The sequence below is a fragment of the Doryrhamphus excisus genome, linkage group LG5 (assembly GCF_037039965.1).
Source record: "Doryrhamphus excisus strain RoL-2023G ecotype Guam linkage group LG5, RoL_Dexc_Guam_v1.1, whole genome shotgun sequence".
In the NCBI taxonomy this organism is placed as follows: Eukaryota; Metazoa; Chordata; class Actinopteri; order Syngnathiformes; family Syngnathidae; genus Doryrhamphus; species Doryrhamphus excisus.
The window spans coordinates 12,402,521-12,471,693 of NC_136361.1; the positions used below are offsets into that span (position 1 = coordinate 12,402,521).

The following is a 69,173-nucleotide window of genomic DNA, read 5'->3' on the forward strand; positions in this document are numbered from 1 at the left end:
ATAAAGTGTTGGTTGAGGAGCGACGCCATGCCAGACTTATCAGTGACCACAATGCCATCAAAGGGAAAATGAGGTGGGGTGAGTTTATTTTCCATAGACTTGACCGTTTTCCAGAACTTTCTGGCATCAGAGCCACAAGATGCAAATTTATGCAAGAAATGAGAAACTTTGGCTTTTCTGACTGCCTGGGTGCATTTGTTTCTACATTGCCGGAAGGCCAGCCAATCAGTAAAAGACTGGGTAGAACGGGCTTTCCGCCATAAGGTGTTTTTCTGGCGGATTAAGGCAGCCAGATCGTGGGAAAACCAAGGGCTGAAGCGATCCTTGAGTGGAGCGTGTTTCTTAATTATCTGGCCAAAAGTTGATTTGAAGTAGGACCAGGCATCATCCATAGTAAAGAAATTGCTAATTCTATCCCAGTTCGCATCAGCAACATCATGGATATTTTTTAATGATAAAATGACAGTGGTGATCTGTGAATTGTTTTTTTAAAAAGGCACATTCTTATCACATTTTTCCATTCAGATGCATTCCTGAACAGAATGTGTCAGAATTTTTTTTTTAAATTACTACTTTGTTACCATATGTTAGAAAAAAGGAATGTATTGTTTTTTTAATTTGCCAAATAAATAATAAAAAGATGATTATAGATATTTAGTAGTTGTCTTGTTTTTGTAACAAGTGGTCTGAAAAATAATTTTAAGCACCGTTCCTTGGATTGGTTTTAGCATGTTTAATAAACAAAAGGCAAACGGCCACTCATGGTCAACAGTGGGGCAGTGCTCCAGCCTGTCCAGCAGATGGTGCTGTGGTACTGTTACAGTGGCGCGTGATTCCACTGTAAAATTGATATACATAGTCTCTTAATCCTTGTCTTTGAAATGATTTCCTTTACTTTGTGCCTGTATGACTGCTAACTCTTCCTGTCCTTTCTCTGCTGTTCTTTTGTTTATTCAATTCACACACTATTATCTAAATTAAAATGTGTACAGGGTGTTGAGCTATAATTACTGTATGTGAACACATCATGGGCAAATGTGGCACGATTAAGAGTCTGTAAACACCCCTAAGACATTATTTCACTGTATTATAGAGAAACTAAAGTGGTTAAAGACAAAAAGAAAAATGTAAAGACAAAAAGAAAAATGTACCCTGCCATGGACTTTTTGTCTCTATTGAAATCCAAACTTGAACAAGCTCTTGGACTATCATCTTCCATTATGACAGATTCATTAAATCATTCAGTAGAGCGTAAAAATATAATTATTGCACTTCACTTGGCACGGGCTGACATTGCCACTGGCGCCAGCTTTTCTTTTGTATAGAATGTCGTCAAGCAATAAGCACCTGCAAGCTCACTTATGTCCTCACCCTTCATTATGAGGAGTACTTTGTGACTCACCAAGCGAGTTCTCTTACACTTACATGAAAGACATTACACGCGCTGTAGAAATTCCATCCATGCTGTTCTATGCTGCTTATCCTCACTAGCGGGGGTAGCCTATCCCAGCTGACTTCGGGCGAGAAGCGGGGTACACCCTGGACTAGTCACCAGCCAATCACAGGGCACATATAGACAAACAATGGACAATTTAGAGTCACCAATTAACCTAACATGCATGTTTTTGGAACGTGAGAGAAAACCCGAGAAAAACAGGGAGAACATGCAAACTCCACACAGAGATGCCCAAGCGGAGAATCAAACCCAGGTCTTCTGGATCTCCTGTCTGTGATTTGTGTATATTTCTGCATACATACTGGTGACACGCTGACAAACTGACATCTGTTCATGAAAGAGTTCATCTCCGAGGGAAGGCTCGGCCGTCCACAAATATTAATATTTAGCTGGAAAATGGATGTCAGGGGCCAATGTGGGCTGTGCTTCTCACACATGGTGGTGAAAGGGTGAAAGAAGATTCATGACATGACTTTAAAGCCACTTAGTTTATTAACACGACAGACTCAAATCGTTATGGTAATTCCGTTATGTGTGAGTTATCCATAAACCCTTTGTCGGATTCACCTATGAGGGTGGAGCACTGTAAAGAGACTCCTCCGCCAGTGGTCAGCGGCAGGTAGTCGTAGTCACGACATCTGCGAGTCTCCAGCCAGCGTTGACACACAGGTAAGACGTGCGCCACCAGGCTGAGCAGTAGCAGAACGCTCAGGATGGCGGTTATTGTCAGCCACCTTGACCTGAGAGGACAAAATGGAGAACAGAAGACCAAAACCTGACATTATTTTTCAAAATATCACATGGACAAGAACAGATATTCCTGAATGTTCCCTTCCCCATCTTGACCAGTGTTGCCTTTACTAATCCGCCGTACTTACATGGGGATGCCAAGAAGGCTGGCAAATGTGTTTGCACACTTACTAGCAGAAACTGTAAGAGCTTAATCTATCCATCTATCATCCATACATCTAGGCCTTTGACACTCACTGAGTCGGGTCAGAGGTATCAACCCCCAGCGTCAAAAGTGGCTCCACCAGGATACGCCCATCTGTGACAATATAAGACAAAACGCAGCCACATTTAAAAGCAATAAGCACACAAGATGATTATGACACTTGGCCACTTAAAAATGAAGGTTTATGCTTTTTTGCAATTCGTTTACATTTTTCACAGGCTGCCCCGTAGAATCCTGGAGGGCAACTGCAGTTTCCGAAGATGTGATGGCAGGAGGTGTTGTTCATGCAGGAGCAGGTTTGCTTGCAGCCGTCACCATAGAAGCCTGATGGGCACTCTGGCACAAGGAACACAATTGCAACTTGCATTTGCATGGTCTGCCATCAGTGTTGAATTAATTACAGTCCATCGAGGGTACGTGTATTAATAAGTATTACATTGACAGTGGAATGAGGGTCAGCCTGAGGAACCCAGTTGTCTTATCATGACACTTTGGACTGTGTCCAGTATCACAGTTTATCTAGAAGGTTCAACAAGCGCCCTCTAGTGGCTGTAAGTTTGTTTACCGCTAACCCCGGGCTCACACTGGTTATGCATTCCGTAAGATTGAACTGCCCGTCGTCACTTAGTCAGTATAAAATACTTGGGTATTAGTATTTCCTTCAGGCTCTTAGAGCTCTTTTATTTGAATTACATCCTCTTACTCAAGACAATAGAAGACACTCTCAGAGGCTGGAAAAATCTCCTACTACAACAAACTGGATGACAGTAAAAATTAAAATCTTACCTCAAATGACTTACTTATTTACTATGATACCCACCACTCCCAGTGATAACTGGTTCAAACTACTTAATACCACTCAGTTTTACTGGGAAAACAAAAAACCTTGCATCGCTCTCTCAACCTTACAAAACAGCAAACAACATGGAGGCCAAGATGCACCAAATTTTATCTACTATTTCTTGGCAACACAACTACAATACATGTTTTTTGGGATTAAAAAACAATACCACAACCAAGCATGGATACATTTAGAACAGAGTCAATGCTGTAACACACCCCAAAAGTTACATCTTTTCAAATCTATCACCATATCCACGACTCTGGCAGCCTGGTGGAAAACTATAAAGGTAACTGACTCCATGTAACTCCAAGAACACCATGTAAACACACACAAAATTTGGCTTCCAACCATTTTGGGCTGTTGGATCCCATTAAATCCATCAACTAGACCTTCCTAATAAATATCATAACCCCCTTTCTCTAACTATCGCTAAGAAAATCATTTTTTCACAACTGGAATAACAAAAACAGCATGTAACTCACTGGATCAATGTAATAACCAACAGACACCTCGCAGGCTCTTGGCACAGGGAACTGTCAGCAACAAAAATAACTCACACACTCACACATTAGCCACAAATGCCTCTTGTGTTTTAGTGTGCACTCACACTACTTTACGAGTATTCCATGATGCGTGACACTCACAGGAGTGTCATCTACTGCAGTAGATTGTATTTGTTTTGTTTTTTTTACAGAGTAGCGCAATTAAATTTTAACACTGTATAGACTTTATTGAGCCCATTAAATTGTTTTCAACAATAAATCACATCCACTCACAATTTAACAACCTAACAAGCTAAAACCTCTTCCTCCATTTACAAAGCCGTACTTGATGAAGTCAGGATTTTACATTTTACTAAAATGTAGTCTTTTGGCAGGGGCTGGCACCACTTTTGTCTTCATTTTTTTGTTTTAAAAACGTATCCATTGCTAGGTGTAGTTGAATGTATTCTTCGGATCTTCTGTGAGCTTGTTAAACAACTGACTGACACATTACCGCCACCATTCGGTCGGAAGCTGCATTATAACTGAGCGTCCCATGAATAACATACAGTAGCATAGCGGCTAGCCTATCTCTGGTGTCTTCAGTTGATAACCTACTACGCAGTCCCATGGCCCTCGTGGCCCACTGGTGCAAAACTCAAAGCTTTTTGAGGCCCAATAGGTCAAGCTTGAGGCCCAAGTTTGGGCTGCGGCCCTATGGTTAAGAATCACTGAGCTACTGTATTGTCACCATCAGCTCATCCTAAAGCAGGATGAGGTTTGTAAAGTACCTTGGCTGCAGTTCTGCCCTCTCCACCCAGCATCACAGACACAACCACCTGCACACATACAGTCACAGGTAGACAACATCTCAGGTAGATATCAGGGACTTTCACATGACGACATGAGGCAGTGGATGAGGAGGAATTCACGTACTGGCGGCACAGACACCATGGGCACCGCAGGAAGACTGACAGGTGGAAAAGTTACAGACGGCACCCCGCCAGCCCTCCTGGCATTGACAGAGTCCGGCCACACATTGGCCGTGTCCACTGCAGTCAGGCGGCTGGCATCGGTGCGGATGAACACATAAGATGGTGGAGACTGGCCGAGCACAGCGCCAACTTTTCTCTGGTTTTGAGCTATGAGGTTTCAAGGACACAACAAACTGACTGTGTGTGATCGTAAGAGGTACCTATGACTGATGAGACCCAACCTACCACTCATCAGAAGGGTAGCTAGCCAATGAGCCATTGGCAATGAAGGTGGAAGACCCGCCTCCATCCAGATTGATGGCGTTGATGACTCCCTTGTCCTTCAGGAAATCAGCCATCTGCCAAAGGCTCATACTGTGAAGGTATGCAATATGTTGACAAATGTTAGCATGTCACGCTTGAGTGTCTATGTGACTCTGTTATGTCTCTGTGACATCAACAAGCTATGATTGATGTTTTGTTTTTGTCAGGATGAAGCATCTTTGGTCTGAGATGGTCAAAATCATTTTGTGTATACCGGTCTTAAATGGCCACACGCCTTCGTTCAATCCCTTAAATCAAGCCTTCCAAAGGTTTTTGCTTTTAGAAAATAGACTTTGTGGTTCTCACCCTCTTTCGCTAGTCTTTCCGTCGAGATGGAACAAGATCAGCCTGCCCTGAGCATCGTGGCCCACAGCTGTCCTTGCTGAGATGACATCCGTGAACTGTTGTAATGTACCTATGAACGCAGGCAGCAAACTCAGAATTCCACAAGGCTGCTTATGTCACATTATAACCACAAGAACACGGGCTGCATCATGTACAAGATGTCGCACAAGATTGGACCAATTAACTGACCCATGCATGACTGCATGACACAAATGACGCACGTACCGGTCTCCTGTGTCTTGCCACACTCGGCCTTCAGACTGGGTTTGATGTTGACTTTACCATTTCTGACCAGCCACACCACTCCACTGATCAGCTGGACAAACGGGTTTGACAGATCCAAAACGTCTTCCTTAGACAGATACCTGCACAGACAAAGATGGTTGCAATGATGATCATTCACTTATCTAGACCACCAACTGGAAAAATAGCAAGAATTTACATTTTGCACTTTTGGATTTTAAAGGGAACCTATTATGCTCAACTTTTGTTCTATAGGAGTTCTCTATAGTGCTCTATAGGAGTTGTGGACTCCTATAGAGCAGCAACACACAATAACATGCACAGAAAAACTTTTAAGATCTTTCTGTCAGAAGTTCAAAGTCTGGGAACAGTTCAACTAATGTGACTGCACTGACTGGAACAACTGAATCTGGAAGGCAAACATACTAAGCAATTTATTCATCCTTTCATTTTCTGCTCGTAATCCAGGACAAGCCATGACAGCTCTAACCCTCTTTGCAAGGCCCTCTCAGCATGCATACAAGCATACAAGTCTAGAAACAGGTGGAGCAATAGCAGTGGCCACACCATGTGCTCTCTTGACGTCTTACCCGAACACCAGGGTACCGTCCCTCCGAATGCCAAACTGGGCATTCTGCACGCCACCGCTGTCCATCACCATCCTGCCGTCACTCACTATGTTCCCCAAACAATGGCCCGTCTTGGTGTTGAAGTAACCGGCATTCTGGGCGTACAGACACCCGGCGGCCCGAGCTGTTTCCTCCACCGTGGCCATTTTGTGAGTGCCACAGCCCCCCGGGCCACCGGGCTCCAGCACCGACACGGTCCTCAGCGGATCGCGGACCACAGTGAAGTGACCTGAAGCCAGTCAAATATACACACATAGTGGAGAATGTTGGTACTCTAAAACCAAAGAAGGAAAAACTCACTATGTGAATCTCAAGAAGTGATAATACACTGAACCTAATATTTTGTGTCATGAGAAAAATACTTTTTTGTGGTCTTTAAACCTGAAGAATTATTATCACCAGGCACATATGTATGGATTTTTAAATATCTAAAAAAGTAGTATTTGGTCTTACCGCTCACAAATTGTTTTTTCAGACGGGACGCAAACACCTTGGACTCAACCACCGGCAGCCTGCTCTGGTTGTTGGAAGGCCAGCTCTCATGGGTGCCGTGGCCATGGACGAAGCGCTTACAGTCCAAGGATTGCTGGTGACCGTCACCTGTCATCGCTGACTCCCTGAAAGGGAGGGGACAAATTAGTAGAATTTAAAAAATGTTCAATAAAAAAATGCTCTATTAAAAAAATTAGGCACCTTTTCAATTGTGCTATTGAAAATGTTACCAATATTACCAAATTACCAGTCCAACACACTTATGCATCTACATGAAGTGTCTCCTTATGCCTACACTTATTCTATATTCTTTTTCCACTTTTCTGACCTATAAATATAGTTAGAACATAAAAACTTAAGAGTTTCAGAAAATGAGGTTTGCACATTTGGAAGTGAGCCCTGAAAGAAGTTTGGAATAGCTCAAAACGCTCTGTTTGATAAGCTCTCTGCCTTCCCCCAAGCTCTGCTTTCCCAAGCACTCCTTCTCTGGTTACGTTGCAAGCAATGGCAAAAGAAATGCATTTTCATTCGTCAACGGCATTTCACGCTGGACTGTTTTATGAACATGGACCACCAGCTGGACTAGCCGACAAACTTGCTGAAGCCTCTGCAACATTACTTGGTCGTGTGGAAGAGTCAGAACAGCAAGCAGTAAGTAACAATTTATCAGTGTCCTAACTGTGTTTATTTTGTGCAAGTCATGGAGCAAAAGCGCTTGTCTGGGTAGCATTATAGAGTGTGCATTCAGGCCTTTCCCCACCACAATTAGTGGCTCTACCCAAGGTTTTTAAACACTCAGGAGTTCCGCAAAACACATTATACACTGTAAACAATTGCGTGTCTTGACAGCGTGTCTCCAAGAAGACGGATATGATGGTCCAGAAGAGGTCTTCCACAGTGAATACACATGTCTCCACACTACTGAAGAACCTCATGGACTTTGAATGGGACTTCATATAGGTCAGTGAGCTCTCTCTTGTCTCATGCTCTTATGTTGTTCTGACTGACATTGCCACATCAAACCATAAAATACTTACTGATATGATCTGCTTTATAAGCATGTCATGTTATTGTACATCTCTGAGTTATTTTGTTTGTTGTTTTAGAGCATTGACGAACAGGGAGACGAACAATGTGATGTTCATCTCTCCCTGACTGAATAATCTTTGCTTTGAATCAGGACTGTCGACACCTGCTCAGACGAAGATAAACTTGCACCTTGCAGAACTCTTTAAGAGGTAAAACACAAGCCTCACAGGACTCTATTGAGGTAAAGAACAAGCCTACCTCACAGAACCATACTACTTTATCAAGCGTCTACGTCACAGAACTCTTTTAAGAGGTCTCGTTTTCCCCCAAATGTTGCCATTGATGCATATTTAAGTTATATAAGTTCTTACTGAGATGCTGTATATTGATGTTGATGAATGTTGATGTTGATTGATGTTGAACATGAATTGATGTTTTGTATATATAACTGCTTTTTGATAAAACATGTGTGTACCTCACAGGACTATTTGAAGTTGGAAAAACACCAGCATACCTACAGTTTTCTTCAAACATTTTGCAATTTATGAATATTTTCATCAAGTTCTTGCTGATGTTTATTTTCAATTGTCTTGGAAAAGTGTGTTTTCAAGCTGTTCTTACTGATACATGACTGTTGAGATTGTAGATATTCTAAAGTGTTAAACATAGTCACTGTATTATATCTGTCTAGAGTAAAAATGTAATGTAACCACAGCTCCAGGTACCAAAATACAGAAATGTACTGTATTCCACTATAACAGTAATGAGCTGTAAAGTAATATCACAGTATGAGTACTATAACATGACGGTAAAATACAGGCGTCTGTGCTGCCAGCAGTTTACCGTTATTTTACGGAAAAATTTGTTACAGTGTACGTTACTGATGCTGTAGAAAACCTAACAATACTAAATACTAAAGCTCCAGTCTCTACTTCCGGATCGGATTCGTGAGCCAACACATATGACTGTATGTTAAAAGCTGACATTTCAAAAAGATAAATCATCATTTATTTCCTATACCGTTTATCAACTCCTACAAAGTTAGCGGCACAAACCAGAAGTCCTTCTAAGCGCACGGGAGTGTGACCAAAAATATCAAGGCCGGTTTCAATAAAAAGCACGAAATCCAAAGAAATGCAGATGAATAGGTGCAGATTCTGGAAGAACTAAAATGTTTTTTGTGCTGGTTATCGTGTGTAGCTGCTCCATAGGAGTCCACAACTCAATACAAAGGGCCAAAGAGTGAGTATAATAGGTCCTCTTTAACATAAAAAACTGCCAGGTGGAATGTAGAAAGGTAGACTAAAAACCTAAAATTGTCAATACTAAAATAGTGTGGAAAGTTATTTGTAACTTAAAAGTAGAAACATTCCTGGAATCTGAAAAATACAAAACATTGTGCACAAAAAACAAACACACGCAACGGGAAAATGCTGCAATCACATCAACACTGCAGTTTCACACTCCACTTAAAATTCCAAAAAACACCCAAAGCCCAAACGCCACTGTGTGACAGAAAGTGCAACGACTTCACAAACAAAATGTCTTCAAAGACTTGGGGGGCTGTCCCGAAGAAAGGTGGTGCAAGAAAAGGTAAATTTTTTTGATGTTTTCAGTGGGTGTAAAAACTAGTTGTGCAATTACACTGTCAAATGATATGTCTTAAATATTTAAAAGGGCAAATACCTCCGGTCTGGCTACCAACAAGGGCTGCAACGAACAATATAATAACCGATTAATCGGTTGATTATTTTTTTCAATTAACCCATTAATTGGATTTTAAAAAATTACATTTTTAATTTCTATAATCAGAAATGGAAGATTTCAATTGACATAGCAAATAAGTGAACAAATACCAAGTTAAATAAAAAAAAATCAAAATGTTTGTCAAATAGCTTCAGTAAAACAATAAATGTACACAAAAACACAATCATGATAACTTTCTAAGTCAATTAAGCTGAAGCTTTGTTGTTTCAATTCAGGATCAATTAGTTATAATCATCCAATAATCAATTAGTAATCAGTTAAGCCGGGGGTCGGCAACCCGCAGCTCTAGAGCCGCATGCGGCTCTTTAGCACCGCCATAGTGGAACAGAGGATTAAACGTTTCTGACCAGTCATGTCCAAAAACAGAAGTCAAATTAAACGGGTAAGAACACAATCCTGTCATAGGCACATATCTAGTAACAAAGTGGCTGTTTTTATAAAGTGATTTCTGATTTTCGTCAGTATATATTTGGAATGACACTTAGGGATATTATCGTGTTTTGTTGCTTGGGTCCGAGTGTTACAGGCCTTGGACAGCAATGTAGGTGAATTTGCATGACCTTGGAACCAGGAAGTTCGTCCGGTCCAGTTAGTCCGGTGAAATGCCTTGAGGCTGGAATGTTAAAATAAAGTTGGTTGGACACAAACGGTAACAACATCCTTCTCTGCTGAAGTCAGGTCACCCTTACTACGGTTCGGAGCTGAATAACACTGACAAGTTAACACGAGTATAGCTACGTTGGTTGCATGTCAAAAGAGAAGAGGACAGCTGCTGCGTTTTACCCTTGCAAAAACTTGCTTGGCATTTGCACAGAAATCAAACTTAAACTGTATTAATTTGATTTTATATACTTTACCTTTTCAAAAGGATGCCGTTTTATTTTTATAAATGCAGGCTGCGTTTTATTGCACTCTGTTTGTTGCCCAGATAAGGGGCATGTTATGCACGTTCTATTTTGTTGTCGTTTTTTCGAATCCGCAAAATAAAAATGCCATCAAAAATCTGATTTCTTTATTGCATTTCTTTAATTTAATCAAAGCAATGAAACATAATTTATTATTGTAATGAGGTTAAACTTGAGGCGGCATCGTACAACAGAGTAGTCATGTGGTGCGTCATTCCCTGCAGGATGGGCGACAGGGAAAATGTTTAATCATGAAGGCTCATTATGTATTTGTAACCAATTTAGTAATTTTGGTAGTAGGCTAATATAGCTAAAATAGATACATACAGCATGTGTTGCATTCATTGTGAGGCTTATATAAGGCTTTGCATTTCTTGCGGCCCCATACACATTTGTGTTTTGTTTTTTTTGGTCCAATATGGCTCTTTCAACATATTGGGTTGCCGACCCCTGAGTTAGAAGAAGCAAAAATGTCCATCACTGTCAAAAGCTGATTTGTATGAATATTAAAACACAAAGATAATAGGTCTGCTTTCATGGATGACTAAGAAAAGAAAAAAATATTCACATTTCGGAGGCTGAACTCAGAGGATATTTACATATTTCAATCAAAAAACGATCAACGGATAACCAAAATAGTGTTATACAGTTTATTTATACTGATTTATAACCCTCAACCTAATAGTAACATATTGTTGTATTGTTTTATCATCTTCTTTGATTGTTTCGGAACTTCCTTTGGACATGTGGAATTGCCAATTGTAATATGTGACGTATGTCTGGGTAAAACAGTCCAAACAAAATTAACCCATAAAGTTAAAGTTGTTTATTGCTACGGCTATTGCGGCTAGTTACACCGTCGACTAAAGACTTCCGTTATCAGTGAAGAGTTAAGAGTTAAAATCTATGTCGCCTGAAATGTGGAAGTGCAGGAGTTGATCGGAAGAATTGAAAAAATAAAATAAATCCTTTGTGAGGAGAACGATGAGAAAAACATACACACCTCAAAACATTTTTTATAAAATAAATAGATTAAACCCCGGATCTTTAACTCCATAGTTTAATAAAAAGTTGTGCAAACGCTGAGCAGCTAACAAGCACCTAGTCTCGTACCGTTAGCTCGGCGGACTTACGTGGGGGGAGTGAGGATGGACGGCCGGGCAAAGAGACCGAACAGAAGCCACAAAAGCAAATCCTTCATCAAGCCTTCTGACATGAGAGCTTGTTGTCTGAACTGTCATATTATCCTCTCTGAGTGAACCATTACTTTTTTATTCCACGCCTATGCTGGAAACTCAACCGTTTCCGGTTACACCTTACAAAATAAAAGTCTCGATACTGACACTCATCAGAAGATGACTACGAAAATGAAGGCACTGAATTTTGCACATTATGCTCACTGGACGGAAGGTAGTCGTGGTCACTTCTTACAAATGCCTACCATAATCACTTCAACCACATACTTAAACTTATTGATTTTTTGTGTTATTTTACATTTGGACCTGCCTTAGGCATACGACAAATACCAACACGTATTTTAATTTGACATGTGGTTACGGAAACCACACCAACAACATTGAGCACGTGATCTTTTTTTGCATGACTGCACCGAATCCTAGCCACCTTTATTGGCAAACAATGAGTGAAAACTAGACTAACAGGTCTAATTAAGATATTAGTGCTGTATTTTTTTGGTATGTGTTTTTATGGTGTTTTAGTTCAGGGGTTTTAAAGTGTGGCACAGTGAACCTACCCTCAGAGAACACAATGAACACTGGTTTTCTGCAGACTACACATCACTTATTTTTGATGGTAACCCTAACTGGAGCCACTTTTGAAAAATGCTTTGTGTCGGTTTTTGACTCAAGGGCGGATTCCTACATACTTCGAAGATGAACAGTTTCACCCTCTGGGTGAAAATGTTGACAAATGTTTCACAACGACAAAAAATATCAAGTAAGCTTGACCTGGTTGGTTGTCAACAAAAATGGAGAAGACCCGTGCATTTCCTCCATGACTGCTCTAAGGACAGCAACAAGAGAAATGTAGACACAAGATCACATGAACACAAGTACATTCATAAAGGTTGACACACAGAATTTGCCAATAAAACATGCACGTGATGTACACAAATAATGACATTATCTTGTTGTGTTCATAACATGAAGTCAAAGTCAAATCTTTCCACTTTGTGAAAAATGTTTGACTTTACATTCAGATATTTACAAACAAATGTATACTATACTTAATTAATCAATACTTACTATTGATTCTCTCAGCTTTGCTGCCGTAATGTTGACTTTTGTAAGGGCTGTACAGAAGCGCGCAAAGAATGTTGGGATATGATTGGCCACAAAGGTCGGTTTGAATGCAAGACTTGTCGCCCCTAGGTGGCGGTATCAACCTGAACCATCTATCGGTAGAAGAAGAAAAAGCAGGAAGTAAGATGGCAGCATGTATAAGTGTCAAACATGGACTATCGTTTGGTAAACACTCGTTGTTTTTCACTGTCCAAAGAAAAACAACCCCTGGCAGTGCGTGTGCTCAAAGACCGGTCGAATTTCGGAGTGTGAGAGCCACAGCCAGTGCGACGGTTCAACATAACGAGAAGTTCTGTTTGGAGCTGGTCAGGTGGGCTAACCATCCAAGCTAGCTAAATTCTCCCGCTATTTAAAGCTGATACATGACAGGAGACATCGGCTGTACAGCTGTCATGAAAACAAATAGTAACTATGGAAAAAACAAACAAATAGCATCTTCTTCATCTCGGTATGTGCTCTTTCTCTGGCGACACTGTACCTCAGGTCCAGGGACAACGAGGGTTTTGTGTGCTCCCTTCTGCTGCCAGAGGGGGCGCGCCGCGCCGCTCTAGCTTTGAGAGCCTTCAATGTGGAGCTAGCACAGGTAAGTAGTTTAACACCTGGACTTGAGTGGCATTTGTTTTTATACGGTATTAAAACAAATTATATGGCTGTTGTAGCATTACAAGTGAGAGTTTTATTTTTTTCATGTATTGAGTGTTATATACTCTCACTGCTGTATTATTATGATTTTACAGTCAGGTGTTACATTAACGTGCAGTGTCTGTGCTTTTTCTCCACAAGGTGAAGGACTCTGTCTCACAGAAGAGCCTTGGTTTAATGCGAATGCAGTTTTGGAAGACAGCCATAGAAGACATCTACAGAGACAAACCTCCAAACCAGCCAGTCAGTAACGAGCTGTGGAGGGTAAATACCAACACTTGTTATAGGAGTTGATAATAAACAAATAAAGTCTTCTGGCTGGAATCACCATATACAATCACGTCTGCCTGAGCTTGTTTCGTAAACAGAGCAGCAGAGCTTGGGGGAGGGCAGAGAGCTTACAGCCACGCTCGTATAAGAAAGCTCCTCTGTGACATCGCAAAGGGGCAGTTTTACCACACTTGTTGAAACCCAGCGTTCCGTGCCATCCCAGTCTTCTTTCAGGGCTCACTTCCAAATGCGCAAACCTCATTATCTAAAACTTTGGCATCATTTAACACGAGAATACAACATTCTAACTGCATTCATAGGTCAAAAAAGTGGAAACAAGCGTAATAGGTCCTCTATAATATGCACTCACCACATTAGGTGCAAAATTGAATGAGTCTGGTTTGTTGTTTTTAACTTTTGATTGACATTGTGCATGATGTTCTGCAGGCCGTGAGGAGGCATAAGCTGACAAAGAGATGGTTGACGAGGATCGTAGCAGAGAGGGTAAGGCTCACTGTTCATCACCTTTTTAGAGAAAAGCATGTTGTGCAACATTCAGCAGTTGGACATGTGATTGTAAAATATTTATAGAAGGTCAAATGAATCAAAATTGTGAAAGTTATATTTTATATTAATCCTGAAATTTCACCTGACATCCAATAGCTGCAACTTTTTGTAAGTTGCGTAGACGGTAGATCACACACACATTTGTGATTCAGCATTCCCCCCTTAAATGTGTCGATTTTTGGTTTGAAAAAATTGTAATGTATTTTTTTTTCTGAAAGACTCCATATATTTAACTCAATGGCATTTTGTGTGGAAAAACACAAGCAGAAGAAGAAGGTAAATCTGCTGTTGAAATGTTAGTTGTACTTTACTTTTATTGACAATGTGTTTAAATATTGAAAAGCAGAAAAGAATAACCTCCTGTTAATTCTACCTGAAGTATTGTTGGTTCAAATAAAATGTGAATGCATTTGCCATTAATTGTTCTTTACTTGTTTGTTGATATCCAAAATTAATTTATGATTCCTTACAAAAAAAATAACAGGAATCTATTGAATTTATCAATCTATTCTGGCTAGAAAGTTACTGAATCGATTTAAATATACGGAATTGTTTCAAATCATATCATTCTAAATGAACCAATATCGTCCTTGAATCATATCAGCATCCATGAATCACAATACAAATCAAATTGTTATTAAAAGGAATCATTACACCCCAATCACTGTTTTTCCAAAATATATTAATTGGTAAATCATGCTGTATCATGGTGGAATCTGGCCTATTTTTATTTCAACAATTTACAGTTCATGTATACAGGATTCTAATAATAGCTGTATTTAAAAGGTCGTCAACAGGCTTCCTATGCTCTAAGTCCAAAAATAGTTCATTTATAAATAAGGACTCCTACTGAGGGAAAATTCACTGAACACGGTCGTAACCCTTACGAAAGTATGGATTTACTGGATATGCAGTTTGTATAAATGTACTGTGTTTATTATGTTTTTATTGTGCGGCATGTCAGGAAAAGGATCTGGATGACAGACCATACAGAAACCTGCAGGAGCTGGAGTCATACGCTGAGAACGCACACTCGTCGCTCTTGTATCTGCTCCTGGAGTGTTTAGGTGAGAATGTCTAACAGGGGCCAAACAAAGTGGTTGTGGCGCGTTATGACCCATGTGGAAAATGACTTTCTCTGTCTTCTTGTGTGGATACCTGTCTGTGTACTGTACCTGGTGGTTGCTAGGGGTGAAAGACGTCCATGCAGACCATGCAGGGAGTCACATTGGGAAGGCGCATGGCATTGTGACGTGTCTGAGAGCCACTCCTCATTACAGCAGCCGGCGCAGAGTTTACCTGCCCATGGACATCTGCATGCTGGTAAGGAGACTATCTCAATGCCAGTGTGGCACGCCACTTACAAACATAAGGTTCACATTTTATGATTTGGTGTTATACACCAGCACAATGGATTTGAAATAAACAGGATTATGACAGGTATTAGAAATACTGAGAACTACTTGAAATGTAATATTGTTCTTTTCCATGTTTGAAACTGCTTGGATGCTTGGATACTGCGGTTCCTTGGGGCTGGAATTTGTGAAATGCATACCTGTGGCATAATAACCTGCTTTAACCAATGAATGTCAGCCGCGGCTTGAGGTCGTTTGAAGTAGTCAGCCATCTACTCTTGCAAGACATCCCATGTATGGCCCGAGACCGCCTTACCTGTTTTGATACAAACACTCAAACAGAGCCGACGATGATGACAAAGTGTACGACATGAAGGTCGTTTCCCTTACATTGCCATGCCTGTAAAAAAAAATCAAACAGTGCAGGCTGCGTGCTGCAACACAATGCTGCACGCGATCGCATTGCAAAAAAATGGACAAATCCTTGTGTGTGTCTGCAGCACGGCGCTTCCCAGGAGGACTTCATCCGTGGTAGCCGCGAGCAGAACGTCCGGGATGTGGTGTACGACATCGCTAGTCAGGCTCACGTTCATCTGCAGAATGTCAGTACCAACACAACAATAATTAATTTTCTACTGCTTATCCTCATGAGGGTCGCGTGGGGTGCTGGAGCCTATCCCAGCTGTCTTCGGGCGAGAGGCGGGGTGCACCCTGGACTGATCGCCAGCCAATCATAAGACACATATAGACAAACAACCATTCACACTCATATTCATACCTATGGACAATTTGGAGTTGCCAATTAACCTAGCATGTTTTTGGAATGTGGGCGGAAACCGGAGTCCCAGAAGAAAACCCACTTATGCATGGGGAGAACATGCAAATTCCACACAGAGAGGGGCGAGGGTGGAATTGAACTTGGGTCTCCAAGCTGTGAGGCCTGGACGCTAGCCACTCAACCGCCATGCAGCCCATAATAAATAATAATGAACAGAAAATTATGGTCTGACTGTAGATGAAAGACATTTAGCCAAATGCGCTTCCCTGATGTGAACTAACACGCTGTAGCATCACTCACTCATACTGTATGACCGATAGAGACCTATAGAAGAGGCTAACCCACATCCTTCATCACGTTAATGGGAGGTTTATTTAGTGCTGGAAGCTAGTTTAACAAAGATAGTTGGATGTTTTTTGCCATATTTCTCCAGACTGCCTTACTACATGTCTAGTGTTTTTTTTTAAATATTTTTTTAACCGAATGCTTGCACCTACAGTGTCTATGGCCAGCTTATATCAACATTAATTGGTGACTGTGTTCCCTTGACATCATTAACCAACTCCCTCCCCATTATTGAGCTCCGAGGCGAGGAAGATTGCATTATATCTTGTATTTCTTCCATTTATGAATTATTCTAACAATAGTGGTCTCTTTTTCACCAAGGTTCTTGTTAATGGTCTTGAGCCCATTCAGTCTTGTTCAGGTCTTGTCCTTGACACCCTTTGAGAGCTCTTCAGTCTTGCTCATGGTGGTGGAGAGGTTAGAATGGAAGAGTTTGTGACAGGTCGCTTTTATCTACATAATGAGTTGAGATGTTTTTTTTCCCTTGATCTTGTTTGAATTTGGTCTCTTGCAAAAAAAAAGTTACCTTTTTTTTAAAAAGTCAGGACCGTTTATCTGTTCACATCTACTTGGTTAAAAGCATTGTTATTGTATTACCTAACTTTTGGTATGAGCATTATCATCTTTGTAAAGGCATGATGTTTGTTTTGGATCTAATTAGACAGGTGTTCCTAATGTATGACATGTGGTGTGTTTTTATTTATTTATATATTTAAACTGGTTATTCCCTTCAGTCCTGTATATTTGACGTTGTTCACAGCTGTCTATAAGACGCACATTGGCTATGGTGATTAGCATCAAAGTGTCAGTATGGAGGTTATTACAGAGGTTGTTGTCCGAAAACACAGCATATTGTGTCTTATTCTTGATTTCTACCTCCAGGCACGATCATTTGGCCGCAGCATCCCAGCAGCTGCGACTGCAGCCTTCCTCCACACGGTAAGTCATGGCGCAGCAACTTGTGATTGCTGCTTAATGATACAAACGTTTGTCTTGGTAGTGAAAAGGTTTACAAGTGTCAGAATTGTCCTTGAAAGGTTTTTGAGTAAATGCATGACTCAAAAATCATTTCCCTATCATTTCCCCACTTTCAATGAGTGCTGCATGGGAATTTGGTGTATATACTGTATGCATTGGATATGCTCCATATGCTGTGCGGAGAGGTGCCAGCGCAATAGGGGGAAAATTATTTTGACTCAGCATTTTCTGAGGCACCAAGTCACCAGGTCTCCAAATGGAACACCCTTGCAATGCCTATCCTGTGTTAGAATACTTTGTTCATGTAGTATCATTGTCAAATTTGAAGTGGGGAAATTAGGTAAGGACTCAAGATATGGCCCTGTTGGGTTTTTCAGTCCATAACACCAAACTGGTTATTTTAAAATATATTGGCCAAACCTAAACAAAATCCTTCTTCTCTGACATACCATATGTATTGGATCCCGAATCCGATCCGGATTCCAGAAGCTGCATACTGGCCCATGTTCACAATGTTGAGGTCGCTTGCGAGCTGATGGAGAATGCATATTTCCTACCGCTAAAAGCCATGTGGCTGTATCACGTGTAAAAGTGTAGGATTTTCACACAGCAATGGGACCCCCGCTGTGGTGTCATGTACACGTGAGAAGAAACCTGAAAGGTACTCCACGTGTTCTCTGTCAACCCGCTGAAAATTTAATTAACATGAATTGTAGGCTTGACTGAGTGCCGTCTGAATCGACAGGGGAATATATCTGAGAGATGCAATAAAAAAAAAAAAAATGTAACCTCAACCTCACCTTTAATTAGAACTTTAATGGAGAAAAGTTGGTGCCTAAACACAAACAGAACAATTATCCCACTGTTCACTAGGATACAGTGAAGTCTGTGAGGCAAGACAATATTTTATATTTGAAAAATCACATGGCACACCACCACACAAAAATGGCACGCTGGATACACAAGTTAATTAACATATTTTACAAACTATAAGTTTGCTCCTGCATACAAGTAAAATTAGTAAAAAAAAAAAAGACTAAAAAACATATAAATCACACTTGACTCATTTAATAAAAAATTCCACTAAAAAAAGACCAAGGATAGGGATTTAATCTGGAAAGTCATGTAATTCAACTACACAATTTAACAACTACTTAGCTGACAGGAAGCAGTACGTAAAGCTAGGAGAATACACATCTCCATCTGCAAGTTCATATATTACGTGCAAAGTACCCCAGGGGTCAATACTGGGGCCAAAACTGTTCAACTTGTACATCAATGATATCTCCAAAGTCATGAAAGACTTAAAGCTGGCATTATTTGCGGATGATACCACTGCTTTTTGTTCCGGAGAGAGTACAGACAAAATCATTAGAAAGGTCAGAGAAGAAATGGTCACACTAAAAAGATGGTTTGATGATAGTAGATTGTCCTTGAAGTAAAACTAAAATAATGCTTTTTGGTAACAGCAGAAAGGACACGTGCCAACAAATACAAATAGACGGTGTGGACATTGAAAGGGTGAAGGAAAATAAATTTCTGGGGATCATAATAGATGAAAATATGAGCTGGAAGCCTCATATTCCAAATATACAACATAAGGTGGCAAGAAACATTTCAATATTGAACCAAGCAAAATTTGTTCTCAATCAGAAATCACTCCACACTTATTGCTCTCTGGTTCTACAATATCTTACTTATTGCGTGGAAATATGGGGTAATAACTATAAAAGCAATCTTCACTCGCTAAATGTACTGCAAAAAAGGTCAGTAAGGATAATTTATAATGCCGCCTACAGAGAACATTCTAACTCCTTATTTCTAAAATCAAATCAGATGGAGGGGTAGGATTTAATAAGCTTTGCTTCTTCCTACTCCTTTTGGACATGTGGAAATGTGAACTGATCATGTGATGCACTCAATTGTAATCTGATGCATGCTCAAATGAAATAAAACCATTACCATTACACAGTAATACATAGAACAACAGGCTGAATGGGTGTTCAGTATTTTCATGTAACACCTAAACGGTTATCCAGCGACACAACAGGATAAACAACATACCCGAGAGGCTAAATTAACACCAGTTAACAGCAAGTCCAACAAGCAAGTTACCCTTAAGTAAGTTCACCAAGCTCCCGATCTCAAATCACATGACTGGATGCCATATACTGTAGTTGTCACAAGGTTAGAGCGCTCCCTCATGGCGGCTGAAAGTAACATTCACTCCTTGGCTCATGTCAGTCAGTATGAATTAACATTCACAAACATGTTAAATTTTCTCCATATATTTGATATTTAAGTCGCACCTGACTATTAAGTCGCAGGACCAGCCAAACTATGACAAAAAGTGATAGCCCGTGAAACAAACACAACACAGAGCAGAAAACACACTCTTCATCTTGTGTGGTGTGTATGCTGCAGGTGGTGTTGGAGGATTACCTGCAGAGGGTGAGGAAAGCAGATTTTGACGTCTTCCACCCGAGCCTGCAAAAAAGAAATCCCCTGCTCCCCATTCAGCTGTACCTGCGTTCCTGGAAGAAGACCTACTGACTCTTTTCTAGAACGTTCTGCTGGTGCAAGTAGACTTGAAGAAAGACATTTACAGTAGGTAACAGTTGGTTGTATAACTGTTATTTGGTAAGTAAAAGGTTACTCTTTGTGCTGCTGGTATGACTTGCAAACACAGAAGTCCATAACCTCTCAAGTATACATTACAAAGATCTTCGATCAACACCAAGATTGAGATGAAATGAATGCTTATTGTTCAGAATATCCAGAATATTCATCCAGAATACTGGATACAGCTGTGTGTCAGTTTGTAACATTTCCTTCAGCAAAAAAAAAAAATCTCTGACAAATTTTTGTCACTAAAACAGATCTATCTTGTTACTTGACGTGACTGAAAGAAGGCACACAAGAGGGTCAAAATGTTAGTAACAGTACAGTTGTACACCACAGGCATAAGATCATAAAATAACATTTGCTTTCCTGTTTGCATCCATTCTTCAACATCTACTGCAAGAGAAGAAGGATCACATCTGTACATAAGTGAACATTAAAAGTGAACTACACTCGCATTGTGGGCATCGTTTCCTTACATAACGCCACCCTGCTATCTTAAGGCGGCACGTGTTGCAGTGCATGCTGCATATTTCATGAAGTTAATCTTTTATGATGCAAAAACATAAGTATCACATAGAAAAGGTGCCTTGTGTTGAAGGCAAACTGCTTTCCTTCTCAGTGCGTGTTTGCTGAAACCTTTCCACAGAAGAAGTCACGTCTTCTCAGAAAGAATCGTGTCTTAAAGTGTTTTTAAGCAAATGCACGCACAAAGCAGATCAAAGTGGTTATTTTGAGGCGGTGAGGCTCGGGGGCAATGGACAGATTCCTCGTTAAAGGAATCATTTCCTCGTTAAAGGAATCATTTTGCTGTAAGAGTCCCCTCTGTGTAATTAACAGTAGCAGCAGACGCACCAGCTGTGTACTTTGTACATGTGGAGCAGTCTATGTGCTTACGGACATGTCAATATTTTCAACAAAAAATAAGACATTCCAATCTGCATATTTTCACAATCTATTCTTTATGTCCCTGCAAATATGAACAAAAATAGGTTTCATGTACAGTACGTGATTTTACATGCAAAATAATTATAATTGATGAAAGAGTTGGGTAAATGAACATTTAACATAACTTTCTTGTATTCAATACTGTTTCTCACCCTTTTTGTGTAATCCCCGGTGGTCACAGCTTCCTTTGGCCCCATGGTGGGTTATTTGGCAGTCGCACCCAATGAAAATTGACAGTAAGTCACTGTGTAGGATGCTTTGTATGGGCACTTGAGCTCACAAAATTAAGTACAGGGCAATCAGATTTGTTCCGTGCAATATTGTACAGTAACGGTGAAAACCGAAACGGGCATTGGAGAAACTGAGGTTTGACTGTAAATAAGATTAGATTTCACAATAAAATTTATGACGGACTATGCTTATTTTGGCTTTATTTAATTTGTACACTGAAACAACATAAAATAAAGTACAGTAAATATTGACGGAAGATTAAGAAAACATTTTTAATCATTTGACTTTTTTCGCAAACATTTTGAAAAAATAATTTCTTGATAAACATTCTGAATTACTAAGAAGTACACATGAACAGCACTATGCTTGAATCATTATCCACTTTTCTGACCTATAAATGTAGTTAGAATGTTTTATTTTCCTGATAAACGATGCCAAAGTTTCAGATAATGAGGTTTGCGCATTTGGAAGTGAGCCCTAAAAGATGTTTGGGATGGCTCAAAACCCTCGGATTCTAAAGGTGTTGTAAAATTGTCCTTTTGTGATGTCACAGAGGGGCAGACTTCCTTATATGGGCGTAGCTGTAAGCCAGCGAAGCGCTCTGCCCTCTCCCAATCTCTGCTCCTCTGCTAACTTGCTAGCAATGCCTCGTATGGGAGTTCCTGATTCCCTACCAGCAAAAGAAATGCAATCTGTCAACGGCATTTCACACTGGACTGTTTTATGAACATGGGCCAGTATGCGGCTGGACTAGCCGACTAACTTGCTGAAGTCTGACGCCATGGTAAATACGTATTTGCCATGACGTCCGTTGTTAGCTAGCTGGGATTGTAGCTCCCTTTTACATTCAGCCAGTCTCACGGTGCTATGTCGTATGCTGTTTCCCGTGTTAACAAAATGTCTACAGCAGTGTTGACAACACTTGCAGACGTTTTGTCATTTCTTCTCTTTGTGCCAAGATAAACTTATTATCCACGCCTGGGACAAATGGCTTAAAGTAGCTTTCAAAGACTTTAATTGGGGCTTCAGAAACATTCACCTGATTGAGTGTGAGTGGACTTCAGGGGTCGCGGTAGCGGTGTCGTGCATGTCAGAGTAATTGCTGAGAAAAGCTGTAATCATCTTTCATGCCGCAGTTTCTGGCTGGAAGGTCTTATACTGACTTGCCACCTTCCAGACCACCTCAGAACCTCGCCAGTTCAACAGTTCATGTGAGGGAAAGGTCCACCTCAGGTTTTCCTCCACATCACATCTCTGGCCAGGTACATTGAACACCTCAAGTATAGTGATGCCGGCCCAACCTCTTTGCCACCATGGGCCATTTGATCCACATCCATTTTGAATGTGAACGAGATCCATTGTTATGCCATTCATCCACAACCATCACATCATGCACAACACCATGTTGCAAGTATCTGTACACAATCCCTAATGCATATGCATAAGTTGATTTCATGATGATGATGGATGCTCACCGTCTCATTTGGAAGCTATCACATGTCCCCTTGAGATTATCAATTCTCATGAGAAGATGCAAATATACAGTAATTGGCTATTCATGTAATTTTCTCTTCATTTATTTCATCATGAAGCCTGTCCACTTGGGATGTAAATCTGTTTGTGACAGACAATTCGTATAGTACAATATTTCCATATGTGTAAAATATCCCCAAGCACGCTGTTAGGTACTGGCAAAAATAAAGTCAATAGAATATCAAATGCATTTCAGTGTGAAATGTATTTGTTTGCACATGGACCTGTTGACTCTGTCATGATTTTTGACTACGGCCTGGTTAGTAAAATATGCATATTGAAGCAAATTTGGCCTAAATTAAGCAAAGAAAATTGATAAATTAACTAAGGTGCAAATATAAGGCATTCAGAAGACACATTCATAATAATAATGAGTAGTAGTAGTAGTGTTCTAGACTGGTCACAAGGTGTCAGTAATGTTGCATTGAGACAATACATCATATATTCTGATATTATGGCTCCTATATTGGGTATTATCACATACCACAGTATTAATTGGCCCTGTACCCTAGAAACCGCCCATGAATGATACGGGAAAAGGCAGAAATGATACTGTGTCAAAGCCCAGGGCAGTGATACTGATAAAATATAGAGTTTAACCATGTCCAGTATCAGCCCCCGTAGCTGTCCACTCAGAGCTCGCTGCTCTGGTATCGTGCCCGTGAAGCAACCAATCAGAGAACAGCGCACGAGCGTGAACACACAGCGTTTATTTTGCTGCCGTCTGTGCTCTGTCAACATGTCAGCGGTTGACACTCCCGGCGAAAGACAAATAGGGAAAATAGCAAACAGAATATTAGAAATGGAACGTTTTATCACCATTAATGAGGAGGACACTCTTGAAATGATCGAAAAAATAAAAAATACAAATACAAGTCGGGCTTAACTTTCTAAACTCCGCGCATGTGACAGGAAATGTCACTGTAACTATAAATATCCCTAGTGCTTCTCCAGTCACCAAAAAACCCAAACTTGATTAATGGAACTTTAATTGTCAGACATTGATAAGATAAGACTGTTGATAAAATATTATTGTTGAAATATTTTTGCAATTATTGTGTTTACACTGTTTAGATATAATACATGTAATAAACTGAACATTTTCTGGAAACAAAATGGTATTTTGATTAAATAGTACCTGATAATAAGCTCATGATTAAATAGTATATGATAATAAGATCATCACATGGTTTGTCTGGTATCAGGCCCAGTATCGACCTTCGGTCTTGGGCTGATACTGACACTTGGGGGCATGATACCTGGCCTGATACCAGACAACCCATGTGATAACCTATAAGTAAGAGTATAAAGGTGACTTGTTTCATGAGTAGAGGGCACTACTAATGTTAAAACAATTATATTTAGATGACATGTCTCTCTTCTAACTATGAAAATATTCAATTTATAAATAAAGAATCCTAATTCACGGAAATGCACTTATCATGGTTTGGTTTGGGAGCATTTAACCACGATAAACAAGGGATTACTGTAATTATGCATTAGCATCACAGCCCACAGAACTCTCTCAATGTGTATAAATCATCTCACGGCATCTTGCCTTCATTTTTTTGATCAGAAATATGCAAATATGGGAAGATCCAGCCTTGAGGTCAGGTCAGGTTGCTCCAGACTGGCGATGCTCTTCTCAGCACAGCCAGGAATTGTCCGATGTGCAGGGTGTTGTGAGGAGGTGCGTTGTCATGGTGAAGTAGCCACAAGTTCTTGCCGTATCTCTCGCCTCTTCGCATGCACTGATGCCGCAGGGTGTTTTTGTAGACGGGCCCTGTGGCAAAATGCCCCTCATATCGAAAAATGCCACTATTGTGGCCAAAATATATGAAGTCGTTGTGTCAGGCTTTCTGTGGCAGTTTTAAGGCTAAAAGCCTATTAGAGAGTTCCTTGCTTGTATTGTAAGAATTAATTGAAGAAATATTGTAAGAACTAGGTGTGCAACAATAGTACCTTTAATTTATTTAGTGACACAGAAACTAAGACAAACAAAACCGAAATACTATCGCATTCATACATCAGAAAAGCGCAAACAAAATAGGAACATGGCTTGTAAAACAACAGCTTGCCAAACTGTTAGCAACCTAATTTTATTGGATTAAAATCCACAGTCAGGTTTTAAAGGAAATTTGTACTTTTGCCCATCATCCACAATCCTTTTGTGAGACATGAACACATATGCTTTCAAAACATATAAAAACAGATAAAAAGAGACAGCTCATTACTGTACCTAATGGGAAGCACATATTCAAATCCAAAAAGCGCTAACAACGCTCCATTCATGTGCATATTAACCAAGCCACACCAACACAATTATTATGATTATTATTAACATTGTTAAAAGATCCGCTGTGGCGACTCCATAATCAGTTTGTAAGAAAAACAAACAAGCAGCCTGGCACTCTGACACTTCGCCACACCACACGGAAGCACGTTAGCTTTGTGCTTATATTGCGTTAGACTCCTACCAAAAAGGTAAGGCTACATTTTGGCGCTGCCACCACTGCTGCTATGGTTTTCTTTCTGAGTTTAGGTATATGTGTGTCTATGGATATGTGAAAGCAATGCGCTAAGGAATGACATTCCAGTAATGCTTAAATGGAACAAAATACAGTAAAAAGTATTACATGCTATCATGAATGTACCTGTTGCATGGTTACAGCAGATATACATACGTATATATGCAGTAAAACCATTCAACCTTATTGGAGGTGTTTTAATAGCGGTGTTTGTAGACAGCATATGTGTGTCCCATTCCATGCGGTAATGAGCTGTCTCTTTTTATCTGTTTTTATATCTTTTAGAAAGCACAGAAAAGAGAAAGATGTGTGTTCATGTCTCATATAAAAATTGTGGATGATGGGCAAATTTTCCCCCCCAAAACGTGCAGTTTTCCTTTAAATGATAACAGCCATGTAGGTTGTCGCGTGATATGTAAGATGTGGACAAAAACTACTATTTAACTGTAATATATAACTTTTTTGAAATACTTTCACACGTTGGATGACTTTTTTAGTAGCCAATAAGTGTCTTTGTGGTGTTCACTGAAGCAGGTGATTTTAATAATTCATGGTAAGTATAGGTTTTCTGTTAAACACACACATATTTTTCAATTCTTTATTAACACAAATTAGGGTGTGTTTTTTTTCAAATCAAAATAGGCTATTTATAAGAAAAACAAAGAATTCCCAGAATGGCACACTCTTGGTCACGTGACATTTTCATCCTATTCCACAGGGAGATTTGTTGTCTAATCAGACTCTGAATCGAATCGTCGAATATTCTAAGATACCTCTTGTAAAAAACCTCTTGTAAAAATCTTTGACTCTGGCTTTAAAATGACATTGAATGGCAAAAGAGCAAATTGACCTGACACTTTGCCATTTTAGGGAAGCCATATCCTGGGATACTCACATGACTGTCACATGACAACCACTCCAAAACAATTCCAATACATCACTTAGAAACTTAATTTCCATGCAAGTCAAGCACAATGCTGGAAAGGACACATTTTACCACACTAAAAGTGTTGCAGACGCGTGTTTTTATGAGGAACTTTGTTGTGATATCTGAGATGTTGGTCTGCATCACACTTTTTCAATGAGGAGCTGAGCTACAGAACCATTCCACATCTTGACACAGAACAAGACTAGCCACTCCCACAATGATCAGCGTTCGTAAGACGTCACACAGCAAAGCATGTTTAAATACTGAAAGGTCAAGTCTGTCTGCAGCTCTTGTTTGCTTCGCTCTTCTGCAGAGGCATGAGCAGCTTCTGTGCACAAAGCCTGAACTTCTGATCGCGTACGCTGTAAATGATCACGTTGCAGCAGCTGTTGGCTGCCAAAATCCAGAAAGCAAAAAAGGAAAAGTTACACCACTCGTTTCCCAAAACGTTGCCCACCACAAAGACAGCGATGGGCGTGAAGGAGGCGCTGAAGGCTACCGTCAGTGTCCCGATGGTTTTGGCCGCTTTAATGTCAGAAAAGCTGGGCTTAGTGGCACTCTGACACTCGGCCTCCGCCAGGTGCTTCCTGCGCTTCGAGTGCTGCCTGATGCTGGACAGCGAGATGATGTTGATGGCCACCGTGCCGCCCAGCAGAGTGAAGTCGAAGGCCGGGAAGAGGAGGAGGATGTTCCAGGCCTGCGAGGGGAACTCGCTGATGGTCCCAAGTGCATAGTTGCACATGCGGCTGCAGGGGTTGTACTCCAGGGCGATCTCACGGCTGAAGACCATGGGCGACACGGCCAGGAAGAAGCTCCCCAGCCAGGAGAGCACGATGAGGATGGTGGTCCTTTTGCGGGTTATCACGGAGTCTTTGTGCAGCGGGCGCAGCACGGCAATGCTCCGCTCGATGGTCAGCAAGAATATGGTGGTGATGGACACCAATGTGCATCCAGCAAAGATGGGCCCGATGACATTGCAAGGGTGAAAACTCACTGACTGCGAGTTGGACGCTGTCCACTCGGGGGCGGAGTCGGTGGCCATGAGGTAGACCTCTGCGTAGACTGAAAGTGGCACCACGAAGACTCCCACCGCCAGGTCGGCCACGGCCAGCGAGGCCTTCAGGTATCCCTGAGGCGTGTGGAAGTGTTTGGTGCCCAGAACCACTGCCAGCGTCAGTAGGTTCCCGAACAGGATGGCCAGGATCAGCAGCACCATGAAAACCACCATGAGGATTTTGTTGGCCAGCGTGCAGCAGCACACTGTGCAGTGCGCTGGCCCGGTTCTGTCCAGCATGGCCGGCGTACTGGTGTCAATCATTGGACAAACTGAGGCCGCTTGCTCACATTACCACCTGAAAGGAAAGATGCTTTCATTCTTGGATCAAAACCCAACAAATGCTATCAACACTGAGCAACAGGAAATGTAGAAGATACCTTGAAGGCACCCTATGAAACACTTCAGCATTTAGCTTAGATTAGGTTAGATTAGATTAGATTCAACTTTATTGTTATTGCTCATGTCACTGGTACAGGGCGACAAAATGCAGTTAGCATCCAACCAGAAGTGCAATTTTATAAGTACCTAAGTAGTAAGTAAATGCAGAAAAATGGACAGATCTACAAACTATAACAGGCTATGACTATAATACAGTGAGGATATGTACAGGGATATAAATGACCAGAATATGGCTGACAGATTATAAACAGTATGTACAGTATGGATGTGACAATATATATAATAACAGTAATATGTACAGTATTGCAATGAAGTGACTAGAGTATGGCTATTGCAGATTATATAAATTATAAACAGTATGATCTGTGAATGCAACAAGATATAACAGTAATATGTACAATATTACATATGTACAATATGTACAATTTACTGTACAAGTTAATGTTTACTGTTTTAAACTGTCATTCATTCATTCATTTTCTAACGCTTATCCTCACAAAGGTCGGGAGGGTGCTGGAGCCTATCCCAGCTGTCTTCGGGCCAGCCAATCACAGGGCACATATAGACAAACAACCATTCACACTCACATTCATACCTATGGACAATTTGGAGTCGCCGATTAACCGAGTATGTTTTTGGAATGTGGGAGGAAACCGGAGTACCCGGAGAAAACCCACGCATGCACGGGGAGAACATGCAAACTCTACACCAGGGGTCACCAACCTTTTTGAGGCCGAGGGCTACTTTGTGAACACGGATAGTATGAAGGGCTACATGACCTGTTTGCGGTGAACTTCCAAAATGACAAAACTGCACGGATCACTTTTTAGTAATCAGAACAAAAGGAATAGTAGTAGTAACACAATGTGAAGCGACTGCTCACATTCATTCTATCAGCCTATCAGCCTATCCCAGCTGTCTTCGGGCGAAAGGCGGGGTACACCCTGGACTGGTGACCAGCCAATCACAGGGCACATATAGACAAACAACCATTCACACTCACATTCATACCTATGGACAATTTGGAGTGGCCAATTACCTAGCATGTTTTTGGAATGTGGGAGGAAACCCACGCATGCACGGGGAGAACATGCAAACTCCACACAGAGATGGCCGAGGGTGGAATTGAACCCTGGTTTCCTAGCTGTGAGGTCTGCGCACTAACCACTAGTCCGCCGTGCCACCCGACTGCTCACATATCAATGTTAATTATTTTCCACAATAATGGTAACAAAAACATATTTTTTAACAAGAAACATTTATTTATGTGCTCACATATTTGAAAGTCAGAGGGAACACCTTTCTGTGATTTGTTCACCTGCCTGGTGAAAAAAGTCCTTTGTTTGTCCAAAGCTGCCTTTAACAAACGGGCCTTTTCCGTCCTTAATGCGCTGCCGGGTGGGTAGCTCGCATTGAACCTTTCGTGACAAGTTTTGAAGGTTCTCTCCACATTGTGCACTTTGGTATTGCAACAGTCGTCCCGCAAATAAGACATACATTTTTCTTCAAAATACGTAAAGAACAATTCTTCCTCCCAATCACTGTGGAAAATGTAAGTCCTTTTTCGCTTTTCTGCCATGTTTTTGGGGGCTAAACTGCACGAGTAAGCTAACTCCTCATCACCGCTGCACTATATCGGAAAAGCGGTGAGCGGACGTGTGCGCACACATGAACTTTGACTTGAGGTAAGAGTTCGTTATAAAATATTTTTGTTTTAATTTTTGATGTTATAAGATGATTAAAAAATACATTAATGTAATCAATTCTGATTTAAAATTTAAAGCACAAAATAACAATGATAATTTGTGAGCAGTGCTATTTTTAGAAGACGCCTCGCGGGCGCCTTAGGTGGTGGGCGCATGGGCGGCCACGGGCACAGCGTTGGTGACCCCTGCTCTACACAGTGATGGCCGAGGGTGGAATTGAACTCTGTGAGGCCTGCGGGCAAATCACTCACCCGCTATGCAGCTTGAATCTATCATAAAAAACATACTGTTCACTGGTGGTATAACAATACATGTATTCATATTCACATTGAATTGCTAGCTCCATACCAATTTCCCACTCTATACCCATCTCAAGCGAGGGGGGGGTTGCACAGCCACAAGCTCGCGTAGTGTGACTAAAAGCGGACTACATTTCAGCTTTGTTTTAAAAATCATTTTACATAAAAGCGAATAAAGTTTTATGTGAACTGAACCATTAAACCCTTCATACTGAGGTACACATAAAAACTTGTCATACCATTACGCCCCTCCTGTTCACTGGAGGGGGGTGATGGTCCAGTAATCTGATTTTTTTGGTATGGACCATTCAGTTTGGCACAGAGGCGTAGCAACTCCCACACGGTACAATTTGAGTGAGAGACAAGAAGTGTGCGTTGACATGTTAAGCACTCTCTATATTATTATTCACACCAAAATAATAAACCTAAATTTTTTGGATCAGCCATTGATATTTTGCAGAACCTGTTGGAAACTTGTCCTGTATTTTTTTTGCAAGTGGTCTGACCATTTTTGGGGGCGTTATATGCACAAATGCTGAAAATGCATCTCACATCTTGCAATGCTAAACAATCCTTTGAATCTGTTCTTCCATATGCCATATGCCATATTTCCGACAATTCCTGAAATTTTCAATTTCCAAATCTATTCAGAACTTTTCATGTTATTTTGAACACAAACTGAAAAGTTGCAAAATGGCCCATGTGTTTTACTGTGATTTATTGAAAGTGTCTTGACATTCTGAATAATTTGTTGTTTTGGAAATGAAGTAGCAAACTGTTGGGAATTCCATAGAATGCATTTATAAAATCCCAATTATGAACAAGGTAGACACAGATGGCAGGCATCCACTTGGCTCTTTTTTTAAACTATTGCCATCTGCAGGCGTAATTGCCCTTCTCAGTAAAAAAACTGTCCTTTTTCCCAGCAGCAATCAAAATTTTAAATATGTAGAGGAAAAATGATCCAGCTGGCCTTCATGTGTGGAATGTGGACATGTTATCTGTAAGTGTTTCTTTTATGTGTGTGTGCAATGCCATTGAGTGTTCTCTGCTGCAAGTCAATTTCCCCCACGGACACGAATAAAATGTCTTCTTCTTCAAACAGACAGACAAACACAAAAATGCCGGCAAAAACATAACCTTGCAATGCGCTTGGCGAACATAACAAATACAGTGCAGCCCGGCCTCATTCACACGAACTCTTAACTGTTGCCTTTATCTACATCATTACACTTTTCTAAAAATAGTTTTTATCATGGCTATTCTGCACACACTCCAGAATGTTGTGACGATGATAAGATGAATGGCAATGATTAACAAAGTCGCTTTTTGTCATGAAAATTAACTTAATCCCCCAAAAAACTGCATTTTAGCCCTGTCACAAAAGGACTAGCTGACATAATGCCGGTGATTCTGTGGCTAAAGTAGGTCAGAGTGTTGACAAGGTCAAAAGCTGAAGATGACTCAGTCATGCTGATTGACTTAAAAAGCAATTTCTCCAAACCATCCTATAACAGTTTGGTGGCAAACAATGCTTTTTCCAGCATGATGATGCACACTGGAAGGTGAATCATGGTAAGTGCTGGCCAACATCCATCCATCCGTTTTCTATGCCGCTTATTCTCACTAGGGCATGCTGGAGCCTATCCCAACTGTCTTCAGGCGAGAGGCGGGGTACACCCTGGACTGTTCGCCAGCCAATCACAGGACACATATAGACAAACAACCATTCACACTCACATTCATACCTATGGACAATTTAGAGTTAGGCTAACACGCATTATTTTGGAATGTGGGCGAAAACCCACACCGAGGTGCCCAAGTGGAGATTCAAACCCAGGCCAATTTTAAATTGACAAAACACTGTGGTTCTAAATGTAATTAGGATGTTTTTACTCCAAAACCAATATAGTACTTGTGTTATTTTCTAAGCTTTTGGCCATGACGGTACTGCACAGTTTCCCCACTGTGCTTCCACCTTTTTAATAATGCATTGAATAGTTATTAACCCCATTTTAGTATATTTTCCATAACCGCAGGCTGTCATTAGACATGGTTGTTTCTGAGAAGCTATACAAAGCATCAGTTAGGGTTAATTAAATTGTTAGCAGCTGAAACATGTCACGGAATATTAAATAACTGCACTCAGACACAGTTTACAATGGGAAGTGTCCTTGTTTAGTCAACTATTGTGTGAACATTGACCTGGTATTGATCAAATATCTCTCCAAGAGAATGTTCTTCGGCATTCATACACAGAATGTAAAGATGTGTATCTTTGTCTTGCAACAGCACATTCTTGACTTTGAAAGTATTCTGATTGCCTCCGGGTTTAGTTTCTTTTTATCTAGTTTGTAAGTCAAGCTATTTTCCAATACTAAGGTTTTTCCTAACTTAGCGGTTAGCGCACGGGCCACACAGCTAGGAGACCCACCACGGCATCTCTGTGTGGATGGTTGTTTGTCTATATGTGCGCTATGATTGGTTGGCCACCAGTCCAGGGTGTACCCCGCCTCTCACCCGAAGACAGCTGGGATAAGCGGTGTATCTAACATAGATACAGTACAACTTGGTAGTTTCTTAAATTGAGTTCTGACAATGACGATGCACTAATTATTCACTAATTATCCAATGGGAAGCTCTTACTTATTTGCTTAGTTGAATCCAAGAGCTGACATTGTTTCATACTTATTTTTTCATTCTTTATATGAGGATTTATTGGAGAATTACTGTCATTTGTTGTCATTTTAAAAATCTTTATGGCTCATCCAACAGTCAACACAACAAAAGCTACCAAGAGGGATTTATTATGTCACGTTAGCAACACTTGGCAAGGAAAAACTCCTTTCAGAGGAAGAAGCCTTGAAGACAACCAACAACACTCTCCCACTTGTATAAGGATTGGGCCTTGAATTGGTTAAAAACAGCTTTTGTTCCGTTAGGTTGTCAGGTTCACCCAACAGCCAGCCAAAGCAACAAAGAAGAGGGCCTGTCCTTTTACATTACATGACACAAAAACACAGCAAACGCTCCTTTTCACAGTTGCCTCCAAGGTTGCCGTGTAATGGACAGACGATGAATTAAAAGCCTCGCTTGCTGTAATGAAGTTAGCATCAGCATCATGAGGACGAGCCCTACTTTATTTATAAAAAGATGACTTATAATAACACATGTATGTTATGTGTCTGCTTGGACCTCCAAACAAACATACAAAGGAGGGAGAGGGCAGCTTTACAACCCCTATATGCAACATTTCATTGTAATTGAAGGCCAGTTCATAAAAATGGCATGGCACCACAAAAGAAAAATGTGCTTTTTACTAGAGTTGTCAAAAAGAATGCGTTACCTGTGGTAACTAAATTATTTAATTCATTTGTCCAAATATTTAGATAATGTGTGTGCATCATGGCAAGCCACACTCCTTTGTTATGACGGCAGGCAGAGGCACAATATAGCGTTCCTACAGAATCCTGGGCTATTCCAGCCCCATATACAGTCTCAAAAATGGCATATTTCAGACATACCGCCTCTGCAAATAGGGATTTATCATGAGAAATTTGAGAACTGTGATTAAACTGATTAAAAAGGTCACTTGACAGCTCACATCCTTGTGGTCATTTTATCAAGCTTGAGGGTGTTCAAATGTTTTTCAGGGAGGGCCACTCTGATATTTTGTAATATATTTCAAGAAAAAAAATGCATCTCAGATTTGTGATATACATTGGTGTGAAAAAGTGTTTGCACCCTTCCTGATTTGATTTTTATTTTTGCAAGTTTGTCACATTTAACACTAGAATTCCCATTTGGCTTTTCTAACTATAATGCTCAAAAGGCCCAGTGGCATACATCTCATTACACTTCAGAAAAAGAACATCACAGCAACACTAAAAATATGGTGGTGGTACTTTGATGGTCTGGGGCTGTTTTGCTGCTTCAGGACCTGGGACGGTGAATTCTGCTGTCAACCAAAACATCCTGAAGAATATCTGAAACCAACTTTAGTTCTGCAACAGGACAATGATCCAAAACACACCGGCAAGTTCACCTCCGAATGGCTGAAGAAAGACAAAATGAAGACTTTGGAGTGGTGTCGTCAAAGTCCTGACCGGAACGGTATTGAGATGCTGTGGCATGACCTTAAAAAGGTGCTTCAAGCTGGAAAACCTTCCCAATGTGGCTGAATTACAACAATTGTGCAAAGATAACTCCTGTAAGAGACTCGTTGCAAGCTATAACAAACGCTTGATTGCAGTTGTTGCTGCTAATGGTGGCCTAACCGGTTATAAGGTGTAGGGGGCTATCGATTAATAAAAAGTTTCATTTAAATACTGCATTTTGAGTTCAGTTATATTGTCGTTGACTATTTTTTTTTTGTAGCTTGACTCTCTGGGGGCGGCACGGTGGTCTAGTGGTTAGCGCACAGACCTCACAGCGAGGAGACCAGGCTTCAATTCCACCCTTGGCCATCTCTGTGTGGAGTTTGCATGTTCTCCCCGTGCATGCATGGGTTTTCTCCGGGTACTCCGGTTTCCTCCCACATTCCAAAAACATGCTAGGTTAATTGGTGACTCCAAATTGTCCATAGATATGAATGTGAGTGTGAATGGTTGTTTGTCTATATGTGCCCTGTGATTGGCTGGTGACCAGTCCAGGGTGTACCCCGCCTCTCGCCCCAAGACAGCTGGGATAGGCTCCAGCACCCCCGCGGCCCTCGTGAGGAAAAAGCGGTAGAAAATGAATGAATGAATGGATGACTCTCTGGGGTGCTAGTGAAGGTCTGGTCTGGGTCCTCCATAGTTGTAGACGCTCAATTAGGACACAACTTGTCTTCTCACTGGGGTGGTACTTTATAAATCAGGGATGTCCATTTTTTTCCACTGAGGGATGAATACAGAAATGGAAACACATGCAAGTGCTACAGTGGGAATGACATTAGAATAGGGAATGTTAGAACTATTTTGTTGGTTGTTCGCAATGTAACGTGAGCTCACTTGAGGCAGAATGGACAGATAGACGGATGCTACTCTCCAGCTGTGGAGGAGTGACATCATAATCTAAGTGGACAGCTGTAGTAGTAAACACAACTCTGGGCTGGCTGTGGCATCTTTAATCCGCAGAGACACACAAACTGTCGAATCTTTGCAACATGAAGCAGGATTCTGCACCCGCATCCCCAATTGATGTGATTGATTTCCTTGCTTTTCTCACGCAGCACAATAATAAGCAGGTTTAAGGAATACCTCTGAGAAAGCCAATGATTTTTGTAAAGATACTGCTGTTATATGTGCATGTTATTGCTTATTTCCATATTATTACACAACTATGTGTGTGTTGCTGCACCTGATGCCACTAATGACTGCATGAGAGCCAGCTTGCTTTGAGGAAGCAGAAGAAGAAGCATCTCCACATGATGGAAGCACTTTCTTGGAGATGCTCCAAAAGGAGGAAGCTTGGCTACAGGCTCTCCCTCCCTTGCCATTGCTTATCTGGCTTCTCAGTTTCACATTCAAGTCCTCCAGCAGCCAACTATACAACCCTCCTGTCTTTCTCTCCGAATCACCCCCTCCCTGCATGCATCTACCCACTCATGCAGAAAGCTCGCTCATATCCAGCTAATCATCCCCAGAGTGCAAGGACAAATAGACACATATAAACAATACTCACAACATGCATTATTTTGGAGTTCACTTATACATGAACTTTTGCAAAAATGTTAATATTATTATTATTAACAATATTATTGTGAGATTTGACATTTTAAATTTAAATGTCCATCAAAATTTTGCATGAGAAGCTGATGTTTTTCCACATTGTATTTCATTAAAATGCATAAAAAAGTATGAAAAATGTGCTCCCCTGCGTTGCATCCATACTGCCTCAAAGATTCCGTATATATACTCACTTTAAAGGGTCACTTCCATGAAGGCACCGGCGTCGTTAAGCTTCGCCTCCCCGCTTCAAAGGCACCTCTCGTCCATGTTGGCAAAGTGACGTCCCGCAGTGAGGACGCTGGAGGAGGATGCACACTCTGGTCGGCTGAGCTGCTGAGAAACGCTTTAAAAGTGTCCCCGCCTGGAGCCTCTATTGGATGGTGATGTTGATGATGACAGAGGAGCCCCCACCCCGCCGCTACACCGGTCTGATGCTGCTCGCCAGTGGCCGAGGCTGCATGAGGAGGGTACGTTTCCTTCACACACACTCCAAAGTTGAACAGGATGATGTTAAAAAGACATTCTCGTCGTCAGAATTTTTGCTAATCACCAATGATGCTAACACCGGTTCCGTGTAGGTCAATTTGCAGTCAAAAGTAAGGAGACACTTTCTCATTCAACAGAATGAAAAAGTGTCTCCAAACTTTCGACTGATGTTGTATGCTAAGCTACCTGGACGAAGCATCCGCGTCTTATTTTTGTGTTAAAAGTGACAAAACTAATGTTATAGCTAAACACACATCTCATTTAAATGTAATGAATTCATTTTATTTTTAAACTATGAGGAGAGCCTGTTCGTGGTGTTTATGTACACTTTATATGCTGGAGTTTGCATGTTCTAGCCATGCATGCTAGGTTAATTGGAGACTCAATATTTAAAGTAGGTATGAATGTGAGTGTGAATGGTTGTTTGTCTATATGTGCCCTGTTATTGGCTGGCGACCAGTCCAGGGTGCACCCCCGCCTCTTGTCCGAAGACAGCTGGGATAGGATCCAGCATACACACAAACCTAGTGAGGATAAGTGGCATAGAAAACAGATGGATTGTGATGCTGGCGTCTTTGAATGCTTTGAATCCGAGTCGGGGTGGGGGAATTTGATATTCACCTTCTTCATTCATTTCTACCGCTTTTCCTCACAACGGTTGCGGGGGTGCTGGAGGCGAGAGGCGGGGTACACCCTGGACTGGTCGCCAGCCAATCACAGGGCACATACGTATAGACAAACAACCATTCACACTCACATTCATACCTATGGACAATTTGGAGTCGCCAATTAACCTAGGAATTAACCTAACCTAGGAATGTGGGAGGAAACCGGAGTACCCGGAGAAAACCCACGCATGCACGGGGAGAACATGCAAACTCCACACAGAGATGGCCGAGGGTGGAATTGAACCCTGGTCTCCTAGCTGTGAGGTCTGCGTGCTAACCACTAGGCCGCCATGCCGCCCATATTCACATTCTTGTTTATCGAAAAGAAGCAAAAATCTAATGAAAGTAGTTCAATACATGTTAAACATTTATTTTATTTTTGGTATAAGTTGCAGGTAAACAAAAAAAAAAGCTGTGGGCTGCAATTAGCTCCGGGACGACTGTCTCTGTTGTCTTGGTTGTGTTCCAGGTGTCTTCCTTGGAGAGTTTGTCCTCCTCCACTGTGGACAAAGTGTTTCATAATGAGTCAAGCTTGTTGTGTAGTGATGCCGTGTCCAAGCCAGTCAGTACAAAGTCTTTAACAGCCCACATCTGCGTGGCGTTGCAGCATAGTTTATCTTCTGTTTTGGCTCCAGTCCTCCAACTAGCTGCAGTGGACAACACCATAATATAATCCCGTGTTTCCCTGTGTGTGGCGGCTGGGTAATCCCTAATCCTGGAGTCACGGTGGGCGGCACCAAAGCCATACTTCACAACAGTCTGGCGAGTGAGCTGCAGTTGCCTTCTGTCAGCTGGTGCATTAAAGATTTACTTTTCCTCCGAGATCCTCACATAGTCAGGTGCAGCTGTATAGTGACAGTGACAGATAATGTTGCCTCTATACATCTCCACCATGGATTTGAACTACAATCAACATGTGGTGGGAGGGGCTTTAGACTTATTTTTAATTTAAAGGGGCCCTATCCTCCATTGGCAATTTTAATTTTTCTCGTCACGACTTAAGGACGTCACTTGCCGTTTATCACTCTATCTTAAAGGGTTTATTCTTCAGCCCTTTGTATTGAGTTCTATAGAGCAGCTACACACAATAACCAGCAAAGGTAGCGTTCTAGTTCTTCCAGAATCAGCACCTATTCAGCTGTATTTCTTTGGATTTTGTGGTTCCCGCAAAAACAGTCTGTTTTAATGTGTTCCACCCACAGCCCGCTTCCAGGCACGCTCACTCCGCTGTGGTGGTCAGAGAGGCCATAGGTGCGAATTGGCAGCTGGGATAGGATCCAGCAAAATCCTGCCACCCTAGTGAGGATAAGCGGCATTAATGTACTATTATTTTGCATGCAGAACAATTCTAAATAATGAATGAAGTGAACAAACGAACATTTAACACGACTCACATTTTTTTAATTTCATGTTGGGAAATACGTATGGCGATGAGCAGAGAGAGAGGAGTGGAAGGGAGAGCAGCACCGGCACCATCTTTGTGTTTTGCTACATGTTCTTTCTTGAATTTGATCGTGTTTGTCACCTTTATTCTCAAAGTGCACTACAAACTTTCTTTGGCCCCATGTTTGGTTATTTTGTAGTGTTTTGTTGTGTAGTTGTGTTAGTTAGCAAAGAACTACAGAGTCAACTGCTGATGACGTCTTGTCATATGAAATCATATGAAAACGGGCATTTGAAAATTGAGGTTTGACTGTATTATGAACCAATCATAATTTGTCCGAATTTACTGACTGTCTGATAAATTCTGCACAGCCCACGCAGCTCCTTGCACAATTTACATTTCACAAATGTAACATTTGAATACGTGGAGTCAGACTTTCCCAACAGGAAGTGCAATGAAGTCCACTTCCTTTTTCATCATCAGATCTGATACAGTACAGCGAGTGCAAGCGTGTTGAGTGCCACGGTGGTCGAGAATCACCTTCACCTCTGACTTTTCCGCCGTCAGTCGAGCGTGACGTTGCCACGCTGACATTGTCAGGCCAGCAGTGCTGATGGTGTACATTGCAGCACAGCGGTGATGCACTCCACAGAGCCATGAAGATCATGACTGCCAAGAGGAGAAGGGGCCGTGATGACACAGCAGCCAGTGTGGCACGGGCGTTCGATTCCCCGCACGCCACCGCCGAGTGTGGCATTAATTCGCTCTGACTGTGACATGCTTGCTTGTCTGCAGGGGAAACAAACATCCTCCTCTTCCTCCTCACTCACAAGCCCGGTTCACCCCTGCCCTGCCCCGCCCGCCCGTGACTCCTTGCCCCAACTGGGTCAGACTCTGGGGGGTGGGCCTCAGAGGAGGATGGGCTGGGGGCTAATGCTGTGGCCTCGACAGATGGGTGTGTGCAGGCAGCTGAGCTTCACGCTACGCTGGCTCGCCTCTGAGTCACGTTTGAGTGTGCAGTGATGTCATCTTTGTTTGGACTCGCGTGTCGAAGCAAGCGGAGGGCGGAGGAAGGGGTGGCGGTATGTGGGAGATGCTGCATCAGCTGCAGCTATAAAACCATTAGAAGGCTCGCCATCTGCGTTGGTTTTATGATCATGTCTTTGGGCAGCGCAGTGGTGCCACTAGCAAGAAGGTTCAGGCTGGGATCTCCAGCTTAAGCCTTGCTGGGTGGAGTTTGCATCTTCTCCTTGTGCTTCTTCTTCCCAGAGTAAAAACAAAAACATGCACAAAAAACACATGAAAACATTGGTTCTAATGATGCCACCCTCACCAGGAAAATACTCACCATTGTAGGGTGACAGTACTGTTCTTCCTTACACTTAATACTTTGCGTTTGCTACCAAATGTACATTATTACAGTGGCTGACAGGGGAAACACTACAAAACTACACAAACACCGGAATACACACATTAAAAATGCTATAATCACAGTGCTGCAAACCCCCAATACAACAGCATGAGAGAAATGCTGCAATGTCATAGACAGAGACTTCCTTTATTGTCATTGCACAAAAACACAGTAGTGAAATTGCCAACAAAATGTTGTTGCCTGGCTCCCGTATAATAATAAATAATAATAATAATAATAATGTGGAACAAAACGGAAGTTAGCCAGGCTACCAGGAGTGTCCCGAGGGAACTTCAGTGGCGGGACTAGTGCAAGGATGAGGGGGGAATTTAAAAAATGGTTAAACAATCTTTTTGCTAATTTTTTCCCCATTTTTATTTACAAAAAAATAAGTATATATATATATATATAATATATAAGTATATTAAAAAAATAAGTATATTTACAATTTGGGCACTTTGGACACCCCTGTACTATGCTATTTGATTTCAAAATAAATGATAAAAACAGTGTATTTGTGTTTGGAGTCACTGATACAGAGTCAGGCATAAACTAATACGTCATTAGTCAGCAATCCTTGGACACCATACAAATGCGCCCCCTAGTGCAGGGATGACCTCATGGCAACCTGGTGAGCCTGTGCTGCGTTCTGGACAACTGGGAACTGATGTTGGACTTCAACTCATAAATACAGCACATTGCTGTATATACATAAATACTATACAGTAGTATAGCTAATTAACACTTACAATCCCATCACCACAGTAATCTTAGCCTAAATACTTTACACAGTGTACCTCAAATTTTGTCTGACTCATTTCCTTCTGAGGTCGTCGACCTGATTAGTACTGTGATGTCCGACGTTCCTTCGTCACATGAAGGCAACGCGTTGCTCAGCTGCCATGTTGTTGTTTTTTCTCTCCGAGGCAGTGGCTGACTTTGTGGCTGACTGCTGCTGGTCTTCAGCGGACTCTTTCTGATGACATGCTCTGCTCTGCTCGGTGATCTTCTCTCTGCTCGACTCACTCTTTCGGCCACACACAGCAGCCTCGCGAAGTGCCGCCTGGTATGCAAAGTTTGACTCTTTTCAAAGTTGCCCGCCGTGTTGTGTCATACTTTACTAGCTTAGCCGAAGCTAACTTAGTCTTACTTTTCTCACTAATGACTTTACACCCTGCTGACCGTTGTACGGTCAATTACTCTACTTTGACCTTTGTCGTAGTCACAAAGTGATCGGTACTTTACTTTTACTAGTTTAGGCTTGTATTTGTCCACAAGTTGCTACAAGCCCTCGATTACCGCGAACGCTAACTTCTACGATGGCTAGCAAGATTGGCAACAGTTTGTAAAGTCTGTTTAAAGCGTGAAATAGTTTGTATGTTGTTTACTGGAGTCGTCGACAAAATATTGAACACACTTTTAAACTGTCAGTTATGTATGTATGTATGTATGTATGTATGTATGTATGTATGTATGTATGTATGTATGTATGTATGTATGTCAAAGTCACTGTCGCCCATGGAAAATAGTTCAGTCATATATCAGCAATGTTGGCTGAAGCACTCCCTTGTGATTCATTCTTTTGACCATAAATGTGGCTAAAATTTTCCTCCTAAAGTATTTGCAGTGTAGTGAAAGTGTGATCCATACGCCTGCTGAGCCGTCTTCCTGTTTTAAAACAGGAAGTAGCTGCTCGCTCACTAGCACAAGAATAATAGAAAGTTGTGCTTTAGCTCATAAGCCTCTTTAGTCCTTAGCGTCCACAAATATGCGTCTTAGTGTGAGAAAGGACTTGCCACTTGTGTATGTTCTCTTGTACACATGACTTGCCTCCGAATTGGCTCTGCACATGAACAAATTGTGATTCACACTAACATGGATCTGATTTATAAATCGCCAAGATGCTTTTTTTTTTTTGCATCACAAACGCTGCCATTTTGCTTAGAGCCATTCGTTTGCATGACAGCAGGCACTTCCTCCTCATCCTTACTGTCCACCAGTGAGCCAGGGTGAGCCGGTTCCACTGCACTGGCCTGTGAGACACGCTGGCCATCATTCATCAGCTCACGGGAGAAGTGCTCACATTGATTAATTGACTTTTCTGTGATGAATAATGATATGTGTGTGTCCAAGTCTGGAAAAAAAACATCCCACAGAATTCGTATCTCAATTCTAAGCAAGAAAACTGTGAACCTGAACACACCACCACAGAGTTATATAACACTTTGGGGATTTATTTGGAATATTTTTAATTGGGGCTTTTTTGTGTGTGACGTCACCGCAGGAGGTGGAGGAATACGATGACCGCCGTAGACCAGGAAGTGAAAGATATTGCAACGTAGGAAAGCAATAGCCATGGCTGCTCAGTACATTATGGCAATATGAAGCAATAAGAGATAATATACTACATCTTCATTGCGTGTCTTTTTTTAATATGCAGTGATTGACTTTTTTATGCTTATATGACTGATTATTTCTTTGTTTCTAGTGAGGTTAGTGAATGATCAACCCGACCCTCTTTCCCTCCACGCCCTTTCCCGCTCAGAACAGGATGTCTGGTCAGGCTTCTTGTGTAATCCACCTGCCGGCTCATAATCCAATCTGTCTGGCCTTATAAATGGCTGCAGATTACAACACGGTCACCTCCACTGTGAAAACGGTGAATGAACACTTAGTTTGACTCTATCAAGTAGGAGAGTGGATATGTTTTCCCATAGGAAATCATGAACAGAAATAACAATGAAATATCGGAAATAACATGCAACCTAGACAGTATTTTAAGTTACTTGTAGCTTTCCAAATATGTGTGAAACAGGATTCATTGGCAGACCCTACCCTCAATTTCAGTGACTCAAACTGTCAAAATATACAATTTTCCGCCCGATTTTGAGAATGCGTTTAAGTTTAATTAGGGCATCCTTGGGCATCTCTGTGTGGAGGTTGCATGTTCTCCCCGTGCATGCGTGGGTTTTCTCCGGGTACTCCGGTTTCCTCCCACATTCCAAAAACATGCTAGGTTACATGCTAGGCGACTCCAAATTGTCCATTGGTATGAATGTGAGTGTGAATGGTTGTTTGTCTATATGTGCCCTGTGATTGGCTGGCTACCAGTCCACGGTGTACCCCGCCTCTCACCTAGTGAGTATAAGTGGTATAGAAAATGGATGGATGGATACTTCTAATACAAAAGACTGTCATTATGCTCTATACAGATTGTATGGAAATAGATACATAATTTGTGCTGTGACATGCTAATTTCCCTCACATGTTGAATCAGGTATATCTACAGTTTACAGAGTTCCAGTACTGATTTGAGGCTGTTTGGGCTTACATGTTTGAACGTGTGTTGACCAATTGGAAGCCTTGGTTGTTGACCTGTGTCAGAACTTGTTTGAATTAAAAAAACGCTGGCGGCGATTGAAACAAATGAACAAATATTTGGGGAGACACACCTTCAGTGTGAACGATGGAGTCATATTAACTATTCCATGAATCAGTTTTAGCACATTTCATACAAAGGCATGCAAAGTAGAAATGGAGGTCACGCTTTTGACATCCTGCTCACAATCCCATTTCTGGAGCATGTTCGTGTCGTGTGGCTCATCACCCTCAATCGTGCTGATTATTCTGCTAGACAACGTTGTGGTCTCCCAGATGCGACTGTGCGATGTTTTGCCCCGTCAAAGTGAGTGTCTGTGTGAGTTGAGGCCATAGTAACAAACCAGTGACCTGCTGAGCATCCGTCACTACAAGACAGCAGACTTCTTTAAGGCTGAAAGTGCCATCCAGCCTTCCATCCAGTCTCAGTAGGGAAGCCCAGACTTCTCGGTCCCAGGCCACCTCCTCCAGCTCCACCGGGAGGACACCAAGGTGTTGCCAGGCCAGCTGTGAGACATAATCCCTCCAGCGTGTCCTAGGTTTGCCCTGGGCGCCTTTTCCCATATGGGCATGCCCGGAACACCTCACCAGGGAGGCGTCCGGGAGGCATCCAGACTAGATGCCCAAACCACCTCAACTGACTCGAAGGAGAAGCTGAAAGTGATTTCTCGTTAATTATACACACGCACACACACACTAATGTGGTTTCAGTTTGTATAGCCGAAAAGATCCTATCCTGGACAGATGCACTCTAAACATTAATTACTACAGTGGAGCCTCTAAGGCTGTGTCCACACGGGAACGTCCACACTGTGCCAGGTTAGGAATTAGTTACATCCAGACGGGAACAGATCACAATTCACAAAGCACACCTATGTGTGGCGCTGTAATCCATGTGAGACACCAAACTATAGAGGAATGAGAGAGTCCATCATTTGGTTTCCAAGGCTCGTCTAGACTTAGGATGAAGTGGAATTACTAATACGAGGCATTTCGGAGAAAAAGGCAACAAAATACCAGGACATGGTCATGCGGGGCGAGTCATGTCTGTCGAAATATTCAGGATATTATGTTGTGGTCGAGTGGTTAACATGCAGGTCTCACAGCAAGGAGACCCGAGTTCAATTCCACCCTCGGCCATCTCTGTATGGAGTTTGTATGTTCTCACCGTGCATGCGTGGGTTTTCTCCGGGTACTCCGGTTTCTTCCCACATTCCAAAAACATGCTAGAACATGCATCTAGAAACATTTCCCCATACGACATAATGGAGAAATGGGTAAAACTGGCTATCAACTTTGGAGTACTAGAATAACCCATAAAGTGGTGTAAACGCACCCATACTGTTTGTATGCCGGAAAGAAACCAGTTACGTTTACAGTAATCCTGCCATTCCAATTTTGCGTTTTTTTCAAAAATATATTATTGTTTTGTTGAAGACAGCCAAAGCTAATTTAGCATTTTGAAGCATAACAATGGCTTAATGAATACAAATATCAGGCATTTTTGGAGGCATATTCCAAGATGTTGTGATGATATGTAATATTGTACTCTGGTTACTAGGTGTCATTATGTTACCGTAATGTTGGGTGAGACACACACGCACCAGACTTGATCGCAGACTTTGATTGCAGATTTGAATGAGGCACAATAATCCCTACCATGCTTTTGCGGCTGTAACCCATGCCCCCTGAAGTCAACGCTGAACCTCTGACATCACTTCCTGCCCCTCCCACTCAGCTTCCCTAGCACCAGAACACATTCATAGCACAAACATACAGTATCTGCTATATTGAGTAATACGAGCATAAAGGTGACTATAGGGGTGTTATTTCCTGTCTAGAGGGCTCTAATCATTCATTCATTTTCTACCACTGGTGGCCAGCCAATCACAGGGCACATATAGACAAACAACCATTCACACTCACATTCATACCTATGGTCGCCAATTAACCTAGCATGTTTTTGGAATGTGGGAGGAAACCGGAGTACCCAGAGAAAACCCACGCATGCACGGGGATGCACACAGAGATGGCCGAGGGTGGGAATTGAACCCTGGTCTCCTAGCTGTGAGGTCTGTGCGCTAACCACTAGACCGCCGTGCCGCCGGCTCTAATAATATTACTATAAAAACATTCTGTTGAGCTTGATTCTGCGCTTTGTTCCAAAGTCCAAAAAACAAGTCCTTGAACACACCATAGCTGCTGTGAGACACTAAAATGAAGCCTATATCTTATCCACCGTGAGTCCATCTCCATTCCTTCTGTTCATCAGTCATGGTGCATTATCATACATGAGTGGTGAGTACCTCAGAGGTGTGTGAGCCTTATTGAAGAGAGAAGGGCAGGTTTCCGGAGCTGAATCTAATCTAATCATCTAAACAGTCACTGCTGGTACAAATGTTGGTCAGAAATCAGAGAACGTCAAGCTAGCAGGAAGGTTTGGAGGTGGATGAGTGAGCCGTCAGTCAAAAGACTGTATTTGAGGTAGGGTCGGGGCTGTTGGGGTTAAGGCTACGGTTACACGGGTTAGCGTTGCAGTGAAGGTTTGGGTGTGCTGACTTGTCATTGAAGTGATGAGTGTGTGAAAATGTGCCACTGAAGGTCTCCGCTCGCCATCTGGTCCTCCCCAGAGGCTGTGAACTGATACTAATGGCTCACGTAGTTTCATTCCATTACCAATTCCTGCGTTGTGTAGCAGTAAAGTACCTTCAAGATCAAGTGAGAGTCCTACAAGATATGCAGCATGCTTGACGTGTTTATTTCATGGAGCACCACCCCTTCGCCAACATTAGGATGCTACAGAGGACCGCCTACATGGGACCGTCTGTCACACTACTGACGCCTCAGATGTTAGCACAGATGACGCTTCTCAACCAATTGTTCATATTTCCTGCTTGGAGTCTTATTTTGTGGAGTAGAAGTGCAGTGAGTGGGTCTAATGGAAATGTTTTTGTACGGTGGTCTGGATCTGCATGACACAAAAGTCCAGCCATGTTGACTATCGCACTAGGTGTAGCAGCGGGTCAACACAGTGGTCAGCTGACCAGTTAGTCATTGTTTGATGATTAGCCCACATCATATCCCCGTGCTCATGCTCTCCAAGGGCCCCTCTGTCCTCTGAGGCGCTTGAGGCGACAGCTCCAGTTTATTAATGCGCATGTCACTGGGGATTCTGGACCCGGCTGCACTGGCATGTGCTGCTAATTAGCATGATGTCTGCTTAGGGAACAGAGCAAAGTCGGCCTACATTCATATCTTTGCCTGTGATCTCATTCATTCATAGTGCGAGTTAAATTATGCAAGAATAAAACCGTCCAACATGTCATTCTCCAGGTGAGGTGAAGATGGTGGACCGGCTTGCCAACAGCGAGGCCAACTCCAAGCGCATCGCACTGGTGGAGAGCTGCTTCGGGGCAGCGGGGCAGCCCCTGGCCATCCCGGGCCGCGTGCTGATCGGTGAGGGTGTGCTGACCAAACTGTGCCGCAAGAAACCCAAAGCACGGCAATTCTTCCTCTTTAACGACATACTCGTGTACGGCAACATCGTCATCCAGAAGAAGAAGTACAACAAGCAGCACATCATCCCGCTCGAGAGCGTCACCATCGACACGGTGCCCGACGAGGGCGAGCTGCGCAACGGCTGGCTCATCAAGACGCCCACAAAGTCCTTTGCCGTCTACGCCGCTACCGCCACCGAGAAGTCCGAGTGGATGAACCATATCAGCAAGTGTGTGGGCGAGCTGCTGGAGAAGAGCGGCAAAGCGCCCACCAGCGAGCACGCTGCAGTCTGGGTGCCCGACTCGGAGGCCACCGTGTGCATGCGCTGCCAGAAGGTCAAGTTCACGCCCGTCAGCCGCCGCCACCACTGCAGGAAGTGCGGCTTCGTGGTGTGCGGCCCGTGCTCAGAGAAGAAATACCTCCTGCCCAGCCAGTCATCCAAGCCCGTCCGCGTCTGTGAGTTCTGCTACGGGCAGCTGACGTCAGGAGCCCGCTCCGACTCCTTTGGACGGCCGCACTCCAACTTCAGCAACATGTCTGACGACGAGGACGAAGACGACAGCAGTGACTGAGACGGCAGGACGGGCCAAGCCTCCTCTCTTGGAATTCCAGCAGGGATGAAACACTTCCCAGAACTGAATGATGGCATTTTTATGGGCTTGTCACTACTACGCTGCGATCCAGATGACAGACACGCCCCTTTGGCCCCTAACTCCTCCCCCTTCTGTCCCCAGCCAACTACACTAGCTGATCATCTCTACAGGGAATAAGCATCTCAGTTCTAAGGGCTTTATATTCTATCACCAATGATATATTTTACTACAAGGAACCACAAGGTCTGAATCCAGCTGCTCACAACAAATCAAGTCTGTGCCTCCGCTCTCACCTTAGTGCCTTCTAGAACAATCACCCCCCTCGACAGACCCCGCCCCCACCAAGAGCTTGGTGCTTTGGAGTTCACCAGCAGTTGTGTACCCACGTCATGTCCTGCAGACACCATGGCAATGGCATTTACTGTATTTTTATTTCCGTCGAGACACTAATGCAAAAGCTTTTTGTCTATTTGAGGGAACACAATGGCAAGTCATTCATGTCATTTACCTTTTAATGAATGACATGGCTGCTGAAGCACAACAACTTTTTATATGCAGCGCTAGCTGAGAACAGATGGTGCTTGTTGGCGATCATTATGTTCCTGTAAGGCAGCAGCAGTAGGACTGGGAAACATGGACAGAAGTATTGGGAGGGGGGGGGGGGAGTTCTGCAGTTCTGAAACCAGCAGAGGGCCCAGTCTTACAAGTCAATTCATGCAACATTTTCCAGCAGGAAGATGCTTTGACAAGACGTGATGTTGTATTAACGGCGTTTGCCACTGACAATACTGCGCCATAATGTGTAGAACTTAATTTAAAATGTAAACATGAGAGGCATTTTATATTCAAAATAGGCAGTGTTAGGGTTAGGGATTCAGTTTTTCATGGGGGTTATGATCCAAGACCAAGAATAGCAGGAAATGACTGTATAACATCATCCATTCCTCTGAAACTGAAAGGTTTCAGAGTGAGTACTTTTGTGATATCCTCCTGCCTTTATGGAACTTGCACAGGATCTGAAAAGAATCTTCCCCAAGAAAGGTTAAGGGACAACTAAGGACCTGCCATTCATTCAATAGGAGTCCCAATACTTTTGTCCATATTGTTTCTTTTAGTTCTTTAACTTTTCAAATATATATTTTTGTTGCAGGATAATTCCCTTCTGTCAGTTAGGAATTGAGTTGTCCTACCCTGGGGAATATTGCTTGCTAGTGCTTGTGCAACTTAAAGATGCCCACTTGCCCTTCCTCGCTCTGACTTGCCTCCGCCACGCAACCAGGAAGTGAAAAGTCCAGCGCAGTTTCTCTTCCCAGCTGAGGGTTAAAGTCGTGTATGAAAGGAGAAGAAAGGGATTTTTTTCTGTTTTGTCTTGAGTGTTAAAAAGTTGGTAAAAACCAATGATCCTGACTATTGATTGATTTTGTCTAATCTTGTCATCAGGGCCGACCACACAATAACAAAGAGTGTCTCTAGTGTGCCGTCTAACAAACTGCTTGTGTGGACCCTGAATGCAGCATCAATCAAATCCACTCTGACTAAAAGGTCGACAACCGCTTTGAAAACATGGGCGGCTTTATGGAATGATGTCCTCTTTATTAGTCTTGTTTCTTCCTTTGTTTTGTTGTTTTTAAAAGCATCTAAAAAGGGCTTAAATTAGAACGTAAATGCAGCTTAATTCATGAAAGACCACTACAGATTCCTCTGTGTGCATTCATGTACGTGTGTTGCTTCAGGCCAACCTCTTGTCTGATCTTCATTCTTTCCCCCAGAGGGAAAAACTATAAAAACATGAAATGGAACTTCTGTTTGGGATATTATTTTACATGCAACACCACGCAATGTTTCTGCCTTCCATAGTTCTAATGCAGAAAGTTTTTAAAGGGTAAAAAGTCAGACAGTAACTTGAAATCATCTTCAGGCTTTCTTTCTGCATGACTGTCAGGTTCAGGCACCTTGACAATGAGAAGGAAGAAAGAAGGCAGCAGTTTTCTATTTTACTCGCGAGGAGAACGGTAGAGATGTACTCAAACTCGCGAGGAGAAACGGAAGAGATGTACTTGTCATACAATCTCCAACCGCTCTGAGTGCACTCTCCGTTGCCTCCCTTTTTATTTTCGTGGGGTCTTTCCTAAGTTACAAAGTTCACAATGCAGCCCTAAAGGACAGGGAAGTGGCTGTTGCAATGTGATGTGATCAAGCTTACACAACCTAACAGTTGATGGCATTTAGATGGATGATAAGAATACAATTGGTGGACTTCGTCGTGCCTCTGTGTGCCGCTGTGGTCAGATGTTTTCTGTTTCCTCTTCACAATCTTGACTGTCTTGAAGTCTTCTATTCCACACGGACACTCATCCGAAGGTCAGCAGGATACAGGGTACATACATACAATGTTTAAATATGTTCACAGTCAAATATATGATAACTTCAATGAACATTAACCTATCATTTCCCTCCTGTTTATCATGTATTTGCACAAATTCACATATCATTCGCTAACTTCTTCTTGTAGGCATTTTCTGCTAGGAAGTCATTTTATGAAACAATACATTTACTCTCAGAAGGATATTCTGTACGTTTTGTCGTTTACTCATAGTCCCCTGATTCTGGGAACAGGTTTGGGAGATGGAGGTCCTAGCTGTCTCATACTCTCTGTCACTTTCCTCTTGATCCAATAAAAGATACATTTGTACCATCTTAGCTTCTACGGGTGTAATAGCAGCTGTAATTAATTGGTCAAACAACCCTCGTAGACAGGGAATAACACAACATCCACACAATGTTAAGATGGCTGCAAAAACTGCGATAGAAAGCAATAGTGTGGACACGAAAGATTTATACTCGCCGAACATGCCAAACCAATCATCCCACCAACTGGTATTCACTCCAGAGTGTTCTTTTCATTTTACCGTTCAAGGTGCGGAGACCCTCCATGGCTTGGGTCAAGCTGCCATCGACAGCTGTGTTGTTAGGAATGAAGGTACAGCATTGTTCACCGAACATAGCACAAACGCCTCCTTCCTTTGTCAACATGTCCACCGCAATCCTGTTTTGGTAAATCATAAGGAATGTGGCTTTCAGCTGATCACGCACTGTTTCAAACCCATATTGTGTCCAGTTACCCAATTTTTGTACATTGTAGTGGATGTAGTTTATTCTGTCCTTATTTTATTAATTGTAACCCATGGGACAATTGACTCCCATCCAGCGGCTATTTGATTCACTATTTTATATTCGTCTGGCACCCCACGAGGTACTCCGATGGCATCAATGTATGTTGGATCCCTTTCACCTAGCCAACTTGGTTGAGACATTTTATTTTCCTTTTCGGAATGGATTATTCCATATGTCAATGTAGGGTCATTGTTTTAGTTCACTCATTGACATAGGAAAGATAGAAACTGGTAAAAGGCAATGTTCCCAAGGCACACAATCCTGTGGCATTTTTTGCTAAGGTGTCTAATAATCTACTATCGCCGCACCACCACCAAACATCACGATGTGACACAGGAGTAAATGGTCCGACTGTAGGGGCGAGTATAGTGTTACACCAGTCAGACGATAACTTGTCAAGTTGTTTTCCTGTTCCTTGCAACCGAACACAAGTGAAGTTATTTCGCGCTACATGTTTAGAAAATATGTGTTTTTGTTTTTCTTTTAAGATGAAGGGAAACTCCCAAGTATCCCAAACTTTACAGGTATCATTAGGTACAGTGTTCAACATAGTTTCAAACACACACTGATCAGGCATTGTCGCCGGTATTATTCTAAGGATTGGTCTTAGTCCCATACATACTACACAATGTCCTCGATATGACACATTTGCTGCTTGTTCCACTAACAGCAGCCAATTATTGTTTTGTTGTGAAATGCCTGCAGTGACACAAAACCAATCATCTGCATTACAGCCATTTTAACACCAGCGTGTCGCGTATAGTCATTTGTGATTGGCAGATCAGCATATGTCATTGTTTGATTTTCACAAATAGTTGCAGGGAATTAGGGGTCTGTCCCAGATGAGTAGGCCCATAAAGGACAACCCCAACATGAAGTATTGAAAATAGAACCCAATGGCTCGTCATGTGGGTTAAGTTTGACTGAACTAAAGGCAAAGGTCATACTTAAAACGGGTCCTTGTTTTCTCAACATAATCTTATTGTGAAAATGTTAAAAAAAACACATGTCCAGTAACATGAACTAGCATATGTCTTCCCTGATAATTAATGTCCGTTTGAAAATCCTTTCAACGATGATATGGGTATTTGAAGTTCAGTGGTCGTATTCGGAGCTATGGTCACACATATAGCGTTGTTGTATGCCCCGCTAATTATCCAAGGTGTTCGTACGATCGTATTTACATTTTGTTTGGTCTTTTCTTTCATCAACGTGGTATTCAGTGGTCCAAAAATGCAATTTTGTAATCAATCCTATTCCTACCAGAAACATGGTTAAAAACCATACTCCTACTAAGTATTTCATTCCAGTAAACATTTCTGCAGAAGTCTTAGGTCGCCCTCCTCTACTGGGATTGGTGTCTTGGAAGGCTTCACTGACCGTCAGGTATTTTCAGACTCTAAATGTCTGCACCCACCTTGCTGTCAGACTTTTGCTCACCTTTCCCGTCGGGACTGTCTGCAGAAAGGATCTTTTTACAATGGGTCATGTGTATCCACGTTGTTCTTTCAGCTATTTTTAACGCTGTAGGCGCTTTCAATAAGACCTAATATGGACAAAACGGGTACCATAATCACTGTAGATGGTTTCTGGGATACCATGTCGGGGTATGATATCCTTGCAAAGAGCTTTTGCCACTGTTAATGCATTGAGGTGTTTTGTCGGGAACAGGTCGATCCATTTTGAGAACGTATTTAGAACGCATCTAGAACACATCTATGACGACCTATGACGCATCTATGATGCATCTATGACGCATCTATGATGACCACACAAAATTTCTTTCCTTCATATTGACAAAAATTTTTGAATAAAAAATAATGATGTATCTGGGTCACCATCCCTCCTGTTGAGACATGTGATACACCATGGCTCAATACAGCAGCCCATTTATACAATTTTTTTTATAAAAATTGGTTTTGATTGTTGGTCGACATAGATGCCGTCTTTCAATATAGCTCCTTGTTTAATCCAGAAAGCGATTTCTGGAGCAGGACTTGGTTGTTGCATTTCTTTAAGGGTATCATTATCTAGTTGTTGTTGTTGTTGTTCAGCTAACAAGACACTGATCAGTTGTTCTACAGCTGCCTTAGCCATTTTATCTGTGAAAGAACTTCCCTTTGAAATACTATCAGTTCCATTTGTATGAGATGAGCACTTACAAATGGCCACTTGGTCTGGCAACTGCACCGCAGCTATAAGATTTTGCAGTAGCTGTGCATGCGTAACGGGTTTACCAGTGGAGGTGATCATTCCCCTATTCTTCCAACACTGTGTAAATGTATGTACAGTCGCATATGCATATTGACTGTCTGTGTAATAGTTGCCCTTTTATTCTTTATCAATTTTGATAATGGGGTTTTTATTTCAGCATAATTTGTTATCCAACTTCAACAATAATTAGTCAACCCAAGGAACGACATCATTTGTTTGTTTTTTTTTTTTTATTGGTTTTGGTACTTGTAATACTGCTTTTTTTCTATCTTCCAGTACAGTTCGTCCTGCTGCATTTAATAGGTGCCCTAAATATTTGACGGTTTCTTTACAAAACTGTAGTTTGTTTTTGCTAACTTTATGCCCTTCATTGGCAAGATGATGCAGCAAGGTGTATCCATTACTCATGATTTTTTGTTAGGTGAGGCTAGAAGGATATTGTCAACATATAAGAAGAAAACTTTGCCATGCTTGTGCTCATAACCTGAGAATAAATTGTGGGACTTTCACAATATCCTTGCGGTAGTCTTGTATATGTATATCTCTTCCCTCTAAAAGAGAAAGCGAACCAAATTTGATTGTCTTTATCTACTGGAAAAATTATTATTATTTTAGCTGTTATCAATTCATCAATCACAGGTTTTATTCCTTCATATGCATCTGGTTTCAACGGTATTGACGCACACAAGGTCTGTGTTCCGTTTTGCTCTAATCAGTACTGGTAAAGTTCCCTTAATTAATCCTACGTCCGATGGTCCTTTTGACCATAGTGTTCCGGGAATACCGTTTAAGTACTCCTCCTCTTCACCAGTTAATACATATTGTCACTCTATTTTATTTATAAATGTCTCCTCGGCCATGCCCCTTGACTTCGGTCTCTATATACATATATTCCTTTTCCTACATTAGGTCCACTATCCTGGAAATACTTTTAAACATCTTCCGCATTGAAGGTGTCTAGTTTTTGCATTTTCAATCAAATGTAAAATAGCATGCATTTACAAAAAGGCCCACAGTCTTCCATTCATCATTGTCTCTTTTAGGAAAAGACACATGAAGAATGGAATCATTGACATCAAAAATATTCTACTCAAAAAAACAACTAAAGGGCTCCCGGGTAGCGCTGATATGCCCAAACAAAAATATTTTGGTGTTATATATAACTAATATTGGCTCTCAAGTAATTTTTACTTCTTAATTCATTTTGAAGCAAAAGGGGTGCGTCCTGCGTGAGACAGGAAGGTCCCCTAGACATAAACAATAATGGCACCAATAACTAACAGACACACATACACTAATATTCACGATTAAAGTGGTATACCATATGACGTTTTATTTTTTTCTCTTCGTGCCTGGTGAGACACGCTGTAGAGCCTGCTCTACGGATTATTTTTCTTTTTAGATTGTCTTTTTGGCGCAACAGGTCACATGCTCACCTGTGCTGAGTTTGTTTCTTTTTTTTTTTTTTTGTTTTTGTGATATCACATCCGCGGTACAACAGGTACTGTTGGGTATCCTGTTGGATTTTTTTCCTATTTTTTCTGCCACCCTGTACTCTTTTTGTCTATTGTTTTTTTTTCCTGTCTGTGTCTTTACTTCCTTAGCTGCACTTTCTTGTTCCTTTTTCTCTCTCTCCTCATTAACGTTTCTCTTTCTCTTTTATATTTGTCCTATTTTATTATAATTTTTTATGTATGGTTACTTTTAGTATCACTTTTACTTTCACTTTCACTTCTGTTGTCTTTCCTTCTCCTGCTTTTTCTTCTCTTCTCTTTCCTGCCTTGCCCTTCTTTCACCTTCCTCTCGCTGTCCTGCTATCTTCATCCAGACTTGTGTCTGCTCATAACCTTCCTCTTTCATTTTCTTCTCGTTCTTTTTTATGTTTTGTTGTAACTCCCTAATACATGCCGTGGATAATTTTCCGTTGAATTTGTGCTGTTTTATCCAATAATATAGGGGGTCTACTGCTAGACTATCCTCTTTTTCAACTATCTTCCAGTCCTTGCAGGAGAGTTCTTCAAGGACTTTTTGTTTCTCTTTACTTTGTCCCTTCCCCATTTTGAACTAAATTTGGTCCCAACTAAGATGAGTACTCCTAGGGAGTCCTAGTAGTTGGGGATATTCTTAGTGAGGTGGTGATCAATGCCTTATTGTGGTAATTGTCAAGCTTCTACCCCAGTGAGGGCGGACAATTCTTGCCTTTGCATCCACAACAAGTCACCACTTACAATCTCACTGTTTGGTATGGAGTTCGAAACCTAGTGGTTATCTTACTCCCATTTACACTCTCATACACACTGTACACACTGTCATGCACACACCTTTTAACGCGTTTTCCTTATGCCAGAGGACGCCGCCGTCCTGACAGATTTTACTGTATCTTTCAACAGAGCGAGTCTATCCCTCTCGCGTAGACTTAACTGTATCTTTCAACAGAGCGAGTCTACCTTCGCGCGGACTTTAACTGGACTTTGTACCTGATAGAGTCTAGAATTGTCAGGGTTTTATACCTTATCGCCTAACTCTCTCCCCTTGAATACCGGTATTTTATTTCACTTCACACATTCCTTTTTTTTTTTTTTTCTATTTTTACATGGAATTTAAATGCATAGGACTCCGCCGTCCTTCTTTTACACGTCACTCACCTACTGTTGTCTTCTTTCTTCGAGGTATGCCGTCAACCGTCAGACCCCAGCTGACGAGGCGAAAACTAGTCCCGGAAAGGGTCTGTATGCCGTGGCCACGGTCTTTCTAGTTGTCGTTTCCTCAGCTGGAATCCTCAGGTATCTTGGCATCCGGCTCGAAGGACCAATTTAATGTCAGGTTCAGGCACCTTGACAATGAGAAGGAAGAAAGAAGGCAGCAGTTTTCTATTTTACTCGCGAGGAGAACGGTAGAGATGTACTCAAACTCGCGAGGAGAAACGGAAGAGATGTACTTGTCATACAATCTCCAACCGCTCTGAGTGCACTCTCCGTTGCCTCCCTTTTTATTTTCGTGGGGTCTTTCCTAAGTTACAAAGTTCACAATGCAGCCCTAAAGGACAGGGAAGTGGCTGTTGCAATGTGATGTGATCAAGCTTACACAACCTAACAGTTGATGGCATTTAGATGGATGATAAGAATACAATTGGTGGACTTCGTCGTGCCTCTGTGTGCCGCTGTGGTCAGATGTTTTCTGTTTCCTCTTCACAATCTTGACTGTCTTGAAGTCTTCTATTCCACACGGACACTCATCCGAAGGTCAGCAGGATACAGGGTACATACATACAATGTTTAAATATGTTCACAGTCAAATATATGATAACTTCAATGAACATTAACCTATCAATGACCCAGCAGTCATTTCTATTGTGCAAAAAGTTGTCTTTATTCAGGCGGCAATGGAGGCTAATAATACTCACACAATGACAATGATTGCTCTCTACCAAATGAGAGGATCTGAAAGTGGGCCTTAATTGCTCATGTTCACCAGAGAGGCTTTGAGTCGTTTATCACTCCAGTGTGATGGCATCACCCGGCTGATGGATCGATCCAATCCCACACATGCAGCGAGCCGTCAGAGGCGGCCGACAGGAGTGTCCTCGCCTGTTCGTGATGCCAAATGTGAGCGGTGACGACCACGGGAGCGTCGCCATCCGGTTGCTGCACAGACACCGTGTGACCTCGATGCTCAAAGAGCGGCTTGACTCCTGTAGGCTCCGCCCCCCAGCTGGCAGAGTTGTAGATTTGGACGTCTCCGCCAAAACCTTCAAGAATGCAAAAAGAGATTTGAGGCTGTGACCAGTGGGGGTGCTGTCGTGTGTCAACTAGTTTGGCACACAAACATTGCAATTACTCCACTGAAGGTGTGTCTCCATCTGACCTGACACAGAGACGGCGTCCTCCAGTGAGGGCGCCCACCTCACAGTGACGTCACCCGGCCTGAGGTGGCGTCGCTCTTGTGTCTGGACCTCCAGCTGAGCCTGACAGACCACGTCGGCTGGTTTCCGCAGGTCCGAAACCACTGCCCGCCCTGTTGAGGACACACGGACCAACCTGCAGCCCGACACGCCTGGCAAGGCGTCCGTCCACCAGAGAGAACTCGAATCGATGGCGGGTATGGTGAGAGGGGCCACCTGAGGGGATGAGGACATGCGGGTGTCTCCGGTGTGAGCATTCCCGTTCGTGCAGGCGGCCAAGAAGACCACCTCGCTCACAAAGTGTAAAGAACTCAGAAGGTCTGCAGAGTCTGACGCTGTGGAAAATGTTCAAAAGCAAATAAAGTATCCACTTCCTGTTGTCCCATGACATGACATCCTCTTTTCTAAAAGTAAACAGCAAGTTGGTCTCTATGGTTACCTCGGTCGTAGATACATTGTCCTGTCGGCAGACATGTCAGCCGGATGTCACCACTCCGTGTTCCGTGAAGAATCGCCGGCTGTGTTGAACATGGCGCCGCCATCTTGACCCCTCCTCCCTGGGCGTTTTGTGTTCCTTTGATGCTCGCCGTCCTTCTGATGACGTCTGGCGGTGCCGACACGTGGCTGCTTGTTTGAGCACTTATGCAACACCGGCTGACAATCAATGAGACTCACCGCTGTCTTCCCCTCCCAGGTCCCACACCTGCAGGTCTGAGGTCAGCCCATCACTGGTGACAGCCAACCTTTCAAAATAAAGTTAAAAAAAACAAACAACAAAAGCATGTCAGTTATCAGACATTTGGAAAACTACTGTACAGAGTTGGAGTACCAACCCTCATTTACACTTCATGTATCATATAATTAATTATATACACTTATATAGTATTTTGATAATCAGGAAAATATAAAAAAAAATAAATCCAATCTGTAATTTTTTTGATAACCAGTTGTACTGTGACAGTGAAAAAGGCAATACGTTACAACTCTTGGACTATAGGATATGGAGGATATGACAAGCTCACCGAGTTCCTGGGATGTGTTTGAGAACGCTGACGGGACCTTGTGTTAACCCCCCGTGGACCACCTTGAAATCCCGCTCAGCGCAGAGACCCTGAATGCATCAACACAAAGTCTGAAGGTCTAGACTATTACAGTTTGGGTGTTCTTTTATTTATTTATTGTTTTACCTTATTTACTTCAGCAAAGAGTTTAGGAGGCAAACTAAGTTCCAAAATGTCATTTTTGGTCAAGGAGTCCCCTGCAACACAGATGGCTGAGGGGGAAAAAGAAGCATGTTGGTGTTAAATTGCATTTAGCATGACAGGAGCATTCATGGGAAGAGTACATCACCCCCATGCGGTCGGCGTAAGTACTACAACACAAGGCCATTTTGATCCTGTCCAATAAAAATCATTGTTTTTTGTGTCTAAATAGCTTTCACTACAAATTGTGTTCATTTTTTTCTTCTAAAGTCAAACATAATCTGCCCTGTAATGATGGCTGACTTCCCAAATACTCCAAACAAATCTTTAGCAAAATAATCTGTTCCAGGGTCAAACTGTGGCCATTAGAAACACTTTATTAAGCATACAAGCAATGCTTTAATTCATATCTTAACATTCTTGATGGCCATACAAGCATAAAAAGGATGTTATCAACACTGTAGCAAAAGTAAATACAACAAAAACACCCTCTGAAGATGACATTATGGACGAAGGCCCAGGAAGGAGCTTTTATAGACAGTAGCATCTCTATTATGTAGCATTTATTTATGTATTATTTGTATTGCTCGTATTGTACGTTCTATGGTTATCATCACACTTTTCCTCAATGCCATCATTTTTCCAGTGGACATAAAAAAACTATAAAAAAAGAGGCTAAAGCGTTCAAAAGAGCTTTCATTATCATGTGCAGCAAGTTGTGCAGCTTTAGCGCAAATTGCCTACCTAGCTAGCTACCTCTCAAACTAAGACAAAAAACGCTCCCCATCTGGTAGAAGCAAAGCCTGTTCAAAAAAAAATTCCCATAAATTGCAGTCCTGTGAGGAAACGTTTGGCTCAATTAAGACGTGTTGTTGAGAAGTATTCAACCAACTAAAGCAGAGGCCCATGCAGGGTGTGATGGGGGGTCTGGGAGGACCCATTCCTGGGGAATGGCGGTCCCTTCATGTTCTGCCACCAAGAAGACGTCCCACTGTCGTCTGACTTGCAGCAAGGTGTGCAGCGAGGACTCAGACTGAGTGTAGTAGTCAGTGAAGGCTTGCAGGGCGGCGTCGGCGGATGGCGTCTGCTCTCCAAACAACATGGCGTCCACTTGCTGCTGTCTGTGCAGCTGTCTCTCCCGGTCCTTCTTCTTCAGCTCCCTCCTCTGCTCCTCCTGCATGCTGTCCAGCATCACCATCAGCGCCTTCTCCTCCGCCGTGTAAATGACCGTCCTGGTCTTCATCACACGTCTGAGCTTGTCCAACTGGCTTTGGAACACCTCCTCAGATTCATGCTCGGTGGTGATGCCTTTTCTGGAAGCCGCGTCTCTCCTCAGCTTGCGCAACTTCTCCAGAGATCTCAGGATGTCCTGCATGCGCTTGATGTCACTTTGCTTCTTGCGCACCTCAGAGAGGACAGAGTCTGCCGCCAACTTCAGCTCGCGCTCCTTCTTCTTCTCCTCCACCTGGTGGATCTGCCTCATCCGCCATTTGTCGATGGTGCTCTCTTTCTCCGCGAAGCGCATCTCTTTTGCCGCTTGGTCCCTGTCCGCCATGTTCCTGCTTTTCAGACGCCGTGCTCTCGTCTTTGCAGCGCGGGTCATCTTTTCCTTGTGGACTTTAAAAAGATCCACCAGGCTTGAGAGTTTGTTTTGCAAGCCTGTTTTTAAATGTAGTGTGTCTCTATAGGAAGCAGCCCACACGCTGCTGTTATCCAAGTTGTCTGTGAGAGTTTGACAGGCGTCAGTCAGCCTGGACAGGAGATCAGCTGCCTCACGTAAGACATCTTTAAGGTCAGGACCAGTGACAGGCTTCAGCATCTGTGCATCTTTGGTCCCACTGACTCTTCTCTGCAGGAAGTGACTGAGCCATTGTTCATCCTGCTTCCTCTGTACGGCTGTTTCATCCACAACTTCGAAGTTCTCACTTGGTTCTATGTGTTGACTTCTTTGAGTCCAGTTTAAATTTTGGACAAATGGCTGACATGCAGGGGCTCTAGGGCCGTTGTACGTGTTTGGAGGAAGTGGCGGTGTGTTTGGAAAGTAGCCTAAAGGAGGATGTTGTTGATGAGCAGTGTGGCTTGCCTGTGGCAGGGGGAAAGGAGGCGGGAAAGTGTATGGAAATCCGGGAGAGGCCATATCGCCTCCTGGTGATGGTGTCCACTGTCCAGATGCGTAGCCATGCTGGGTGGGGTCCTGAGCAAAGTCGCTCGTCATCGTTCTGCAGGCTGTGTATGAAGAGTTGAAGTTGTCGCCACAGAAGCTGGAAAGTTGCTGCTTCCCTGGATCACCGGCTCCGTATGTCCAATCCATTTTACGTCTGTTTTAACAAGAACCCCAAAGCTAAATGGATTTACTCACTTTTCCCTGACGTCCACTCAATGACTGTGGTGGGAAACTCCAGCTGATACACATGAAGGTCTTTGTACCTGAACAACACACACACACACACACACACAGTGAGTCCATGAGTTGTATTTTGTGTAACATTGTCTACAAGGAACACAGGAGCAAATGATACTGAACACAAACAAAAATAAATTAGTCAGCGATTGGACAAACGAATTCTAAAGCGCATAATAATACAAGTCGAAATTGGTAATAAGGAGTTTTTAGGCGTTCATTATTTTTCGACGATGCTTCTGAGCGGAGTTCAAAGCAATGCCAATATCCACAACAATGCTAACACGTTAGCATAAACGCGTTACTCGTAATTCTCCTTCGCCGCCGTGAAAATTCAACCCTGAGACGAAAGTTTACTTACGTTTTCAGTGATTCTATAAACCAGTCGTCTAAAATATCACCAAAGTCAGACTCCTCCATTACTTTTTTTTAATTAATACGACGCTCGTGCTTGCTGTCTGTGTGCTGTTGTTGGCTCTTCTTTCCGTCTCATGGGTAACTGTGGCCACAGCGCCACCAGCTGGACTGGAGTAGGATGGCGGTCTGAATCTGTAGAGCAGGGTGTTCAAGGTGTGGCCGGTGGAAAATTTCCGGACCATTCTAAAAATATTTCAATATATATTTTGAAATATATATGATATGATGAAATATATATGAAAAATATTTCAAAATATAATTTGAAAAAAGTACATAAAATGAATATCAATAATCATTAAAAAATGTACAAGTAAAAGTCAAATATAAAAAAATTGTTGTATCGTTGTAATTTAATGAGAAAAATAATTTTACAAGAACAGTGTTATATTATGAGAAAAAAACAACAATTTTAGTAGCATAGAGTTGAAATATTAAAGAATATAGATATTTTTCAATATTAATATAATTATATGTTTTAAAAATAATAATTTAATAATTTAATGGAAAAAATAGTTTGGGGGAAAGGTTATACAAGGGAAATAAAGTCATATTACAAGATTTACAAGAAAAAAAGTTTAAATATTTGGGTATAAAACAAGAGAAAATGTTGGATTGTAATGAGACAAAAGTCACAATTTAACAAGCGTAAACTCCTAATATTATGAGGATTTTTTTTCATTTTAGTAGCAGAATTCAGAATTCAAATATTCAAGAAAAAATGTCACAGTAAAAAAGTAAAAGTAATTTTATTTTAACCAAGTAATCTTTGAAATATTCAGTTTGGGGAAATGTTATATTATGGGAATAAAGTCAGCATTTACAATGATTATTTCAAATTACAGTTTAAATATCTGGAAAATAAATATAACAGCAAAAAATGTATATTTCTATATAGCTTTTTGGTATATCTACGTGTTTTGCTTTCCAAAATATCAAGGTGGCCCTTGTATCCTTTAATTTTTCAATATATTGCAATTGCTGTAGTACTACTGTTTTAACTGTACACTTTCTGAAAAACAGAGAAAAAAATGATTGTCATTGACAACACTGGCATTTTCTGTATAATCACATAAAACACCAAAGAGCAAACCTTCACTGGGGTTGAAGTTACTGAAATGTGCAAAAGGAAGAGTCTGAACATGTTTAATAATTAGTTAATGATCTCATAACCTACCGTTGGATATGTTTAGGTCTGAGTACCAGCACTTTTTCTACTGGCTGGACAGCTCCCATCACCGACAGCACTGATTAAAAGCACAAAATGACATAACAGTCCAGTCTGTTGACGATGTTGGGGATCCACAGACGCCCCATTAAACGAAGGACAAAGATAGTTGAGATTGTCTGTTACATCTGAGCCAAAACATGTTTTAACTTGTGATGTTCTCTCAGTCCAGGTGTCTGCCACACACCCATCTGAGCTGTGGCTGCAGCAAGACATCCATGGCATCTAATGTGGAGAACCAGCTGCACTGGCAGGCATATGCTCGAACTCCGTTCCTCTTCCTCAACTTGGCCCGGAGCTTCTCATGGTCCGGCATGTTGTTCCTGAACGCTCACCACAGATGGTACAATTTGGCATTCAACCAAAAAATGATTTGAGTGTGAACATCAACTTCACAGATCTATGTGACAAGGCGGTGTTTGCACTCACCTGAGGAAGAGGTAATCACAAGACGGGTCCCACTCCCAGTCATCAAACATCAGCACCCGGAAGTCGCAGGATGTACATCTCAGCTGGTCACATGATCTGATGGTACACACCAATTGGTCAGTGTTGATGAAAAAATGTGTCATCACAGAGGATAAACTTTGTTTCGTATTTTGGCACCTCTTGGAGGTGGCTGTTCCCACTCCATTAGTGATACCACTCCCTCCAAGGTAGACAGGACAGCACCTGGTGGCAGGAAAGATTTGGACAAATCACAAGCTGCGTCTAATATTTTGGCGACCTTAGTGAACTCACTTTCTCCCTCCAGAGTGACAAGGAGGCGTCTGCTCTGCTCGATGACCTTTCGGATGCTGCTCAGTCTGAAATGCAAGGCGCACCAGCTGATTAAAGACTGGGAAAAGTAGCCATCAACTAATCATAACAAGCAGTTATCTCACTGTATTTCTGATGTGAAGTTATTGTGAATATGTTATGGTGAAAGTTGTGTTAAGATGACTTGTACAACAGTGTCAAAAATTCACCTTAGCTGGAGGGTCTTCCTCCTTTAATTCCTCCAGCAGAGCATCAATGTCATCAGTGATGCTACCGCCTCTATGCCCTCCATGTCTGGTGGCACAGATGAAAGATCATTAACGTATTTTGCAGCCTGGTCATTATGATAAATATCAACAATTTGTATATTATCACGTCAGAAATACACGACAGATAAACGTGGTGTTGTTTACCCTTGTCAGGATGTCGGGAGACGGTTATCTTTGGTCTTGAGCTAACCCTGACAACTAGCCAAGTTAGCTTAGTTTACCCAACTTACCCCCGCACGTCACTGTCCTTCCCGCACTTTCTATCTTTTTTGGAGCTCGCAGGGCAGTCAGCTCTGACGGAAACGTTGTAACAAAACTTTTTTTCCACTTCGTCGAGCAACTCGTCTAGGTTGTCACCGTCCATGGCAGAGCAGTCCGCCGTAACTGACTGGTCTGCTAGCATTGACGATAAGCTAGGCCGCCATTACAACAACATTTGTCGTTGCTAGGGAACACGAGTGCCGGACGGAAATGCAAAAGTCTTCAAAATAAATTGTAATATTATGCAATATTATCCAATTAACATAGTGTGGGCATCTTAGCCCCGCTTTATACACGGAAAGTATTCTATCACGGCCTATTGCACTGCGTTAGTTGTTACTCTGTCAGCAAACAGTAACGGTCAGGTTTTTTATTTTGAAAACCGGAAATGAACTACTAGCAGCAAAAGCGGCGATCATTAAGTGAAACGCCTGATTGAAATGTAATCATTAGCTTAAATGTAAAAGCACAATGTACAATGGAATTACGGGAACATAAAGGTTAGCTGTATGAAATCACAAAATGCACGTTGTCGGCAGGATTCGAACCTGCGCGGGGAGACCCCAATGGATTTCTAGTCCATCGCCTTAACCACTCGGCCACGACAACTATACCCCAATGGCCAGATAAATATACTTATAAATAATAAAACCATTCCATTACTGTACTATTCCTGCAACAGATAACGATATATGAAAAGTAAACTGCCTGCGTCTTCAAATAAAGCAATCTACTCTGGCTGCGAAGTTTGCCACAAGCTAAACCAACAGATGCTAGCAAGCCAAACAGCCACAGAACTTGTCAGATCTTTCCTGAAATTTTAACAAGCATACAAAACCATCACTCTTCGCATTTTACACGGCAGGATCAACAATTGTAATTCATGTAATGGTTGTATCAATTATAGTATTTTTTATTTGGCATCATTTTTGTATTTATATATTGCCGCATTTTCCACACATGTCTAAAATCTTTGTTCTGTGATCAGATTATAATTATGATCGAAACCGCAACATCACTCAAGTATCGTGAAATTGTGAAATTATCAGTATTGGGCCGACTGCCCAAATCTACCGCCCACGCCTACTTCACGTTTGGCTTTGAAGAACAAAAAACAGCCGACAATTTGTAAAGTAGGAGGGGAATTTATCAGATTGAAGTTTTAATGTCAGGACATTTTCACTTCTCTGTATGCCTGCTGAGTCATCTCATTCATCAACAATCAGATTGCATGGAAAATAGTGAAAATAGTACAAATGTAAAGAAGACAAACACACACTTAGATACATGACTTGCACGAAACACACCTGTGATATTCAAAAGGACAACTCTCAAAAATAGCACACATTTATTATTAAGTCCTATTATGGTATCAGCAACATGTAGACAAATACTTCATATATGATGACAAATGTGGATAAATATGTAAAAAAAAATGACTGGAACATTTTTAACTATATATAAACAAACACACAAACATATCATATAAATACCATGTCTTGAAGTGGCATTTGTACACACTTTAAACATTTAGTATGTGCTTCATGGTGGACTTCTTGGGAGAATATGGTTGACCTAAAGTAGAGATTAGCATCAGGTCCTTCTTATCAAGTGGTTTGAGCGGAGCATCCAGTGAGATTTTTGGATTTGGTGTCTTCTTTCTGTCTTGGAGGATGGTCTTTGAACTTCCCTGTGTGTGTGAGAGAGAGAAATGAAATGCACATTAGAGACATAACTGTTTTAGCAAATACAGTGTGGAAAAGGCAGTGCTTTGGAAAAACTGTTTTCCACATTCCTCCTTTCTTATTTTTTGCATGTTTGTCTCACTTAAATATTTCAGATCATCAAACAAATGAACATTTTAGTCAATGTCAATACAACTGAACACAAAATTGGGGCAATCACTTTCTCACACAGGGCCATGTAAGTTTGGATTCCTTTTCTCCCTTAATAAAACGTTTCATTGAATTTTCTGTTTTTTTTCCACTTTTCTGACTTATAAATGTAGTTATAATGTAGTATTTTCATGTAAAATGATGCCAAAGTTTCAGATAATGAGGTTTGCGCATTTGGAAGTGAGACCTGAAAGAAGTTTGGGATGGCTCTGAACGCTCGGTTTCTGAAGGCGTGGTAAAACTGCCCCTTTGTGATGTCACAGAGGAGCGGACTTCCTTCTATGGGCAGCTAGTGGCCCAAACCGGAAGTCCTTTTAAGTACTCTGGAGTGTGACCAACCACAGCAGAGTGGGCACGCCTGGAGGCGGGACATGGGAGGAATACATTAAAACAGACCGTTTTTGTGGGAAGCACAAAATCCAAAGAAATACAGCTGGATAGGTGCAGATTCTGGAAGAACTAGAAAGCTTTGTGTGCTGGTTATTGTGTGTAGCTGCTCTATAGGAGTCCACAACTCAATACAAAGGGATGAAAAATGAGGATAATAGGTCCCTTTAAGCGTGACAAAAAAAATACGAAATCAGGAAGGGGGGCAAACACTTTTTCACACTGTATGCACCATGTTTCATTGATGCTCAAGGAGAAAGTCATAGTCCAAACATGGCTAGTGCGTGTGTGTGTGTGTGTGTGTGTGTGATGTACTTACATAAGCTACCAGGAAGATGAAAAGTGCCAACAAAAGCACTGCTGAGGCAAAAATAATAATATGAGCGTCTGTCCACAGTTGTCCCATGTTAGAGTCTGAACAATCTAAAATTGGGAAAAAACAAAAGAGTTGGATAGAAGTGACAAACAAGGCAAAAGTAACAACACTGGCTCAACCAGCGGTATCCAAGTTGCGTTTTCTACGGAGTTATTGAAATACACAATCTCAGGGTGGGCGTACATTATCAGAGAGGCTTTGCCTATGTTCAAGTTCATTTAGATGTGCACTGTTTATATTTTCAATAGCTAGCAGCATTTGACTAGCAACTTGTAAAGTTTCAAAACCGTTGGCGTAATACCTGACATAGTGAGAAGAACCTCCCCCATCCTATCCTGCTCTCCCATGGGTGCTTGTAGTCGACACATGTATTCGCCAGCATCGTTGCACGTCACGTTGGGCAGGAAGATGGCGCAGTCCAGCAGCTCCACCTCACGCTCTAAGAGAACGTACTTGCTCATGACGTTATTGGGAAGCTGCTGGACCTCAAGACCTGGATGAGCCAACTCCAAAGGAGCTCCAAACTGCAGTGGGGAACAACGCACACAACAACTTGGTCAACCACTTGACGTCTTTGATGTTTCATACTGAAGCCTCGACAAGGAGCATTAAGGGAAGAGTATAAAAGGGAAGTTAGGTCCGGTCAGCGGACTATGCATTAACTCACTTGTTAGCAAAGTTAACACAACACTATTCATTCATTCATTTTCTACCGCTTTTCTACCGGCGAGAGGCGGGGTCGCCAACCAATCACAGGGCACATATAGACAAACAACCATTCACACTCACATTCATACCTATGGACAATTTGGAGTCACCAATTAACCTAGCATGTTTTTGGAATGTGGGAGGAAACTGGAGTACCCGGAGAAAACCCACGCATGCACGGGGAGAACATGCAAACTCCACACAGAGATGGCCAAGGGTGGAATTGAACCCTGGTCTCCTAGCTGTGAGGTCTGTGCGCTAACCACTCGACCGCCATGCTGCCCTAAGAACCTAAAAATGTTAAAATGTGATTTTAAAATCAAGTTAACATTTTATACTATCAATATGGCTTCAGTTATTTTTATTTTTGCGTGTGTATGTCTCACTTTTTCTTTCATGTCTGGGTGGGCGTGTCTGATGCATGCTTGACAGACAGAAACTCAGCAGACACTTCATAGGGAACACGATCTCAACAGCTGCAATGGAAACTCCCCCTTTAAAAAGATCAACTATGAACTTAAAACATATTTAAAAGGGGACCAGTTATGCTCATTTTTGGCCCTTTGTATTGCGTTGTGGAGTCCTATAGAGCAGTTAAACACAATAACCGGCAGACAAAGCTTTCCAGTTCTTCCAGAATCTGCACCTATGCAGCTGTATTTCTTTGGATTTTGTGCTCCCCCCCAAAAACGGTCTGTTTAAATGTATTCCACCCATGTCCCGACTACTGGCACGCCCTCTTCTCTGTGGAAGGACTTGTAGAAGGACTTGCCGCTAACTGCAAACCCACTTTTATAGGAGTTAATAAATGGTATTGGAGTTGACAATAAAAGGCTTTTAGCCACATGCATTGGATCCCGAATCGGATCTGAAAGCAAAGACTGGACAGCCCGAAAGTTTCTCAATAAAAGAGGTTACTTCAAGACAGCTCTAAATGGTAAGAAGCTTTTTAGCATATTTAGCATCGATAACGTCCAATGTGGTTAACATTCCGTTTTTTGCAGGACTACCACTGTTTAAAAAGCTCAGGTAGAGCCACTAATTGTGGTGGGAAAAGGCTATTAGCAACGCCACTCCCTGTATGCACACTCTATAATGCTACACATACAAGCGCTTTTGCTACATGACTTACACAAAATAAACACAGTTAGGACACTGATAAATTATTACTTACTGCTTGCTCTTCTGCGGTCGAGTGGTTAGCATGCAGACCTCACAGCTAGGAGACCCGAGTTCAGTCCCACCCTTGGCCATCTCTGTGTGGAGTTTGCATGTTCTCCCCGTGCATGCGTGGGTTTTCTCCGGGTACTCCGGTTTCCTCCCACATTCCAAAAACATGCTAGGTTAATTGGTGACTCCAAATTGTCCATAGGTATGAATGTGAGTGTGAATGGTTGTTTGTCTATATGTGCCCTGTGATAGACTCCAGCACCCCCGCGACCCTTGTGAGGATAAGCGGTAGAAAATGAATGAATGAATGTAACATTGTAAAAGGAAGAGAGTGTATCCAGCCAAAAAAGCCACGGCCATAAGGAAACTGCTCCTCTGTGACATCACAAAGAAACAATTTTGCAACGCCCTCTGAAACCGAGCCATCCAAAGTTCTTTCTGGGCTCACTTCCAAATGCACAAACCTCATTATCTGTAACTTTGGCATCGTTTAAAACGAAAATACAACATTCTAACTACATTTATAGGTCAGAAGAGTGTTAAAATGATTAATCATTACAAATATAATCCAATGTCTTTTTATTAATTAATTAATTTTTAATAAAGTAACCAAACATATTCAAAACAGTCCTCAATGTATTCCAAATGAACTTTTTCATATTTGATCAATTACTTGTTGGATATAATGTCACTGTACTGTTTTCCTTGGATCATATGACCTAACAGAATAAAAAGAGAACTGAGTTGTTAGATTTGGCTTCTTAATAAGTTCCTAATAATATGACAACATCTGAGGACTCGGATTAAAAAAAAACAAAAACTAAAAAAAACAGGCAGTTTATGTGAACACTTCAGAGCACAGTAGTACATGTATTTGAGATACTTTACATCATATTTACACAGCAGTCTTCAGTTATGTTGACTTTAAAGTTGACTTTTCCTGCTATAATTGTTACATTGGAGTTTTCCAGGTCTTAAACATGTGGAAGTTCTTCTGCCATGATGGGGAAAAAATCTTCCTGCTTGCTTGGAACACCCCCCCCCCCCCATGGACTCTATTTTGTTTTCAACAGCAAAACTTAAATAATGTAATTCTAATAATAAAATAAAAATGTCAGCTTCTTCATCTGCCTGCTCAGCTGGAATGTTCACAAAGATGAACTTTGACCTTGTCACCATGAGACCCTCCCGACTTTTTCATCCCTGGCCTGCCGGAGTTCAAATGTGGGAGCTGCTGGGTCCTTTGACCAGGCCCTGCTCTTTGCGCATCACCGGCGCATGGATGCTGCAGTCCCGAGCCTCACAGAAACCCGGAACACCAGCATTTCCAAGCATCCCGGGAATACCCACGGGACCCGGGAAGCCCCGGGGACCGTGTGGACCCTCCATGCCGTTTTTGGCCACTCCAGGCTCACCCGGAAAACCTGAGAGTGGGAAATAAAAATGGTGTCAACTCATTATATTTTTTTAAAGCAACAACATGCAATAAGTGGATGCAGTGGTGCAGCATGACAAAGAATTAGCATTTGATCTTGTCTTGGTGACCCCGGATTAGCGACTGTACTTTAGACCAGTGTTTTTCAACCTTTTTTGAGCCACGGCACGTTTTTTTACATTGTAAAAATCTTGTGGCACACCACTAACCAAAAATGTTCCAAAATGTCACCCCGACCTCACACGTGCATCAATAAGTCTATCGGAGGAACAAGGTAGGTGTTGCCACACGGACCAAT

The 69,173-nt window shown here is 42.0% G+C and overlaps 8 protein-coding genes and 1 non-coding gene across 13 annotated transcripts in view; 2 read left to right on the top strand and 7 right to left on the bottom strand.

The window, feature by feature from the left end:
• Positions 1-1,917: 1,917 nt before the first annotated feature.
• On the bottom strand, positions 1,918-12,858 carry nagpa (N-acetylglucosamine-1-phosphodiester alpha-N-acetylglucosaminidase). Of its 2 annotated transcripts, none has more exons than XM_058053688.2 (11): positions 12,710-12,858; positions 6,706-6,869; positions 6,214-6,481; positions 5,606-5,745; positions 5,342-5,450; positions 4,958-5,086; positions 4,674-4,879; positions 4,529-4,576; positions 2,619-2,747; positions 2,444-2,504; positions 1,918-2,196 (listed from the first exon to the last, which is right to left on the bottom strand). In XM_058053688.2, the coding sequence occupies exons 2-11, from the start codon at positions 6,857-6,859 to the stop codon at positions 1,971-1,973; spliced, it is 1,470 nt and encodes a 489-aa protein (XP_057909671.2). In that variant the 5' UTR covers positions 6,860-6,869; positions 12,710-12,858; the 3' UTR covers positions 1,918-1,970. The 2 variants fall into 2 exon arrangements, with proteins under 2 accessions (XP_057909671.2, XP_057909670.2); XM_058053687.2 differs by lacking the exon at positions 12,710-12,858 and adding an exon at positions 11,579-11,746.
• On the top strand, positions 12,792-20,781 carry ndufaf6 (NADH:ubiquinone oxidoreductase complex assembly factor 6). Of its 2 annotated transcripts, XM_058053690.2 has the most exons (10): positions 12,792-12,886; positions 12,963-13,076; positions 13,250-13,349; positions 13,550-13,672; positions 14,126-14,182; positions 15,210-15,312; positions 15,435-15,568; positions 16,101-16,202; positions 17,606-17,662; positions 20,126-20,781. In XM_058053690.2, the coding sequence occupies exons 4-10, from the start codon at positions 13,586-13,588 to the stop codon at positions 20,252-20,254; spliced, it is 669 nt and encodes a 222-aa protein (XP_057909673.2). In that variant the 5' UTR covers positions 12,792-12,886; positions 12,963-13,076; positions 13,250-13,349; positions 13,550-13,585; the 3' UTR covers positions 20,255-20,781. The 2 variants fall into 2 exon arrangements, with proteins under 2 accessions (XP_057909673.2, XP_057909672.2); XM_058053689.2 differs by having other exon boundaries at positions 12,827-13,076.
• Positions 20,782-26,345: 5,564 nt separating this feature from the next.
• Positions 26,346-36,217, bottom strand: LOC131105377 (beta-2 adrenergic receptor). The gene is made up of 2 exons (XM_058053422.2): positions 35,855-36,217; positions 26,346-27,843 (listed from the first exon to the last, which is right to left on the bottom strand). The coding sequence occupies exon 2, from the start codon at positions 27,807-27,809 to the stop codon at positions 26,763-26,765; it is 1,047 nt and encodes a 348-aa protein (XP_057909405.2). The 5' UTR covers positions 27,810-27,843; positions 35,855-36,217; the 3' UTR covers positions 26,346-26,762.
• Positions 36,218-40,203: 3,986 nt separating this feature from the next.
• plekhf2 (pleckstrin homology domain containing, family F (with FYVE domain) member 2) lies at positions 40,204-48,880 on the top strand. The gene is made up of 2 exons (XM_058053423.2): positions 40,204-40,678; positions 46,324-48,880. The coding sequence occupies exon 2, from the start codon at positions 46,335-46,337 to the stop codon at positions 47,058-47,060; it is 726 nt and encodes a 241-aa protein (XP_057909406.1). The 5' UTR covers positions 40,204-40,678; positions 46,324-46,334; the 3' UTR covers positions 47,061-48,880.
• Positions 48,881-55,805: 6,925 nt separating this feature from the next.
• Positions 55,806-60,516, bottom strand: LOC131105376 (integrator complex assembly factor WDR73-like). 2 transcript variants are annotated; one of them, XM_058053421.2, is made up of 8 exons: positions 60,335-60,516; positions 59,932-59,999; positions 57,558-57,643; positions 57,393-57,481; positions 57,046-57,113; positions 56,810-56,974; positions 56,334-56,705; positions 55,806-56,217 (listed from the first exon to the last, which is right to left on the bottom strand). In XM_058053421.2, the coding sequence occupies exons 1-8, from the start codon at positions 60,391-60,393 to the stop codon at positions 55,982-55,984; spliced, it is 1,143 nt and encodes a 380-aa protein (XP_057909404.2). In that variant the 5' UTR covers positions 60,394-60,516; the 3' UTR covers positions 55,806-55,981. The 2 variants fall into 2 exon arrangements, with proteins under 2 accessions (XP_057909404.2, XP_057909402.2); XM_058053419.2 differs by lacking the exons at positions 55,806-56,217; positions 56,334-56,705; positions 56,810-56,974; ... (1 more) ...; positions 57,393-57,481; positions 57,558-57,643 and having other exon boundaries at positions 57,657-59,999.
• Positions 60,517-61,152: 636 nt separating this feature from the next.
• cfap418 (cilia and flagella associated protein 418) lies at positions 61,153-63,110 on the bottom strand. 2 transcript variants are annotated; one of them, XM_058053474.2, is made up of 6 exons: positions 62,874-63,110; positions 62,584-62,668; positions 62,357-62,421; positions 62,222-62,287; positions 62,045-62,143; positions 61,153-61,938 (listed from the first exon to the last, which is right to left on the bottom strand). In XM_058053474.2, the coding sequence occupies exons 1-6, from the start codon at positions 63,044-63,046 to the stop codon at positions 61,779-61,781; spliced, it is 648 nt and encodes a 215-aa protein (XP_057909457.2). In that variant the 5' UTR covers positions 63,047-63,110; the 3' UTR covers positions 61,153-61,778. The 2 variants fall into 2 exon arrangements, with proteins under 2 accessions (XP_057909457.2, XP_057909460.2); XM_058053477.2 differs by having other exon boundaries at positions 61,154-61,938; positions 62,045-62,140; positions 62,874-63,107.
• A 321-nt stretch (positions 63,111-63,431) lies between these two features.
• Positions 63,432-63,513, bottom strand: trnas-aga (transfer RNA serine (anticodon AGA)). The gene has a single exon. It is a non-coding gene; the product is annotated as a tRNA-Ser (tRNA).
• A 545-nt stretch (positions 63,514-64,058) lies between these two features.
• On the bottom strand, positions 64,059-66,668 carry cd83 (CD83 molecule). Its single transcript, XM_078790510.1, has 4 exons — positions 66,657-66,668; positions 65,864-66,086; positions 65,506-65,609; positions 64,059-64,594 (listed from the first exon to the last, which is right to left on the bottom strand). The coding sequence occupies exons 1-4, from the start codon at positions 66,666-66,668 to the stop codon at positions 64,427-64,429; spliced, it is 507 nt and encodes a 168-aa protein (XP_078646636.1). The 3' UTR covers positions 64,059-64,426.
• A 1,367-nt stretch (positions 66,669-68,035) lies between these two features.
• Positions 68,036-69,173, bottom strand: part of LOC131105723 (uncharacterized) — a 13,780-nt gene continuing 12,642 nt past the window's right edge. Inside the window, exon 26 of the mRNA XM_078790715.1 lies at positions 68,036-68,864. Within this exon, the coding sequence (XP_078646841.1) occupies positions 68,659-68,864 (206 nt within the window). The 3' untranslated portion in view covers positions 68,036-68,658. The remainder of the gene's footprint in view (positions 68,865-69,173) is intronic.

Excerpts from the sequence above, each read along its gene's own strand:
- nagpa (XM_058053687.2), bottom strand. The coding sequence starts at position 11,661 with ATGTCAGAAGGCTTGATGAAGGATTTGCTTTTGTGGCTTCTGTTCGGT. Across the intron at positions 6,870-11,578 it reads TCCATCCTCACTCCCCCCAC|GGAGTCAGCGATGACAGGTG; the intron begins GTAAGTCCGCCG and ends CCTCCCTTTCAG. Across the intron at positions 5,451-5,605 it reads TGGCAAGACACAGGAGACCG|GTACATTACAACAGTTCACG; the intron begins GTACGTGCGTCA and ends CTGCGTTCATAG.
- LOC131105377 (XM_058053422.2), bottom strand. The coding sequence starts at position 27,809 with ATGATTGACACCAGTACGCCGGCCATGCTGGACAGAACCGGGCCAGCG.
- LOC131105376 (XM_058053419.2), bottom strand. The coding sequence starts at position 59,883 with ATGGATTGGACATACGGAGCCGGTGATCCAGGGAAGCAGCAACTTTCC.
- ndufaf6 (XM_058053689.2), top strand. The coding sequence starts at position 12,892 with ATGGCAGCATGTATAAGTGTCAAACATGGACTATCGTTTGGTAAACAC. Across the intron at positions 14,183-15,209 it reads CGAGGATCGTAGCAGAGAGG|GAAAAGGATCTGGATGACAG; the intron begins GTAAGGCTCACT and ends GCGGCATGTCAG. Across the intron at positions 15,313-15,434 it reads TCTGCTCCTGGAGTGTTTAG|GGGTGAAAGACGTCCATGCA; the intron begins GTGAGAATGTCT and ends GGTGGTTGCTAG.
- cfap418 (XM_058053474.2), bottom strand. The coding sequence starts at position 63,046 with ATGCTAGCAGACCAGTCAGTTACGGCGGACTGCTCTGCCATGGACGGT. Across the intron at positions 62,669-62,873 it reads AAGGACAGTGACGTGCGGGG|ACATGGAGGGCATAGAGGCG; the intron begins GTAAGTTGGGTA and ends CTGTGCCACCAG. Across the intron at positions 62,422-62,583 it reads AGGAAGACCCTCCAGCTAAG|ACTGAGCAGCATCCGAAAGG; the intron begins GTGAATTTTTGA and ends CTTGCATTTCAG.
- cd83 (XM_078790510.1), bottom strand. Across the intron at positions 65,610-65,863 it reads GGTTCTTCTCACTATGTCAG|ATTGTTCAGACTCTAACATG; the intron begins GTATTACGCCAA and ends TCCCAATTTTAG. Across the intron at positions 64,595-65,505 it reads TCATCTTCCTGGTAGCTTAT|GGAAGTTCAAAGACCATCCT; the intron begins GTAAGTACATCA and ends TCACACACACAG.
- plekhf2 (XM_058053423.2), top strand. The coding sequence starts at position 46,335 with ATGGTGGACCGGCTTGCCAACAGCGAGGCCAACTCCAAGCGCATCGCA.